The 71,914-nt window shown below is 40.4% G+C and overlaps 2 protein-coding genes and 3 non-coding genes across 15 annotated transcripts; 4 read left to right on the forward strand and 1 right to left on the reverse strand.

Annotated features, from left to right (window-relative positions):
- Positions 1–485: 485 nt before the first annotated feature.
- Positions 486–39,473, reverse strand: SLC18B1 (solute carrier family 18 member B1). Of its 11 annotated transcripts, none has more exons than XM_049901057.1 (14): positions 39,235–39,473; positions 36,742–36,881; positions 30,282–30,377; positions 29,726–29,799; positions 27,808–27,955; positions 21,226–21,382; positions 16,650–16,786; positions 12,422–12,523; positions 10,863–10,954; positions 9,435–9,530; positions 8,162–8,236; positions 6,952–7,025; positions 6,791–6,840; positions 486–6,347 (listed from the first exon to the last, which is right to left on the reverse strand). In XM_049901057.1, exons 1-14 carry the CDS (start codon positions 39,275–39,277, stop codon positions 6,291–6,293), a joined length of 1,341 nt encoding a protein of 446 aa, XP_049757014.1. In that variant the 5' UTR covers positions 39,278–39,473; the 3' UTR covers positions 486–6,290. The 11 variants fall into 11 exon arrangements, 9 of the variants coding, with proteins under 9 accessions (XP_049757014.1, XP_049756996.1, XP_049756971.1 ...); XM_049901039.1 differs by having other exon boundaries at positions 6,932–7,025; XR_007519306.1 differs by lacking the exon at positions 6,791–6,840 and having other exon boundaries at positions 486–4,464; positions 6,932–7,014.
- Positions 39,474–55,533: 16,060 nt separating this feature from the next.
- Positions 55,534–58,320, forward strand: RPS12 (ribosomal protein S12). The gene is made up of 6 exons (XM_049901297.1): positions 55,534–55,612; positions 55,722–55,773; positions 55,961–56,077; positions 57,150–57,252; positions 57,736–57,837; positions 58,235–58,320. Exons 2-6 carry the CDS (start codon positions 55,760–55,762, stop codon positions 58,295–58,297), a joined length of 399 nt encoding a protein of 132 aa, XP_049757254.1. The 5' UTR covers positions 55,534–55,612; positions 55,722–55,759; the 3' UTR covers positions 58,298–58,320.
- Positions 56,302–56,374, forward strand: LOC126057893 (small nucleolar RNA SNORD101). The gene has a single exon (XR_007512971.1). It is a non-coding gene; the product is annotated as a small nucleolar RNA SNORD101 (small nucleolar RNA).
- Positions 57,587–57,662, forward strand: LOC126058021 (small nucleolar RNA SNORD100). Its single transcript, XR_007513055.1, has one exon. It is a non-coding gene; the product is annotated as a small nucleolar RNA SNORD100 (small nucleolar RNA).
- On the forward strand, positions 58,005–58,134 carry LOC126058006 (small nucleolar RNA SNORA33). The gene has a single exon (XR_007513042.1). It is a non-coding gene; the product is annotated as a small nucleolar RNA SNORA33 (small nucleolar RNA).
- Positions 58,321–71,914: the final 13,594 nt, after the last annotated feature.

Raw genomic sequence — 71,914 nt, forward strand, 5'->3', positions numbered from 1 at the left:
GGAGTGAAGCAAGCTGGTAAAGATGAGCTAGCATTCTTTAGTTTTAGGGCTAGGGATAGGAAAAATCAATCCTATCTTTCACATCTTAGCTTCCCCAATTTTCTTATGTTTTTCTTTCTTGGTGGCTGTAAAGATAGACAATATACTGATTAGGATCTTTCGGCTGGTGGGGAAACTGGATATGACTTCTGATGCAACATCAAGATGAGCAAGTTCCCCTTTTTCTCTTGGCAATATTTCAAGACCCTCTCATAAAAACTGAAGTTCTGAGTCACAAAGGAAATTGCATGGAAGAACTGAAAGGCAGTAATGAAACAATTTAAAGGTGGAAAGATTCTTGTGAGGTAAAGAAAAAGTACGTGATTTTTACAAACATTTTCCATAGAGCAGTTGATACATATATTTTTTAATCTTTAAAATAAAAGACCAAGTTCCGGCCATAAAACAAGAGTTTGCATTTTCATGTTCATAAAGGTGACTGATTAAATAATGTTTAATTTCTATACTTTAAGTCCATTATAAAATAATGTTACTTTGCCTCAGGAAACAATGATTATGATTCACTGCTAATACAGACCACTTTCCATTTTACCACTTTGTGATTAAATGGACTTAGTTGCATAGGTGAAAAGTTAAAATCCATTAAAAACAATCTGAGGAAAGAGTAACTATTTAAAATAGCAGCCATTCCTGAGACCAGAACTAGATGGTGCCCGGCTACCACTACTGACTGCTCTGACTGGGCTCACGATAGAGGATACCGGACAGAGTGGGAGAAAAACGTTGAACAAAAAATCAAATTCATCAGAAAAAAAAAAAAAAAGCTCACCAGATTAACTGGTCTGCTAGAGACTGGAAGAACGCCTGAGAATATGATCATAAGATACCCTTCTGACTTGGAACCACACCCATTTCCAGAAATCACCTTCCAGCCAAGCAAAAGACCAAAACCAAATCGCCAAACCCATTGTCGTCGAGTCAATTCCAACTCATAGTGACCCTATAGGACAGAGTAGAACTGCCCCATATGGTTTCCAAGGAGTGTCTGGTGGACTCCAACTGCCGACCTTTTGGTTAGCAGCCGTAGCTCTAAACCAATACATCACCAGAGTTTCTAAGCAATAGACAGGTGTATAAAATATTTATTTTCATGCTTCATTCTTGCTGCCTATGAAGTGTTCATTAAACTAGTCTACTTGAGGGACTGTCCTGTGAACTGCTGGGGATGGGGTAGGGGTGACAGGATACGTGGGCACCAACTCCTGGATCGTGCCAAGCTGTGCATGGCAGACATACTTCAGCAGGGTGGTGATATTGCAAGGGCACTAAGTGACTCAGCCACAGGAAGAAGAAAAGCCATTCTGGGCTCTGCACAGCCCACAGGATTTCCTGGTTTGGCCCTCCTCCAGATATGAAAAGTCAACAAGCGAATTGAGAAATGAAGAGTTAGAAATAGCATGTACACCAAAATAAATCCCAAAAAGTCGGATCAGGGTCACTTGTTTACTTACATAAGCAGTTGTAGAGACAAACATTTTGAAAGAGTATGGTCAAAAAAAAAGAAAAATTTTTTTTTTTTTTTTAATAAAACTGAAGTCTCAGACAAACACAAAAAATGAAAACAGCTTAAAAACAGAAAAGTGTCTGGCTCTGGCACATTTATCATTTTGTCTAGCTATATGGCACCACATTAATCCGCCTTGTTCATTTCAGTGAACAAGGGAGTAAAAATGCATGTTTGAGGTCTAAGGAAACTACATACAGCTTCCTTCAGGATGAAGCTCTCTACTCCTCTGGAGCCCATTTGCTTTCTTCTTTCCGGGGTCTGAGCTCCCCAGTCCAGTCTGGCAGATTTTCTTCTAGTTTCAATTTCTGGGCCCACCCTCTGGGATGATGGGGTGGCAGAGGAGCAATCTCAGCAGCAGTTGGCCAAAGGACTCTGAATCCTTAGTCAGGCACCAGGAGAAGAATCTGTTTTATCCTGCCCTAGCAATTGTGAGATCTGGGGTTTTCTTCAAGCAGCCATGGGAACCAGGTGACATGGGCCAGGTGGAATTATATGATTTCTATTGAACAGTGACCAAATTCCGTAGAGGTAACAGAACAATTGACCTGGATACTCACCAGCCTGAGGCCTAAGCTAACTCTTATGTCATATTTTTTTCTTTAGCACATTACTCCTTTTCTGTAACACAGGCCCAACTCTAGACCTTTCCTCAAGGTGGAATAACTAAATTATGCATGGTCCCACCTGTAGTTATTGTTAATTTATGTAATATGAATTTTATATCTATAGTTATGAGGCAGCTAGGTGATGCTAGGCAAAAGGTTGGTGGTTCAAACCCATCCAGAGGCATTTGGAAGAAAGGCCTGTAGAACTGCTTCTGAAAAGTCACAGCCTTGAAAACCCTATGGTGCAGTTATACTCTGCACACATGGGGTTGCCATGAGTTGGAACTGACTTGACAGCAACTAACAACAACGATAACAATAGTTATAAGATGCAGAATTGGGTAATGACTAAGGCCTTGGACTCTGAACTACTTCCCAGCTGTTTGACTATTAACTTCTCCATGCCTCAGTTTTCCTCATTTGGAAAATGGTGATATAAAAGCACCCAGCATACCATACGTGTGTTGAATAATAACTCTTGCTACTATTACTACTACTGCTTCATTACCATGTATGAAGGTCCTGTTGAGAGAGCAATGACCAGTGCAGCCTTGACCCTGGTCTTTAATTTTACCTGGTCAGGTGCCCACCTGTTCTGGATTATTCTATTTTCTCCTTGTTCTCTCTCTCTCCCCCAAAGTCATTCATGTTTCCTCTCTTCCAGGTCAAGCTGAGCTGAATGGCTTCTCCTGGAATTACTAATTTAAATCCCATTTCTATTAGCCAATTTTGATGGCTTCCTCCCTCTCTCTCCAGCTGCTGTACCATAGGCTCTCCCTTTAATCGACAGCTCTCATTTGTTATTTCTCCACCTATTTCATGCATGTTTTTTTTTTTTTTTTTTTTTTTAAATATCACTAAAAACATGAAAACAAAACTAAGCAAAAAATACCCTGGTGAGAAACTGGTCACTCATACATTATTGATGTGAATGTGAAATGCTACAGCCACTCGGGAAACAGTTTGGCAGTTTCTGAAAAAACTCATCATGCAACTAGCATACGACCCAGCAATTGTATTCCTGGGCATTTAGTCCAGAGAAATGAAGGCTTATGTTCACACACAAACCTGTCAACAAATGTTTGTAGTATTTGTAACATACATGTATTTGTCACAGCCCATAAATGGAAGCAACAGTGTTTGAGTTCACTTAAACTCTCAGTAGTCAATTGTGATGGAGATGTTAACAGGTGGATGTGTGGAGGGATTCATAGACTATGTACAGTTTGCTGTGGTGGGAGCCAGGCCACAGCTGCCCACCAAGTCCCCGTCGTGCTTTGATGTCGGCCTCTAGTGGCAGCATCGGGAACTCCAGTCCATCAGCCACAACCTTGGCTACTGGAGGAGGCACTGAGGGAAGAAAAGTGCTGAAGGGGGATCAGAGGTTCCACTATTTCACGCAGGGGGTTCAAGGCCCGGCTTTGCACCCCACACCGGTGTTGCGGGCCAGCGTCACGTGTTCTGCACTGGACTACCCTCTGAGGTCTGATGGTGAAGGGGCTTGGGAGAGGGAAAAATGAAGAGTTCATAAGATACTTGTACTTTCAACTCCAGCAATCAATGCCAGTCTTCCAGGGCAGGTGTCCAATTTACAATCTCACCTGCACCGTAACAGCATTCCAGTGGCTCTCTATCCTCCCCATCCTCAGCACTGAGGCAGGCAGCCTCAGAGCCCAGCCCTTCTACAAAATACCTGCTCTCGCATATCCTCCTACTTTGAGCGGAATAAGCTGCACATTCTTCTGAAATTGTCCTCAATAAGATAATCATGGAATGGGCCACAGATGGCATCAACCTCCCTCTGGGTGGAGACTTAACATCCTAATGAAAGAAAATCAACCTCTTCCTCTATCCTGGGGGTTGGAATCCTTATCTAAAGAAAACGCATAGTCAGCCCCAAGCTCTGAGCACCTGCATGAAGGTCACTCCTGAATATTCATGATTAATTTACTTTTCCTTGTCTGCTCTCTGTAAAAGCCCACCTCCCCAAGCTGCCTGTGAGCAGTCTTGGAGGCAACAGCCCTGATTGCTCCCTTCCTTGTATGATGAAATAAAGGCATCTTTCTGATCTCCTACCTCAGCCTTTTGTTTATTGGCGGTAACAAGTCACACCACGCAAAACCTGGGGTTTTCACCTGGCAACAGTATTGTCATTCGTTGTGACGTTTTTTCATCCTGGTGGTGTGAAAGACCATCCCATCATGGCTTTAAGTGCCCCTTTTCAATCTATTTTGCTCCTATTCTTCCCCATCTCACAAGGCAGCATGGCCATCCCCACCTCGAGCCAGAAACCTAGGGAGAAAAATAAAACAGAAACAAAAAACAGCTGCCATCCAGTCGACTCCAACTCATGGCAACGTCATGTGTCTCAGAGTAGACCTGTGCTCTGTAGAATTTTCAATGGCTGATTTTTTTTCGAAGTACATCACCAAGCCTTTCCTCTAAAGGCACTTCTGAGTGAATGCAAACCTCCTGTCGTTTCATTAGCAGCCAAGCATGTTAACAGTCTGCACCGTGTAGGGGACTCCTTCACTTCCAAATATCTCCTTTAATCTCTATATCCACTGCCACCTCCCTGTTCCAACCAATATTGTCTCTCCCAAAGCTTCCGAAGGTTTCCTTCCATTCCTGCTTACCCTCATCCCCACTGTCCACACACAGACACCGTGAACTTTCTGAAACATAAATCAAATTCTGGCCTCCCTCATTTAAGAGCAGGCTCCTCCGTACCGCCCCACTTCCTCTATTTCCAAGACCTCAGTCACAAGGGCCACCATGCTTCTCATCTTTGACCAGACCAAGCTCTTTTGAACATACTGTAAGGTGTTCTCATCTCAGAACAAATAAAGGGCTCCCTCATTCTCATCCTTCCAATCTCAGCTCAAAAGTTCTACCTCCACAGAGACGCCTGGTCCCCCAACCTTAACCCACCCTAGCCAGTTACTTGATCATATCAAGATGTTGTTTTTGTTTGTTTGTTTTGTTTTCACAGTATATCTGTAAGAAAATTAGAGATTTGGTTATTTATTTACCTCTTGTTTGTTTCCTCCACTGGAATACAAATTACATCAAGGCAGAGATTGTTTTTATCTTGATCACAGCTAAATCCTTAGCACCTGAGCACAGTGCCAGTCCAGGCACTTAAATATTTTTGAATGAATATTTCAAACTGTTTCTTCTTAAGAAAAATACAAAAGGGTAAATGTTTCTACCATATTATAAAAATGGATGAGGATGTACAAGAGTTGTATAATAGAAACTCACTCACTTCAGACAAGGATGTGGTTTTTACATGAAGGTAGGGGAACGCCTTTCCTAACATACACGCATTCACATGGGGTCACTTGTTTTAAGAATGGGATGCATATACCAAAAGTAAGAAGAAAAAAGAAGATGGTACAAATGAAACATACAGACATTAAGGGAAAGAAATAATGTTATACCAAAGGATGTTTATAAATCCAGACCATAATTGAAATATGTTACAAAAACGGAAGTTGTAAGTAATGTTATTCTTATACCTTTCACACAAATAAAACCTTTAGAAGAGCTCAGAGAATGCTACAGAGTTTCTGCTGGCAGGCAGGAATTTTACCTTTTGAACAAGAAAATAAATCTCAGGAAACCGAAAATGTGTACTTTTTAAAAGCTATTTCATATTAATTATTTTACAAATTTTGAGTCATATTTTTATATTTCAAATATATCAAATCGATTCACTTCTTTCCCTGTTTAAAAAGATGATACATTCACAGAACCACTGCACTTAGAATAAAAAGTAACTAGAGGAATTTTTTAGAGGAAGCATGAGGCCAAAGTAGAGTCAATAACAATATCTTCAAGGACAAGTTTGGCCTCTTAACAACACAGACTTTTGCTGGTTTTCAATGGCTCTTCTTATACTTAAAGTTTCAAATATGGCTCATTCAGCAGGCCAGCTTTTCAAGACAATAGTAAGTGCAGCCCAAAGTACAGCTGGTGTTGACACTTCCATGATACTGGTGTAGGATCCATGGAGTTTGTGCAAAAGATTAAGAAAATCTAACTGTGACACTCAAAGTCAGAAAGGTCCAACTACTAAGCCTGTATCAATCCAGCAATCATAAGGTTAGATTTCATTAGGCAAGAGAGCAGTTCGTTCCTCCTCTGTGCCAAGAATGTCTTGAGATATAGGTCTACATTGAGGGAAAGAAGAGAAGAATCTTAATATTTCTCATCTTAAAAAACACCCAATACCTACATCTCCACCCAAATATTTCTTTAAAAGTGTCTGCCAAGTGGTAAGGCTCAGAGTGCCGAGAAATCCACTGACTGGAGGAATGGATGCAAAATAGCCTGTTTTCCCTACTCTCACTGAAAAACCAAACCAAGCCCATTGCCTTCGAGTCAATTCCAACTTATAATAACCTTACAGGACAGAGCAGAACTGCCCATAGGGTTTCCAAGGCCCTAAATCTTTACAGAAGCTGACTGCCACATCTTTCTCCCACAGAGCAGCTGGTGGGTTCGAACTGCTGACCTTTCGGTTAGCAGTCAAGCACTTAACCACTGCACCACTGGAGTTTCTTCTACTCCCATAGTAACAGGAAGAAAAAAAAAACTGAAGAGTTGACCATACCTTCTTTTCCTTGAGTGTTCCAGTAGATAATATAAGCCCATTGCTAATCCCTTTAACACAATTAAAGGTGCTGGTTAATGTAAATTCTGTAAGTTAAGTTTCTATACAAATATAAGGAAAATTAAAAGACTGGTTACTCACACTTGTCAGAGGCAACAGACCTTGTATAGCTGCTGCCCATTCAAAGCCAATTTTTTCATACAGAAATCCACCCAGTGTAGGTCCTAAAAAAGCACTAACAAAGAAAAGAAGAGTGTTAAATAGCACACACACAAAAAAATTTCTTCTTAAAAATTGTATAATCCCGCAATTATAAGTCTTCATTCAATTTAAACCATAAGTACTAAAGAAAAAATCCAATTTCTAAGCATAGCTTGGGTAAAAGAAAAAAGATTCTACCTGTTAATAATATGGTTTAAAATTTTAAAACAACTCTAAAATTATAACTGCGTCTGAAAAAATGTTACCTTATGTGGCAAAGTGGTTAAGGATTTGGCTGCTAACCAAAAGGTCAGCAGTTTGAATACACTAGCTGCTCCCTGGAAACCCTATGGGGCAGTTCTACTCTGTCCTATAGGGTCGCTATGAGTCAGAATCGACTCAACGGCAACAAGTTTGGTTTGGGGGTTTTACATAAAAATAAAAGATAACATGCATTCAAAGCAATCTTTATATTATTCTCTTTACTCTTCTCCATATGAGATACAGTTTCTTGTATTCAGCATTTATATTTAAAATAACTTAATTCAGTGCACGTTTATTAAAGAAATACTACATTGCCAATGTGAAGTCTCTGCGTGGTAAAAAAAAAAAAAAAAAAAAAGGTTAAATGTTAGACTACTAGCCAAAAGGCTGGCAGTTCAAACACACCCAGAGGCACCTCAGAAGACAGGCCTGTTTCCAAAAGGTCACAGCCTCGAAAACTCTATGGGGTACAGTTCTACTCTGCACGCATAAGGTCACCATGATGTGGAATCGACCTGACGGTGACTCACAACAACAAGAACGATATTGCCAGCATACAGTTAACCTTCTAGTGCAGTAAAAAAAAAAAAAAAAGTGCAGTAGAGGGTGAAAAATAAATAAATGAATGAATAAATGAATAAAAATTATGAGACATGCTCCTGCTGAAAGATCTTAACAATATCACTTAATTGAGATAATATATATGAGACAATTTTGATTACATGTGAAAACTGCTGTCCGATAACTGATTTTGGGGTCAGAGGGTATGGATTAGAACTCCGGCTCTGCTCCCACTGAGCAATTTGGGCAATTCATCTGACCTCTCAACACTTTAGTTTTTTCATCTGTAAAATGAGGATAGCATTTTCCATCTTGCAGGTTTGAATGAAATTCAAGACTACTCACCCAACTGACCATGTTGCACCAAAAAGACCTGACACAAGTCCCAAAGTACTCAATCCTTCCTCAAATCCATTTTCACTGTAAAAAAAGAGCATATCTGTTATTAAAAGGGATATGTGTGAAAGAAAAGAATGTTGTATGACAAATAAATGAAGACAAACCAGGGATGATTTGGACAAAGACAACAGCAGAAACACTTCACTTCTAAGATAAAAACTTCATCTAAATTCAAGGACTTTTCATATTATGTTTACATCATGATTTTCTAAAAATAATTTGATTGCATGTGTAAGACATAGATATATATGTAGGTACAGGTTTAGGTTGGAGCCCTGGTGGTGCATTGGTTAAGAGCCCCACTGCTAACCAAAAGTCTGGCACTTTGAATTCACCAGGCTATTCCTTGGAAACCCTATGAGGGAGTTCTACTCTGTCCTTTAGGGTTGCTGAGTCGGAATCAAACTGATGGCAATGGGTAGGTATAGGTTTGGGTACAGAGATGCACACACACATTATGTTAAGAATCATGACCCTTTTCCATTAAAGGCTCATATAAATACATAATTAACTAAGAAATCCTTAAAGTAAGATATACATATAAAGAGGAACAAAGGGCAACTTTTAGAAAACACAGAGGCAGTGCCTTATTCCTGTGAGATTTATCGGACACTGTCCAGCCACAGACACTCTACCTCCTCAAGCTTGCTTTGTTCATGCTCTTCATCAGGATGGCTTACTGAACAAACGGCTGATGGCCAAGTGCCAGATACCTGGTGACTCTCTGTGACTTTATGGATCTCCTCCATGAGAGGAACAATGCTGAAGCCTTTCAACTTTGTTTGACTTTTGAAAATTATATATACACCAAGGCATAAGCCAAGCCTCTATTCACAGTCCACTTTACTTATTACTGTATTATTATTACTATATATTATTTATATTATTGTATATAAAAAACCCAAACCCAAACCAGTTGCTGTCAATTTCAACTCACAGCAACCCTACAGGACAGAGTAGAACTGCCCCATAGAGTTTCCAAGGAGTGCCTGGTGGATTTGAACTGCCGGCCTTTTGGTTAGCAACTGTAGCTCTTAACTATATTGTATATATATTCATAGTACTTAAATCACAATATCCCATGATATAAATCCTGAAGATTTAATATGGAGGAGGAAAAATATATGAAGTCTTCCCTACAAGACTGGGAAATTCAAGAAAGCCTGTGATGCTCTCTGTTATCCACAAGACAGCTCTTCAAGCAACAGAAATAACTTACTATGCACAACTGAGAATCTCCGGGAAAGTTGGAATTATACTCATCCCAGCAGAGACGCCATTTACAACCAATACCAGCACCAGCAGCCAGAGCTGACTGCATACGAATTGTGGAGGAAAAAAAAAAAAAAAGATTAGCATTTTAAGAGACATAAAAGCTGCATGCTAAATAGGGCAGGATCCTCGACAAGTTAGTTTCACTGAATCCATAACTAGCCTCTCCCTGACAGAACACCTGGGCGTTGCAAATGGTTAACATGCTCTGCTGCTAGCCAAAAGGTTGGAGGTTCAAGTCCACCCAGAGGTTCCTCAGAACAAAGGCCTGATGATCTACTTCAGAAACACCAGCCATTGAAAACCCTATGGAACACATTTCTACTCTGACACATGTGGGGTCACCAAGAGTTGGAGTCAATTCAACGGCAACTGGTACAGGTTCTCTTCCTGATATGTTAACATATGTGCAGCACTGATGTGATGTATCTGTTAACAAAATTCAGGAGTATGTGTTTTTTGTAATTAAAAAAGACTTTTTATAGTCCTCATTCCCATCTAACTTTATTCAGTTATAGTACCTTTTAGCTCCTTATATTTTGGGAAGAAAATCATACCGTGCCTTCTCACCATACAAAATCCTTCCAAATTGGTTAAAATGCCAATCCCAATGCTGTTCCTTCCATTGGCTTGGCTTTGATAGCCAACTGATTGACAAATGGATTAAAATTTGAGATGAAGGGAAGGGGTAAAGAAGTCACTTTACATAAATTCAATCCTTACAACAACTCTGGGATGCAAGTATTATTATCAACTCCTTTTTGTAGATAAAGAATTTTTTTTTTTTTAAAGAAAATGGGGGCTCTTGGAAGTTACATGATTCGTTCAATGGCTAGTGAAGTCTGAGTGACTCTTGAGGTCTCTGCTCTTCCCATGATACCATGCTTTGTCCCAGAGACACCTGAAAAAATCTAAGGAGCTTATCTTATTTTAGTAAATAAATTATATTAAACAAGCTTTAACAAACATCTGCTGCATGCTAGGGATGATACCAAAACAAAAAAAAATTTTTGGTTTCTGCCTCAAGGAGTGAGGAGGAAGAATAGAGGGAAAAAAAATCTCTGTGTGTGTATGTGTGTGTGTGTACTATGCTGTTTAAAAAACATGCAAACATGAAATTGAAACAGAAAAAGCATTTTTCTCATTTGATACAGATTTTATGCATTACTGTTTGCCTGCACCACTGCTAGCTTCTAAAGCTTCTAGTAAGGGAAAATACTGTCAGTCTCACAAACAATTCAAGATAGTCCTAAATGAAGGTAATTATTTAGCATTAAGGCTCAAAATACTAAGCCAGGCCATCATTAGACCAAACATTTCTGAAATAATTCTTAATGCTCTTTGTCCAAAAACAGAGAGGAAGAAAAGAAATTACCTCTTAATGTGCAGGACTGGGACAGGACCTAAGAGCATGTAGCACCCCGCTGTGATTAAGCTTCCAAAAACCAGAAGCCATTTCCTTAGATGCTGGTAAAGAGAAACATGAATCCAGAGAAATTTTTAGAGGTAAAAATTCTCCATTGCAAAAGAATATAAAAAAGCATTAAAGAACATAAGCTGTGCTATTTAAAAACTCAAATATATTGAAGAAAATAAAATTTACATTTGAGAGAAAATAAAAAAAAATAAGTAGATGGTAAACGCAAAAGCAGTGACAGTGCAGTGTGGTACGAACTACTCTACAGAGATGCAGGTGAGCAAAGAAGAAAGATTTCTTGGAACGGAGGAGTATTTATTTATTGCAGATTTTGCACATGACCAACTATTCCAAATTTAAATACCAAATTCCACATTGACAAGCCTACCCACCAAGTAGGTGCAGTTCCTAAACAAGTCACAGTATTAACAAAATCATTTCTTAAAAACTAATTGAATGCAGGTTAAAAATTGCAGGGTTATAATAACTGCTCAATTATAAAAGACCATGTCTGAAAACCAAGTTCTAAACACTGTCAAGGCATTTACTTTTCATCACCTGGAATTAGTAAATCTCCATGAAATCCAGGTACTGTGAAATTTACATGAAAATCAAATGAAAAATAAGCAATAAAGCCATAAAAGTTTGAGACTTTGTTAACAGTACTAGTTCTGTATACCAGTTTTCTAGACCTAATGGTTATAACCACCCTATATTCTATATCTATAGCCATCCTGACAGAAAATCCCTTCCCTTTCCTTTAACTGGGTCTAAGCCATTAGGTTTAGATGACTAGTATATAGAACTGGTACTGTTTTCAAAGTCTCAAACTTTTATGGCTTTATTGTTTATTTTTCATTTGATTTTCATATAAATTTAATAGTACCTGAATTTCATGGAGATTTACTAATAGGGTGGCTATGGGATAACCAGGAGCCCAGGTGGTGAAGTAGTTAAGAGCTGGGCTGCTAATCAAAAGGTCGGCAGTTGGAATCCACCAGCCCTTCCCTGGAAACCCTAAGGGGCAGTTCTACTCTGTCCTACAGGGTTACTATGAGTCAGAATCGACTTAATGGTAATGGTAATGGATTTTATGAGATAACCAATATACATTTACATGACCAATCCTTGGACTTCCACAGAAAGCCTAAGTTACCTCCTCCTAAATTATCTCCCATTTTGATCAATTTCCCTAACTACATGTGGGCCTCTGCCCTCATTTCAAAATTTATGCCATTTCTCCCCCAGTAAAATCTACATTAAGGGTACCTTTTCCTTTAGAAAAGTGTAATCCAATAATTTTCTAGCACTGTTAGCATAAGACTTCTCTTTCCCCAAATGAAGCAGTCAAAAGTGAATCTGCTGTGAGTAATGCAGGTTGGAAGGCATCAGGATCTGTCACTCAAATAATATGTCAACTCTAATCAATGGACTCATCGAGTTTTGGAGGTATAGTTGGAAAACCACTGGTCTAAAGATATAAAAGCAATTTTTAAATATAAATTAAGTGTACGCACTGGCATTTTATCACTTAGTAGACCAAACAGTGGTGAAGAAATAGCATAGCATAGTGCCAAACCTAGGAACACCAGTCCCACATATCCAGCTGGCAAATTAAACTGTGAAAAAAAAAAAAATCTGAATGAAATTATACGGTCATTTTTAAAACATTCATTTTTTTTTTTTTTTTACATTATTCTTTTTTTTATTGCTATAAAAACATAGATAACACATTGGCCATTTCACATTTTTCACGTGTACAATTCAGTGAGATCAATTATACTGTGCAAACCCATTGCCAAATTTTCCATCACCATGTAAACATCTTTTCCTTCTACCATTTCTCCGGTCCTTCTTATTTACCATGAATCTACTAATAACAATCACCATTATTCCTATCTTTTGTCTTGCTTTTGTAAATGGTTTACTTTTTATTTATGTAAAAAAAATCACCCAACAAACTAATCAGAGGTCAGAAGGCCTAGTTTTTTTGCTTTGTACAGTTTTTTCATTGAACATATAATTTTGTATCTCTAAATCACAGCACCTTCCTGTGTAAACCAATGTTTTTCAACTTTTGTTGTTGTGTGTCCTCAAGTTGATTCTGACTCAGAGAGACCCTACAGGACACAGCAGAGCTGCCCCGCAGGATTTCCTATGCTGTAATCTTTACAGGAGCAGATCACCAGGTCTTTTCCCCTGCAGAGACCCCAGGCTGTGTTCCAACCACTGACCTTTCTGGTTAGCAGCCAATCATTTAACCATTGCACCACCAAAGTTCCTTTTCAACCTTTAGTATACATATAAAACCATCTGAAGAGCTCCTTAAAAGAGGTTCTTAGATCCCAACCCTGGAGTTTTGGATTCAGAAGGTATAGGACAGGGCCCAAGAATTTGCTTTTCTAACAAGCTCCAGGGTAGTGCTCACTTCCCTCTGTCAACACTTTGAGTGTCACTGTTGTAAAACACTGATGATACTATCTATCTATCTGAGTGGGATATTAATATCTTATTAAGAAATTAGATGACATAAACTTTAAAGGGCTTTTAAAACTACCACATAATTTTGATCCTGTCACTATTATCAACATGATATAAACACCTCTTGGTAATCTGAGTTGTTTTCTTTTTTCCTTAATTACACTCATGGTGTTGTTGCCCTCAACTCAGGTCCAACCGATGGCGACCCCATGTGTGCAGAGGAGAACCGCACCCACAGGGTTTTCAAGGCTGTGATTTTTGAGAAGCAGATGAGCAGTCCTTTCTTCCGAGGCACCTCTGGGTGGGTTTGAACTACCAACCTTTTTGCCTAGTAGTCGAGCACTTAACCATTTGTGCCACCCAGGAAATCCAAATTATACCTGTACAATTTATGAGTCTTTATATAAATTAATGTCTTGCTTATGTTGAAGTGTAATCCACAACAAAGGCTACAGTCTTTGATCTGCATCAGTAAGTGCTTCAAGTCCTCTTGACTTTGAGCAAGCAAGGTTGTGTCATCTGCGTATCGCGGGTCATTAAGTAGTCTTCCTCCAGTCCTGATGCCACACTCTTCTTCATACAGTCCAGTTTCTCAGATTATTCGCTCAGCCCGAAGACTGAATAAGTATGGTGAAAGGATACGTCCCTGAAGCACACCTTTTCTGATTTTAAACCATGTGGTATTCCCTTGCTCTGTTCGAACAATTGCTTCCTGATCTATGTACAGGTCCCTCAGGAGCACAATTAAGTGTACTGGGATTCCCATTCTTCACAATGTTATCCATAATTGTTATGATCCACACAGTCAAATGCTTTTATGTAGTCAATAAAACTCAAGTAAACATCTTTCTGGTATCCTCTGCTTTTAGCCAAGATCCATCTGGCATCAGCAATGATATCCTTATTTCCATGTCCTCTTCTGAGTCCAGTTTTAATTTCTGGCAGTTCCCTGTCAATGTACTGCTGTAACCATTTTTGAACTGTCTTCAGCAAAATCTTACTTATGTGTGATATTAAATGATATTGTCCAATAATTTCCACATTTAGTTGGATCACCTTTCTTGGGAATAGGCACAAATATGGATCTCTTCCAGTTGATTGGCCAGCTAGCTGTCTTCCAAACTTCTTGGCATAAGCAAGTGAGCGTTTCCAGTGTTGCATCCATTTGTCAAAACATCTCTATTGGTATTCCATCAATTTCTGGAGCCTAATTTTTTTGCCAATGCCTTCAGCGCAGCTTGGAATTCTTCAGCAGCATTCGTTCTTGATTATACGCTGCCTCCTGAAATGGTTGAATATTGACTTCTTTTTGAACTTGTCAAGGGTTTTATTTTACTTGGATCTACAATCAAAGCCCATGGAAACGGAAGTCAAGAAATCAACAGACATACTGCATTACGCAAATCTGCTGCAAAAGACCTCTTTAAAGTTTTAAAAACCAAAGATACCAGTCCGAGGACTAAGGTACAACTGACCAAAGCCACAGTATTTTCAGTCACTTCATATGCATGAGAAAGCTGGACAATGAAAAAGGAAGACCAAAGAAGAATTGATGCATTTGAATTATAGTGTTGGCAAAGAATATTGAATATACCATAGACTGCCAAAAGAAAAAACAAATCTATCTTGGAAGAACTACAGCCAGAATGGTCCTTAGAAGAGAGGATGGTAAGGCTTCATTTCATGTTCTTTAGACATGTTATTGTGGAGGACCAGTCCCTAGAGAAGGACACCTTGCTTGGTAAAGTACATGGTCAGTGAAGAAGAAGACCCTCAATGAGATGAACCGACACAGTGGCTGCAATAATGGGCTCAACCCTAGCAAGGATTGTGGGGATGGCACAGGACCTGGCAGTGCTTCTTTCTGTTTTACATAGGGTTTCTATGAGTCGGAACCAACGTGACAGCACCTAACAACAAAAACAATTAATAGTTTTATGACAATTATTAACTCATGATAACAAAATTAGTCCTTTAAAAATAGTAGCAAGATATGAAAGTCAGAAATGTCCTCGTCTGATTTCACAATTTGAGACAGGGCAGAACCATCCTAAGAGGTTGGACAACCAATGATTGTATAGCAAACTGCCATTTAAAACAACTGATAAGACCAACATATGGATTAGATTTGTTGAAAAGGGGCAACAGGATAAAATAATTTGGTATAAAAACAGTGAACAGGATAAATTTTTAAAGATTTTATATATATATATATATATATATATGAGCAACCTGAGTTTGCTAAAGATTGGTAACGGATTTTTCTTTCATTGTTTAGGCATAACTTCTTAAAAGCACAAATTGAAACTCGTAAAGAGATACCCTGCTGACGATGTGAATGGAATGTAGCACCATAAACACAAAATATTTTTCTTATATGTTATCTCCTGGATGCTCACAGGTTAAGCATGATATTATATTATTCTCTAAATTTGAAGCCAGGCATTAAAATTACAATTCCCAAGCTTTTTGAAGTTTTTAGTGACTTTAAGGGGTACTGTGAAATTATAAGAAAAATTAATTTTAACCCTAACATTATATGATACGTCAATGTTCAGAAACAATTTGATACCACCGTATTAGAAACTTTATTGAAATTTGAGTGTAGGTAACTGCTATTTTAATTACAGTACCTCAAATAAAGTCAGTATGGGCTACAGTTAGTACATTTTTGACTCATTAGATACATATTAAATCTCCAGCAGAGTTAACTACCAGACTTAGTCATGAACTTTCAGTGTATCATAATCCTTTTTCCAAAATATCTAAGAACTAATTTCCAAGGCATCAAACTTCTAGAAATGAATATTGATTTTCAGTACTAGAAAAATTTAATAGTCCAGAGTCATCAGATTATACACAGCAGTTTAAAAAGTAGGTGGACTCAGAGGAGATCCATTAATAAAGAAGGACATCTCACATTAGACGAGCTGTGGAGTACTTCAAACACCTCACTGGAATTCAGACAAATAGAGGAAAGGGCTCCTTGGTAAGGAGCATAAATGGTGGCTGAGCCAGACCTACAATGACATAGGCAAGGTCTTGGCAAGGAGACCAATATTTTGGCCACTTAGCAAAAGCCTTCTTTCGTCTGTACTGAATTAGTTCGTAGGGGTGCTGCAGAGGAAAGGCACAGACTATCTTGGTGTGTATTTCCCATCCTGCCTCCGTCTCAACAGCCTCAGAGGTCCTTTCACAAATCAGGGCCTGAGAGTAAGCAATTATGACCACCTGCTATATCACAGTGCTCTTCAGGCTACTTACCTTTTCCAAAACGAAAAGAGACAGAGTGGGGTCAAGGAAGCCAAGGCCCGCGCTGAGTGAATTGATGACAAAGGCTATAAGGGCAACCTTGGGTAAAGTGATGAGTTTCCAGAATGAATGCTCACCTGGATCAGCCTCTTTAGGACAAAATGAAAAGCAAAAAAAAAAAAAAAAAAAGTAATTAAAATCTCTTAACTTCTAAAGCTAAAAGCAGTAAGGCCTTCTTTATCTCCTAATCAAAATAACTGCACTTCTAAGCTTTGCCTAAAATTGTATTATCATTGCACTTGCATCTGTTATTCAAATCCAGAACCCACATGCAACATTTAAATTCAAAAAGAGCCAACTAGAGTTAGATTATGAGGGGAAGCAAGGGTCTTCAGTTATAGGCTATAACCTAGAAGCAAGTAAAGCCTCCCCCAGATGAGCCCCAGAGAATTTGTAAAGTGTGATTTGGCACATGAGAAAGGCATTGCCAGGAGCTGTACCAGGGCACAACGTGTGTGTGTGTGCCAAGGAGGAAAATGCATTAATCAAAACACTTTTTTTTTTTTTTTTCCTGCTGGCAAAGAAAATACTGAGTTAAAAGGGGTGCTACTGAAGCATCTATAAACTACCTTTGACATTCAAGGTCAGGTGATTGCTGACCTCACTTCCCACATTCCCCCAACAGTTACCCAATCTCTTCACTGTTTCAAGCACCACCACGGCTGTTTCTGAGCCTCCTGCCACACTGTATGACATTTACTTCTGCATTGCTGATTTTCCACATTCTATTCACTCTGTAAGGTCTGGATCTGGCCCTAATTCTCCCACAAAATTCACCTTTCTATGACTTTCTATTTCATTTCTATTCTACACTACAAAATTTAGCACCTAAATTTTATGTTGTTGTTGTTGTTAGGTGCCGGCGAGTCAGTACATAGCGACCCTATGTTCAACAAAACAAAACAGTCGGTACATAGCGACCCTATGTTCAACCAAACAAAACACGCCCGGTCGTGTGCCACCCTCACAATCTTTGTTATGCTATCTCGTTGAGGGTCTTCCTCTTTTTTGTTGATCCTCTACTTTGCCAACCATCCTGTCTTTCTCCAGGGGCTGATCTCTGCTGATAACATGTCCAAAGTCTGTGAGACGAAGTCTTGCCATCCTTGCTTCTAAAACATATATACATACCACCTTAAATTACTTTCTATTATTTGATGACTTTCCTACCCTCTAAGTAATTTAATAAAATATTTGCTGAGCTAGGCACCATGCCAAATGCTGGGCATCAGAAAGTGAAGAAGACACGCCCAGACCCCATCCTTGCAGAAAAGTTGTAAAAAGGAGTGGAAGAGCTACAATGGGGCTAGGAAGCTGCCTGTTGGAGCATATGTGAGGGTTACATTAAAAAAAAAAACAGGAAGTTCTGGAGGTGGGCCAAGATGGAGGAGTAGTCGGACACTTCCGGTGGTCCCTCTTACAACAAAGACCCCAAAAAACAAGTGAATCAATTATATATGACAATCCAGAAACTCCGAATATCAAAAACAAAGGAATCAGACTGAGTGGCAGGGGGAGGGAGACACGGTTCAGACGCAGCAAGGAGTTGCCAGACCTGACCCGGAGGAAACTGGCACCCTGCAGGCTGGATCTGCTGGTGAAGCAAGCAGTGACATTCGGGATATGTTTTCCACATCCGGAGAGACCGAGTGGTAGAGAGTTCACTCACAGCTCCAGAATCAGTGAAAAGCAGCACTCTCAGCGTAAGATAAAAAAAAACAGGAAGTTCTATATAGGAAAGGCTTTCCAAAAGTAATGATATCTAAGCTGGGGCTTAAAGGATCAGTTTGAGATGAACCAGTAAAATGGGAAAAAGAATAATCGAGGCATGTTATTCCAGAAATGGCATATTCAGAGGCTCAGGAATAAGCCCTGTATTTGAGGAAACAGAAGAAGAGAAGTTGCAGGGTTGAGATTGGGATAAGGGGACACAGAGAAGGGCTCGCCAAGGTAATGGGAAGAGAGCATACTGCAGAAGTATGTAGTGATCAGATTACACAGGACTTGGCAAAATATGCTAAGAAGTCTGAGAAATCGTGAGGGATTTCAAGCAAGAATCAGATTTCTCTGCTGCCCCATGGAGAATGGGATGTAGGAAGACCAGGCAGGGGACAGTAACAGTGACCCAAGCCAGAGATAATACTGGTGAAGTTTTGATGTTGTTGTGGATTTAATTGTGTCCCCCCAAAAAGATATGCTGAAGTCCTAATCCCTGGTACGTACGAATGTGGCTTTGTTTGGAAATAGGGTCTTTGATTTTGTTACCCGTTAAACAGTCATACCAGAGCAGGATGGGTCCTCATCCCATCTGAGTACTGTCCTTCATAAAGAAGAGACACAGACACAGAGAGACAGAGGAAGGACGCCATGTGATGGTGCAGCTGCAAGTCAAAGTATGCCAAGAGCCACCAGAAAGCCAGAGGGAGGTATGGGACAGATTCTCTTTCAAAGCCTCGGAAGGAAGCAACAAAGCCAACACTCTGATCTCAAACTCTCAGCCTCCAGAATTGTGAGACAATAAATTTCTGTTGATTAAAGCCACCCACTTTGTGGTATCCTGTTACAGCAGCCCCAGAAAACAAACACGGGGTGGAGGTTCTTTGAGGGCCAAGATCAGCACTGGTACGTCCTCATTTCTCCCAAAGCACCCAGCAGAATATATTATTCAATAAATACTTGTTGACTAATGATCAAGTATGGGTAAGGTACAAAAAAGTCACAAAGTATAGTTCAACTATTTTAAGTGCTGTATTCAGACTTTGTCAGGGCATGAGGGAGAAAGTTAAACCTTGGGGTAGGTTTCTAAATCATCAGCCAACGATGTAACTGTGAACCAAATCTGGGCACAGTTCAAGATGCTCAGCTACCGGAACACCAGCATGTAAAAAAAAGGGGACAAACGCCACCATGTGGCTCAGTGTGGTAGTGCCAGCAGGGAGACAATGTAATTTTGAATTGGACATTCAAGATGCCAATTAACAGCTCTGCCCTTGAATCAATTCTGACTCATGGCAGCCCCATGTGTGTCCAAGTAGAATTCTGCTCCATAGGGTTTTTAGCAGCTGATTTTTTGGAAGTAGACCTTCAGGTCTTTCTTCTAAGGCACATCTGGGTAGACTCCAACCTCAAACCTTTCAGTTCGCAGCCAAGCTTGTAAAATGTTTGCACCATCCAACGACTCCAAGATGATGATTCCAAACTAAACCCGTTGCCATCAAGTCGATTCCAACTCATAGCGACCCTACAGGACAGAGGAGAACTGCCCCATGTGGTTTCCAAGGAGCACCTGGTGGATTCAAACTGCTGACCTTTTGGTTAGCAGCTGTAGCTCTTAACTACTAGACCATCAGGGTTTCCGATAAAGATAACAGGAACATTTTAATTGAGATATAACAGAAGTGAAGAGCAGGTTGGGGGCAGCTGGAGGAGGCTGCAAGATACCAAGTAGGGAGGGGAGAGGATGAAGCCAGCAGGCCAGGCCTCAAGGAATCTCAGATGTCGGGGCCAGTCCAGCACCTAATCACATAAGTTCTAAAAACTATGTCCTAAAAAAAAAAAAAAAATTTTTTTTTTTTTTTTTTTTTTATGTCCTACCATTAAGTAAATCCCTGGGTGTTAAGGTGCTTGGCTGCTGAAGGAAAAGATGAAGGTTTGAGTTCACCTGGAGGTACCTCAGAAGAAAGGTCTAGCAATCTACCTCCAAAAAATCAGACACTGAAAACCCTATGGAACAGAGTTCTACTCTGACACACATGGAGTAACCACGAGTCGGAATCGACTGGGCAGCAACAGGTTTTAAGGTCTTAGCAAACCTTTTCTCCTTATATGGCGTGGTAAAACTCTTTCTCCTGCTGCATATGAACCTGATTTTCCATGAACTCTCTAGCTGTGCTGCCCTAGTAACCTGGTAAGGACAAAATGCCAACTATACTAAGTAATATTGCTTATGATAAAGATAACCCCTGATTGCAGATGGACAGAAGTATAAATGAACCATAAATACCTAATGAGGACCCTATGTTTTGCACCTCACTGAGTATACTGACTCTTGTAACGCCTACCAGGCATGAAGCTTTGAAGCAGGGTGATTCCCGCTACTGCCTGACGTGGACCTATGTCCTTGTACCTGGGCTGTGCTCATAGACAGATGCGAGGACCACTGAGAAGAAAGGCCTGACACTGACTTCCTCTCCTATAGCCTTCTAGAAGACTGGTGCCCACTGTGGCCCTTGGCCACTTCTGGCTGTGAATGTTTAGTTAAGTTCAAGATGACCTCTGCTAGGCACTGCGAGGTAATGGTTTATGATACTTACTAGTTCTAAAGGTCAGAGAGAATTTGTGATCTATAAAAATTCTTATCAACATTGCCTATAGCAGCATTTCTGAAGAGATAATTAGTTCTTTCAGGGCACTCTAAAACTCTATTATTGATTATATAAAATTGAGTATATAGAAAACAGGTCTCCTACAAAGACACAAAAATACTTGAAGTTATGATTCTTCAAATGAAGAGTAAGTGTGGTCTTACCATAATTAGGTAAAATATACATGTTGAGTGGTACCATCAGAAGAACCATGCATCCCAGAAAAATAAAAGGCACCTCATAGCCAAAAGACTGGTACAAAAAGCCACCTAAAGGAGGCCCTAGCACTAGTCCAAGTCCAGAGAAAATCTCAAGGCTTCCCTAAAAATGGAAAAACAAAGGAAAACTGAGTCAATATATTTCATTTGAAGAATTAACAAATACTTAACAGGCCTACCTGAAAAAAAAAATTCCATTCACTTCACAGTTTACACCAAAATAAATAATTAATTAACGTAAGATAGTCCAAAAATTTAAACATACATATTGAAACCATCAAAGTTCCAGAAAATGAAAATATGCGAGTTTTTAATTCTTATGATGGGAAAGGTCTTTCTAATTACGACATAAAAACGCAGAAGACATAAAAGAAAAAACACAAAGAAAAGATTGATAGATATGATTATACAAAAATACAAAAAATTCTACATGGCAAAATACATCACTAACAAAGTTAAAAGACAAATGGCCAAACCAAAAAAACCAAACCCAGTGCCGTCGAGTCGATTTCAACTCATAGCAACCCTACAGGAAAGAGTAAAACTGCCCCATAGAGTTTCCAAGGAGCACCTGGTGGATTTGTACTGCTGACCCTTTGGTTAGCAGCTGTAGCACTTAACCACTATGCCACCAGGGTTTCCAGACAAATGACCAGCAGTGAAAAATAATGACAAAAGACTAATTTTCCAAATATATATAAATAATATTTTTTTTATATATACTAATAATGAGAAAAAAACCAACAACCAATAGGTAAATGGGCAAAAGGTATAATAATAAAACTGTTGACACATAAAATGAAATACAAATATTTTTAGACACATAAAAAGAAGCTTTCATTTTTAAAAGAAATAAACATTAAACTCCAGGATACCAATTTTCACCCATCAAACTGATATGACTAAAAAGTTTAACAACACTCCATGCTACCCAGAAAGTAGGGAAGGAGGCCCTTTTATACATTGCTGGTAGAGTGGATGATGCATAATGACCCTATAGGACAGTAGAACTATCCATTAGGGTTCCCTAGGCTATAATCTTGACAGAAGCACATCACATCACCAGGTCTTTTCTTCCGTGGAGCGACTGGTGAGTTCAAACCACAGACCTATCAGTTAGCAGCTGAGTGCTTAACCACTGTGCCACCAGGGCTCCTTCGGTGGAGTGAATACCAGAGGGCAATTTGGCAAAATCAAACTTACAAATGCACATATCCTGACTTAGAATGTTCTTTCTAGGAATTTAACTTACAGATAGGCGGCATAGCGGTCAAGTGCTACGACTGTTAACCAAAAGGTCAGCAGTTCGACTCCCCTACAGGGTCACTATGAGTCGGAATTTACTTGACGGCAACAGGTTTGGTTTTTTTAATAGCCATACGGATGTGGCATAATATATGTACAAAGTTATGCATTGTCTGTAACAGCAAAAGATGTAAACAATCTAGATATCCATCAACAGATGACTGTTTAGACAAACTAGATTACATCCATATAATGAAATACTACACAGCCATTAAGGAGAAGTAAAAAATGAGTTCTTTAGACACAGGTATAGAAAGATCTCTAAGATGCATTATTAATGAAACCAGCAAGGTGCTGAAGAGTGTTTATAGTACACTACTGTTTGTGTAAAGAAAATAAGGCAGGGGCTAGAATCATGCGCTTACTCGCACTCGCTCGCTCTCTGTCTCTGTCTCTCTCTCGTGTATGTGTCTGTATCTGTGTCTGTGTCTGTGTGTGTTGTGTGTGTGTGTATATACATACGTGGACTCTCTGGAAGAAACTTGTTACTTCTTGCCCTCCAGCAGGTATAACAGGAGGACTAGGTAGCTGGGCAACAGGTGTGGACATGGAACTTTGCACAGTTTGAGTAGTCTCCAATTTATGACAGGTTTCCATTCTAAGGACTCCACCGTAAATCGGTTCTGACATGAGTCGAACACCTCTTTTTTTCCGTTTTCATTATTATTGCCTTTTATTATTAGTATCCTTATAAAATTGATCTTTGGACATTTTTGAGTGAATATGTGAGAATGATAACATCAGCAAATTACGTCCTGCAACACTGTATGCAGTACATATTACTAAAGATGAGATGTACAAAAAAAAAACATTATCATAAATGCAGTTTGTCGTAACTCGAATATGTCATATGTTGGGGACTACCTGTATCCTCTTTTATAACTTCTGAGTTTTGCACCTATAAAATTATTTTATTGTTGTTGTTAATTAGGGTTAAAATAAGTAAAACAGTGTCATGGGGGACAGGGACTTTCCTATTAAAACTACAGAAATTATACCATTTTAAATAAATCTAGTGTTTAGAGGCTTTAAGCAAACTTATGACTTGCAACCTTATGTCCTCAGACCTCATAGAGGACGTCGTAGTAGTTCATTAGCTTTCAAAACTTCACAAAACATACAGGGTTTCTATATTTAATCACTATAAGGTCATCCTGATCAACTACCACGTCACACGTGTTGGCTTTTGGCAGCAATTTTATATAGAAACGTGGTATGCCAACACTGGTCTCCCCCTGCTGATCAGAAAATCCAATGGGTGGCTGTCAACAATCAGAGGAATTTCTCAGGCAGCATCTCCTAGAGTGTTCCACAGACATGCTCTTTAAGAGGTCAACACGTGGTGTTTGGTAAAAAGAAATTCCACGGTCAAACTGAGATGTAGAACTTTAAACAAAGTATCTTTACTACAGGGTTTCTCAGGGCCTTAAAATGTGAATGCGAACTAGACATCTCTAAGTTGGGGGACAGCATACAATACGCTCCAAAAATGTTTAGCCACAAAACCTTGTTTTTATGGAACATGATCAGGGACTAGTGTGCCATTGAACCCTCTTTGAGAAACGTATCTCCAGGAAATGTAAACAGCTTGCCTGTAACAGAGGCTACCACTACATGCCAAATGCTTGTTGTTGTTGTTAGGTGCCATCGAGTCAGTTCCGACTCATAGCGACCCTATGCACAACAGAAACACTGCCCTGTCCTGAGCCATCCTTACAATCGTTGTTATGCTTGAGCTCACTGTTGCAGCCACTGCATCAATCAACCTCATTGAGGATCTTCCTCTTTTCCGCTGACCCTGTACTCTGCCAAGCATGATGTCCTTCTCCAGGGACTGATCCCTCCTGACAACATGTCCAAAGTATGTAAGACGCAGTCTCGCCATCCTTGCTTCTAAGGAGCATGCTGGCTGTACTTCTTCTAAGACAGATTTGTTCGTTCTTTTGGCAGTCCATGGTATATTCAATACTCTTCGCCAAAATCACAATTAAAATGTGTCAATTCTTCTTCGGTCTTCCTTATTCATTGTCCAGCTTTCACATGCATATGACGCCATTGAAAATACCATGGCTTGGGTCAGGCGCACCTTAGTCTTCACGGTGACATCTTTGCTCTTCAACACTCTAAAGAGGTCCTTTTGCGGGGGGGCGGGGTTTGCAGCAGATTTACCCAATGCAATGTGTCCTTTAATTTCTTGACTGCTGCTTCCATGGCTGTTGATGGTGGATCCAAGTAAAATGAAATCCTTGACAACTTCAATCTTTTCTCCGTTTATCATGATGTTGCTCACTGGTCCAGTTGTGAGGATTTTTGTTTTATGTTGAGGTGTAATCCATACTGAAGGCTGTGGTCTTTGATCTTCATTTGTAAGTGCTTCAAACCCTCTTCACTTTCAGCAAGCAACATTGTGTCATCTGCATAACGCAAGTTGTTAATGTGTCTTCCTCCAATCCTGATGCCCCGTTCTTCTTCATATAGTCCAGCTTCTCGGATTATTTGCTCAGCATACAGATTGAATAGGTATGGTGAAAGAATACAACCTTGATGCTCACCTTTCCTGACTTTAAACCAATCAGTATCCCCTTGTTCTGTACGAACAACCGCCTCTTGATCTATGTAAAGGTTCCTTATGAGCACAATTAAGTGTTCTGGAATTCCCATTCTTCCCAATGGTATCCATAGTTTGTTACGATCCACACAGTCGAATGCCTTTGCATAGTCAATAAAACACAGGTAAACATCCTTCTGGTCTTCTCTGCTTTCAGCCAGGATCCATCTGACATCAGCAATGATATCCCCGATTCCACATCCTCTTCTGAAACTGGCCTGAATTTCTGGCAGTTCCCTGTCGATATACTGCTGCAGCCATTTTTGAATGATCTTCAGCAAAATATTGCTTGCATGAGATATTAATGATAGTTTCACAGTTTCTGCATTTGGTTGGATCACTTTTCTTGGGAATAGGCATAAATATGGATCTCTTCCAGTCAGTTGGCCAGGAAGCTGTCTTCCATATTTCTTGGCATAGACAAGTGAGCACCACCAGCGATGCATCTGTTTGTTGAAACATCTCAATTGATATTCCATCAATTCCTGGAGCCTTGTTTTTCACCAATGCCTTCAGAGCAGCTTGGACTTCTTCCTTTAGTACCATCGGTTCCTGATCATATGCCACCTCTTGAAATGGCTGAACATCAGCTAATTCTTTTTGGTATAATGACTCTGTGTGTTCCTTCCATCTTCTTTTGATGCTTCCTGCGTCATTTAATATTTTCCCCATGGAATCCTTCACTATTGCAAATTGAGGCTTGAATTTTTTCTTCAGTTCTTTCAGCTTGAGAAACACCGAGCATGTTCTTCCCTTTGGTTTTCCATCTCCAGCTCTTTGCATGTCATTATAATACTTTACTTCGTCTTCTCAAGAGGCCCTTTGAAATCTTCTGTTCAGTTCTTTAACTTCATCAATTCTTCCTTTTGCTTTAGCTGCTCAACGCTCAAGAGCAAGTTTCAGAGTTTCCTCTGACATCCATCTTGGTCTTTTCTTTCTTTCCTGTATTTTCAATGACCTCTTGCTTTCTTCATGGATGATGTCCTTGATGTCATTCCACAAGTCATCTGGTCTTCGGTCACTAATGCTCAATGCGTCAAATCTGTTCTTCTATGGTCTCTAAATTCAGGTGGGATATACTCAAGGTGATATTTTGGCTCTTGTGGACTTGCTCCGATTTTCTTCAGTTTCAGCTTGAACTTGCATATGAGCAATTGATGGTCTGTTCCACAGTCGGCCCCTGGTCTTGTTCTGACTGATCTTTTCCATCGTCTCTTTCCACAGATGTAGTCAATTTGATTTCAGTGCATTCCACCTGGTGAGGTCCATGTGTATACTTGCTGTTTATGTTGGTGAAAGAAGGTATTTGCAATGAAGAAGTCATTGGTCTTGCAAAATTCTATCATTCAATCTCCAGCATTGTTTCTATCACCAAAGCCATATTTTCCAAGTACTGATCCTTCTTCTTTGTTTCCAACTTTTGCATTTCAATTGCCAGTAATTATCAATGCACCTTGATTGCATGTTCGATCAATTTCAGACTGCAGCAGCTGATAAAAAATCTTCTATTTCTTCATCTTTGGCCCTAGTGGTTGGTGGGTAAATCTGAATAATAGTCATATTAACTGGTCTTCCTTGTAGGCATATGGATATTATCCTATCACTGACAGCGTTATACTTCAGGATAGATCTTGAAACGTTCTTTTTAACTATGAATGCAACACCATTCCTCTTCGAGTTGTCATTCCCAGCATAGTAAACTGTTACAAATGGTTCCCACCCACACACACAATCAGAACCTAAAATGAACCCATCCAGCTAATAAAAAGTGAGAACTATTATGCAGCAAGTAGTGTGCTGATAGAGAGAACTTAGAAACAACAGTAGTACTGGGGTAAATGAGGGAGTCTTTGGCACTAAGCTGATTAGATCTTCATTTCTGAAGGAGAAGTGTATGCTGTGAGGGTGACCTTTCGTCTGATATGCAGACCAAGTGTTCTTCAGTGATAAAGGAGCCCAGAGAAGAGGGCTAGGGGAAAGCCTGCTCAGGGTCAGGGAGGCAGCAGCACAGAGCTGGGACAGGAATCTGGTATTACACTGATACCAGCCTACATGGTTCTAGGCAATACAGGAGAATGTACGTCAATACGAGGCCACCAGGCTCTGGATTTTTACGGCAAAATAAAAGGACAATCCTCAGACAGCGAGCCCAGAGGCACTTAAGGACCTGAAATGCTCTCTACGGTCCTGTCCATGAGTCTGGGAACAGTGGAGGAAGAGTTCTGGTATAAATTGAGAGTTTTGCCACTAGACATAACTCTTCTGAAGCAGAGGAAGGCTTTAAGCATCTCAGCCACAATCTAGGCTGCAGAGAGCAAAATACTGCTGAGAGGTTAAAAAAAAAAAAAGGTAAAAAGGAATATTTGGTTTGGACCACATTTACCTATCAAACGTCCCATTTAGGAAATTCTAAGTGCAGGTTGAACACCTATGTAACTAACGGTGCAGGTACTGACAGCTTTGCTGCTAGAAGTAGAAATCAGGGCACAAGGTAACAAAGGCACAGAGAGGAGAGAAAGGCAGATAAAGAAGAATGGAACCCAGGTATAATTTTGAAGGTTAAATATTTTAGCCCCGAATAAAGCCAAAATAGGACAAATTTAGGAAATACATACCAATACTGTTGCCACATTATTTGGAAAGGCCTTCACGAGGATAGAAAAAGAAGCAGTTATTGCTGCAGCAAAGCTTACGGCATCTGCCACCCTCACGAGAAAACACAGAGCAATAAATATTGGTCCTTCTGGAGCTTTGTCCAACACACTAAAAAGGAATAAAACAATTTTCAAATATCAAGTTGGGTTTAGTTTTTTTTTTCCTGTATTATATTTTTTAACTATATTCATAACTATATTCACTGAAAGCAGTAGTACCTAACCATAATTATTAGAATAAATCTCCTTAGAATATGAGTCTTTTAATGAGTTGCTTTATCATACTTTCACCAGGGGAAAATTTCCCTTTTTTTTAAAAACAATTTCAGTCATATTGGCAGTTTAGTTGCCCTTCTTTGCTGACATAATTTCTCTTGTTATGGATTGAATCATATCCCCCCAAAATATGTGTTGTAAATCCTAACCTCTATGCCTGTGGTTATAATTCCAATTGGGAATAGGCTGTCTTTGTTAATGAGGCAGGCTAGGACGTATCTTGAGGCAATCTCTTTTGAAAGATAAAAGAGATTAAATAAGCAAGCAGAGCAGAGATGGGGGAAGAGAGATGGCAAGCCATGTGAAGAGCAGCCCACAAACAGAAGCTCAAAGACAAGGGCCTTCCCCAGAGATGACAGAGAGAAAAGCCTTTCGCCAGAGCTGGCACCTGAATTCAGAAAATAAATTTGTTAAAGACATCCACTTGTGATATTTCTGTTATAGCAGCAGTAGATAACTAAGAGAGACCCCTGGATGATAAAAATAAATAGAGCTTGTAGGAGTCCCTGAGTGCCGTAAATGGTTAAGTGGTGGACTACTGACCAAAAGGTTGGCTGTTCAGACTTATCCAGATATGCCTCAGAAGTAAAGCCTGGCAATCTTGTTTTGAAAGGAAACAGCCCTGAAAACCCTATGGAGTTCAGTTCTACTCTGAACATATAGAGTCACTATAAGTTGGAATTGACTCAATAGCAACTAACTACAACAACTAAATAGGCCTTGTTGGAATATGTAGAATCACACTGACAAGAATCTACACAGAAAGAAGGACCCAGAATGATACCAGGTTCGATGGAAGGGCTCAAAACTTCAGAAAAAGAACGAATGCAAAAAATAGACGATTCCTTCAAAAAAAAAAAAAAAAAACATCCATCAAAATTACATTTGATATGAAGGATTTGGAGCCCTGGTGTTGCAGTGGTTAAGAGCTCAGCTGCTAGCCAAAAGGTTGGCAGTTCAAATCTACCAGCCCTCCTTGGAAACCCTATGGAGCAGTTCTACCCTGTCCTATAGGGTTGTTATGAGCTGAAATCAACTCGATGATAACAGGTATGAAGGATTTACTGAGTTTAATTCATCATAATGTCACTATACTCTGATCATTCCTCTATGTTCCCCCAATTACTTAAGTTCTTCCACATAATCTGCCACTATGCTGATGGTTCAAGGAACTCTAAGTTTAAGATCCTGCATAGCTGTTTTACCCCTGGCACTCACTTTCCCTCTTCTAGCAATAGTGGAACCATCCCGCCCCACATTGGGCACATAACCCCAGCCTGGCCAATCAGAGCATTCTCTCCCCCTGGCGACTGTGGCGACTTTTGCATAGGCCAATTTCTGTCAGTCACAATCACCAGTGTCCTAATAAATATTCAGTAGCCAGCTTAACTGTGATCCCCGGGGGGACTTTCCTTAAGATCAATGATATCCATCCCCGTTCTCCACAACACCTGATTCCCTTTGCTACTAGTCTCCAGCACAGGCAGTGCACTCAACCGACAATCAGTGGTACTGACTGATTTAAAGAAGCCAGTAATATTCCAAATTGAACACAAATTCTGAAATCTGTTCAAGCTCCCCGACACATCAGAAAATGACTTACCCAAAGAGAACTGTAACTCCTCCTGAGACAAACATTCCTGCTACAAACATAAACTTTGCTCCAATATGTACAAGCTATAACAAATATCAAAAAAGAGTAATAAGTTGATGACTGCTACAAGTCTGTATTGACATAAAAAATTTACTGTGTCAGGAAATATAGGACTTTGAGAAGACATGCAGTTAGTACAATACATAATAATTCAATTATTACATAATGTATAATAATTCAATTCAACTCCAGACATAGTTATCTGTTTAAAACCATCTCTGATCAGAGCTGTGAACTCAAGGACTTTGCATAACCAGCTTGCATAACTCATGCTTTTCACATGAAATTCAAACACCTTTATGGAATGACAACATACATTGTTTACAAACATTGAAGAAGTTAAAAATCAATCGACTCTGAGAACAAAACTGCCAACGGTAGCATGATTCATAACATATAACAGTGATTATTTTCATATTAGTGAAAATTCTAGATGAGTAAATCGGAGTAACTCATTACACTATTTTTAAAAAATCAAAATGAGTACATAAACCTTAATACTTACATATTTTCCAAAAGCCAAAGATGCCAGCAAGTTAAACAACGCGTAACATCCAAAGATCATACCAATAACTGTATTGCTGGCTCCTTTCTTTTCAGCCTTGAAAGAAATGGGAAAGAAAACAAAGTTTGAAAGACAAATTGGCATCAATGCGAAAAAACGGAACTTTTATTAAAGTAGAGCATCTCTTGTAACCTTTATCTGTGTAACAAATTCAAAGATTATTATTTTAAAATAAATGTGTTACGGAAGGAAAAGAAACTGTAATAAAACCTGTTTTCTAACATGAAGGTTATAAAGAACTGTGAGCTATAAAAAAATAGCCTGGCAAAAATCAGAAGTAGAGAGTAAAAAATAAACCCTGGATGAGAAAATGTGGGCTGTGCTTCACTCATGAGACTAAGAAAACGGCTCATCTAGACACAGCCCCCTCCTGGTAGTACATTTGGTTACAGGGTCAGACATCACTAAAAACCAAAAAACACTTTGACAGTCAAAATGCTCAAGACTAGGAGATTCCATGAGCTGGCACATAGTCACATCCAAGGCCCATTCGGGCTGAGCCTCTATTCCTAACAGTGGTGCCAACCTGACACTGTGGGTGGTGCGAGCATACTCAGCTGCTAACCAAAAGGCTGGCAGTTCAAGTCCACCCAGAGGCACCTTGAAAGAAAGCCCTGGCAATCTGCTTCCCACAGATCAGCCACTGCAAACAAAATGGGGCCGTTCTCCTCTGCACGCATGGGGTCGCGATGAGTCAGAATCGGCTTGACGGCAACCGGTTTTTACTGGTACACGACATTTTGGAGAAGCCAAAGTTTTCTTTCTGACATCAAAAACATAGATCAAAAATGTTTCCCTGACATTCTATGTTCTCCAGAAACACCTAGGATAGCTTAGCCATCAATTTTAACTGTTCACGTTTATAGCTTATTTTAAGAGTGAGCGCCTAAATTGCTACAGGCTATGTAGAATTCATGTAGAATTTATCCTGAATATACTTCCTTTGAACTTCAAATGCTACCCTTAGTTGTAATTTACAATTGAATTCACGTTCATAAACAGAGACGGTTTTAAAATGTTTTAAGCTGTGGAAATATGGTAGATTTTACATCAGGTTCTAACTATAGCAACTTAGGGAGTTAAACCCAAAATAAAAAAAAAAAAGTTGCCGTCAAGTCGATTCTGGCTCATAGTGACCCTACAGGACAGAGAATAACTGCCTCATAGGGTTTCCAAAGAGCAGCTGGTTAGCAGCCAAGCTCTTAACTGCTGTGCCACCAGGGCTCCTAAGGAGTTAAAATATGAGTTTAATTCCTTTAAAACAATAGACAGAATTTGCAACTTCACATACTGGGAAGCACAAAACTTGAACTACACAATTCTCTGTCCTCTCAATTAGTCATTTACCGGGCACTTTTTATGCGTCAGGCATTGTACCAAGGAGTCAGCAGTGAATATTTGTGGTCAGAAGAGACCAATTTAGATTTATTCTTTGCCAGGGCTTCAGAAAGTTCACGAACAACTTTTAAAACAGAAACACACACACACACACTCTTCCACACCCTTCAAAATCAGTTCTCTACAACATCTCCCTAACTACAAGTTCAAGATAAAGTTTTTTCTCCAATGCTCACCATGTAAAGAAATCATCATCATTCAATCCTTGCCTTTCTCAAAGATATTCTTTTCATGCCAGGTTATGTCTCTTCAAATAAACTCCACATTTCTCATAGTATAATACTACAGGAAATCTGATAGCTGAATTCTATGGCTCTAAATTAAACTATGCTAAGAAACACAATCAGGATGTTCCTCATATGAGAGACTGACTCACTTACTTTGGACATATCATCAGGAATGACCAGTCACTAGAAAAGAACATCATGTTTTGGTAAAGGACTGACAAAAATGAGGCAAAATCTCAGTGAGACCAACTGACACAATAACTACAACAATGACTTAAATGTACTAATCAAATCATGAACATGGTGCAGAACTGGGCAACGTTTCATTCTTTTAAGCATAAGGTCATCATGAGCTAGCAACTAACAACAAGCTAAACTTTAGAAGGCCCCAGAAATGTGCTCGTTAACCACCTGATGGTGGATGAGGGCACAGAGGCCCACTGCACTGCAATAATTGATTGCTTAGGTAGGGTTGAAACCCATAATTCTGTGGGATTCAGAATTAGCCATTCCCTTTTAAGCACTCATAAGCACATGAAAGAATGATGTGGAGACAACGAAATATTATAAAAGATACCTACAAAGTTATCCTAAGAAAAGGCTATGCTGTATGTACACTGGAACATAAATTTTAAATTTCTACTACACAATCCCCTCATACACATGCAAAAGCTGGACAATGGATGAGGAAAACCAAAGAAGAATTGATGCTTCTGAATTACAGTGTTGGCGAAGAATACTAACTATGCCATGGACTGCCAGAAGAACGAACAAATCTGTCTAGGAAGAAATACAGCCAGAATGCTTCTTAGAAGGGAGGATGAAGAGACTTTCATGTACTTTGGACATGTTATCATAGGGGACCAGTCCCTGGAGAAGGACATCATGCTCAGTAAAGGAGAGGATTAGTGAAGAGGAAGACCCTAAAGGAGATGGATTGACACAGTGGCTGTAACAACGGGTTCACGCCTAACAATGACTGGAGGATGGTGCAGGACTGGGCAGTGTTTCATTCTATTGTACTTAGGGTTACATGACCAGAACCAACTCGACAGCACGTAACAACGACAACTACACAATGGTCAAGTACCTTAAAGGGAAGGTATTACTAAAGGAGTCCATTAAAACGTAGGGAGAATATTCACTGATCAGGTGGCATTAACAGATCTGAAAAGTATTTAATTCTAGAGTCTGACAGAAAATATACAGTGGTAATAACAATATTTATTGGGCCATCATCATAAGCCAAAATCACTATGAAGTGTTGTTTTACATGATATTCCACAATTAAATAAGGGATGTATTTTTAGCTGGCCCTATGTCACAGATGAGGTTACATGGTTACAACAGCCCATCTTGTGCATGTTCCTACATACATTGTGGGAGCAGGATGGAGACCATAATGGAAATGGGATGGAGACTGTAATGGGATGAATACCAATTGCCAGTTGCTGTGAAGTTGATTCTGACTCCTGGTGACCGATGTGTGTCAGAGTAGAACTGTGCTCCACAGGGTTTTCAATAGCTGATTTTTCAGAAGTAGATCGCCAGGCCTTTTGCCTCTGAGTGGACTCAACCTGCCAACCTTTTGGTTAGCAGCCATGAGCTTAACCATTTCCACCACAAAGGGACTCTGGTAGCTTTAAGAGTGGTCCCCCAAAAGATATGTCCATGTTCTAACACCCAGGACCTGTGAATGTGGCCTTGTTTCCAAAAACGGTCTTTGCACATATAATTTAGTTAAAGATCTCAAGATAAGATCATCCTGGATCAGGGTGGGTCCTAAATCCAATGACACAAAACCCACTGCCATAGGGTTGAGATTATCATGGGAGTTACCTCATAGCTACTCATAGTGACTCTATACTACACAGTAGAACTGCCCCATAGGGTTTCCAAGGTTGTAATCTTTACAGAAACAGACTGCCACATCTTTCTCCCACTGAGTGGCTGCTGAGTTCGAACTGCAGACCTCTTGGTTAGCAGCCAAGTGCTTAACCACTGTATGACCAGGCCTCCTTAAATCCAATGGCAGGTATCTTTCTAAGAGAAAGGCCGAGGGAGATTTGAGGCAAGAGAAGAAGGCCATGCAAAGATGAAGGCACGGACTGGAGTGAAGCGTCTGGAACCACCAGAAATTGGAAGAGGCAAGGAAGGATTCTCACCCAGAACCTCCAGAGGGAGCATGGCCCTGCTGACACCCTGATTTCCAACTTCTAACCTCCAAAACTGGGAGACAGTAAATTTCTATTGTTTTAAGCCACCCAGTTTGCAGTGCTTTGTTATGGTAGCACTAGGAACCAAATGCAGCGATGCAGAACCCCGCACTGTGGCAGTAGCTGCACCCACCTTTTGGAAAGTTGATTCTGCCTCACATTAGGAGACCAGAACAGCTATTAAAGCAGTATCTCATTCACGTGTGATCCTCCGACAGAGCATGTAGGTGACCAGAAAAAGGATAAGCAAAGGTAGGAATCTGGCACCAGAATTCAAGAAGGGTGCTGTTTCACCTTCACCTAGTCAGCTCTGCACACAGCGGCTGCAACAATGGGCTCAAACATAGCAACAACTGTGAGGATGGCGCAGGACCAGGCAGTGTTTCATTCTGTTGTGCATAGGGTCGCCATGAGTTGGAACCAACTTGACAGGACCTAACAACAACAACAACAACAATCAGCTCTGGCTAATAGAAAGGCAGGAAGCAGGCGTGGCTAAGCGCTTGGCTGCTAACCAAAAGGTTGGCGGTTTGAACCCACCAGTCGCTCTGAGGGAGAAAGATGTGGCAGTCTGCTTCCATAAAGATTTACAGTCTTGCAAGTTCTATGGGGCAGTTCTACCCTGTCCTATAATGCCACTAGGAGTTGGAATCAACTCGATGGCAATGGTTTGTTTCTTTTTTTTGGTATAGTCCCTTGACCCGCAGCTTCCAGATGGTCTCTAGGGGCTATTCTCTTTGAGTTTGTGCCGTTATCTATAAATCCTAAAAAAAAAAAAACCTGTTGCCGTCGAGTCGACAGCAGCCCTATGAGTCCTAACACCACATAAAAGACTATGATTAGAGGTAAGAAGGCAGTATTAATCAGAAACTTTCCTTTGTATAGTGCAACTAGAATTCCTAAGAGTGTCTGTAAGAGATTCAAGTCAGAATCTAGATTGCCACTAGTTTCATAAGAAATTTGTGGTCCAGTGAATTGCTTTTATATAGCCTTTCTAGTCATGCTCTTGTAACTCCCACAAAATAATTGGCTGGGATTATGCAAATAAGGTGTATAAAACCCTTGCAAGTATTGGACAATTTACTATGACCATGCTAATAAGGTGACTGTGGCCTACTAAAGGGACTGGTCAATTTTGCCACCCTGCTAGGCTTAAAAGGGCTAATCCCAAAGAGGTTCAGGGGAACCTCACTGTCATCAAGAAGAAGAGTCTTGAGCACAGCATGTCCTTTTGACCAAGGACAGGGTTCCTGCATTGAGAACCTCCTAGACGCAAAAGAAAGGTCAAAAGTTAAAGACAGAGAGTGACAGCAGCAGTGAGTCTCCCAGCCCGTAGAGCGAGAGCTGTGCACCTCTGGGCAGGAGGTTTGCCTGTGGAGCTAGAAGAGCTGTAACACTTGCCCGTGCAGGGCAGAGGCCTGAGTGTGCCCCATGCAGGGGTTGCCTCAGAGGATCCTGTGCAGGGGTCTTCCTACAGCAGGGTGGAGCTGGACGCCTCTGGGTAGGAGGCTTGCCAGTGGAGCTAAAAGAGCTGTAACGCTTGTGCAAGGCAAGAGAGGCCTGACTGTGCCCCATGTAGGGGTTGCACGCCTCCCCCCCAGGCATTGGGAATCCAAGTAACATGGCAGCCAAGGTACCCCACAGGTCCAGGTGGGAGCTGGCAGCAGAGGCTTTGAAGGGCCCGCAGCAGCAGAAGCTTGCGAGATCCTGTGCAGGGGTCTTGCCGTTGGTGAGGAAAGGCCCAGTGAGGCCCAGTGGCAAAGCAGAAGCCTCAGGAGCTGTTCAGGTCCCCAAGCAGCATCACGGTGGTAGCCAGAGGAAGCGGTGACACGAATACAGCACCTGACCTGAACCATGGCAAGCTATTTGGAAAAGGGTAAGTGGTTCTCCTTTAGGAATCTGTTGTTATTGTTCACTGTTTGCTTTCTATAAATAATAATAACAGCTTTCACTTTGCCAATACTGTGGAAGTGTCCCGTGCGTCCGGCTCGATCACAGGTGAACGTAACACCCTTAGAACAGTTGATGCCAGTGGGTGCTCATGCCTCATTTCTAGCAGTCTAATGGCTGCCTGCAAGTTTGAGGCAGAGCCTCTCTGCATGTAGACTGTCATGTAGGTAAACAGACACATACATACAAAATTCAAGTCAGAAAAGAGAATTTAGCAGACCACATTTTCCTAATTCCAAACTACTAATAAACCAGAAACTATAAGAGAAAGAGTGAGTTACTATCTTAATCTAGACCTTTTGCAGTAACATTTCAATCTCATTTATTCTGTGCATCTTCTTTTTTCAGTTGCAGGAACCAAACAAAGATTAAGCAAACTACATAACTAGCAAAGTAATCCACAGAAGGTCAATTGTATTTAGGTCAATTACCTTCCAAAAGGATGTTCTTTTTGACTGGAATTTTTTTTCCTAGTATCAGACATTCTGTAAGACGTATTCTGTTGGTTGTAGTTCACGCAGACTTGTATATTTTACATAGTGTAAAATGAGATCATTCAGAAGGCTTTTTTAAAAATTAACAGTTCACAAAGATATACAAAGTTCTTACCTCCTTGGGGAAAAAGGGCCCAAGAATAGAATAGCACATACTGGATCCCAAGTTAATGGACGCAGCTGATATCAGCGTAAAAAACTGTTCTCTTGAAAGCTGCCTGGGAGCCTCTCTTGCAGTTCCCAGGGAATCATCACCTTAAATGCAAACATACTACAATTATAGGCCTGTAGAGTCCCAAGGAAGCCCTAGTGGTGCAGAGATTAAGCGTTTGGCTGCTAACCAAAAGGTTGGCAGTTCAAATTCACTACCTGCTCCTTGGAAACCCTATAGGGCAGTTCTACTCTGTCCCATAGGATTGCTATAAATTAGAATTGACTCAACGGCAACAGGTTTTTTAGGGTCCCAGGAGGAGTCTCTGGGTGGCGCAAACCGTAAAGTGCTAGAAAGGCTGGCAGTTCGAACCCACCCAGAGGAACCTGGGAAGACAGGCTTGGCGATCTTCTTCAGAAAGGTCACAGCCTCGAAAACCCTACTGAATGCAGTTTTACTCTGACACACATGGGTCACCATGACTAAGGAATTGACTCTGTAGCAACTAACAACAACAAAGGTCCCTGGGTGGTGCAAATGGTTTGCTCTGGGCCGCTAACCAAAAGTTTGGTAGTTTGAACCCACCCAGCGGTGCTGCAGAAGGAAGGCCTGGTGATTTGCTTCTGTAAAGATTAAAACCAAAAAGCCAAACCCATTGCCGTCGAGTCAATTCCAACTCATAGAGACCCTACAGGGCAGAGAACTGCCCCTTAGGGTTTCCAAGGAGCAGCTGGTGGATTCGAACTGCTAACCGTTTGGTTAGCAGCCAAGTTCTTAACCAGAAAGCCCTGCGTATGGAGCAGTTCTCCTCTGTAACACATAGGGTCACTATGAAAACCAAAACAAAACTCATTGCTGTCGAGTTGATTCCAACTCACAGCGACCCTACAGAACAGAGAAGAACTGCCCCCTACTTTTCCAAAGAGCACCTGGTGGATTCAAACTGCTGACCTTTTGGTTAGCAGCCATAGCTCTTAACTACTATGCCACCAAGGTTTCCTGGGGTCGCTGTGAGTTGGAATCAATTCAATGGCAAGGAGTTTTGGAACTGGGACTAGTGACAGAAGTACACCGTTGGCATTTCAGGGTACAAGATAACATTTGCTGAGCCAAGCACTGTTTTGAAAATAGTACATTTGATCAAATGTAACACAATCTCTGTACGTAGTTGCAATGTTTAAATGTACTACACCCCTTGGAAACTCTTTGGGGCAGTTCTACTCTGTCCTATAGGGTCCCTATGAGTCAGAATTGACTCAACAGCACTGGGTTTGGGTTTTTTTTTTTTTTGTATTCCCGATAAGAATTTCAAAGTAGAATTTATCAAACCATCTGATCTGCCTTGCCTTCACCATAAAGTCTATTGCTTTTGTCTTTAATAAATCCATTCAAGAAGGATGTGGCAGCAGGGTGATGCCCAAAAGGTATTTATTTTTTATCTATAGTATAATATCCCTTATTGTTTTTTCAAGTTACTACCTTCATATATAAGGTGCCCTTGTGGCACGATGGTTAAGACTCGGGTGCTAACCGAATGGTAGTTGGTTCAAAATGCCACCCCTCTACCCAAGTGGTTCTAAGAACTGGAGATCTGCTCCTGTAAAGATTACAGCCTAGGAAACCCTATGAGGCAGTTCTACTCTGTCCTATAGGGTCGCTATGAATCAGAATCAACTAGATTACCCACAACAACCTTCATATGCTACATGGACTAAATAATGCTTTAAACACGTATTGTTAGCTGTTTATTAAGCATTCTAGGGCAGTACTGAAGTCAAGTGAAATGTAAATCACTCCACTGGTGAATTCATACCTAGAATGGTATACTCTTCGAAGACCAGTTCCACAAACCCATAAATCAATCATTTTTAGCACTGATTACTGGTCTTTTGCATCAGTTAATTTAACATTTATCCCCAGGACTAATTTTTCATTCAACTTGAAGGCACCAGGTAAATTGTTCAGAGTATCAACCATCCATCAAATCCTTTAGCCATTTTAACACTAAATGGTTATGAGAGAAAAAAAAAAAAGTGAGAAAAATATATTTGCTTTGCTCTATTTTCCAGAAGTTGCCATTGCAGTCTAGGAAAAGGAAATCTGTGCAACGTGAATCTTTGTAAAACTTTCGGAGTAAATGAGGAAGGAAAAATGAGCTAAAGTTGAAAAGGGGGGAACAGGAGGTTCTAGACACGGAATGTTTTACGCTCTTCTAACGGCATACTGATTTGACTGTATTCTTCAACACACAGCTATAGGAACGAAAGCCACGAGACGACATCCAGTCCCTGAATTTCAACCCCTCCCAAAGGGTAGAGAAAGCGATCCAAACCACACGTTCAGGCCCCAGCCTTTCTCAATGTCTCAGACACAAAGCAAGTTAAAGCTAATTCCGTCTTTGATAAGGAAACAGGATCGACGCCCCCGAGCGCACCCGGACTCTCCGCCCGCGGTCACCTCCTGGAGGGCGTGGGCTCTCGGGGTCCCCTGGCGCTTCCATGCAGGTGCGCGGACTCCAGCGTCGCTGCTCCCGGGCCCAAGCTCTCTCGGACTCGACCTTGAATGAGAGGGCAAGCGGACACGCGGACAAGCCGGAGACAGCTGTTCAGCCAGGTCCGGGCATCCGCGAGTCCATACAGGTATCGAACGCTCAGGCCTCCAGCTCTCCGCAACACACTAGGACAAGGATCCGCCCCGAGAGGACGCGGCCTGGGGCGGGGCGGGGCGAGACGAGAGGGGCGGGGCGGGAGGGGCGGGGCTGGGGCATGGCAGGGAGGGGGCGGGCGGGGGCGGGCGGGGGCGGGCATGTGTGGGGGGGCCTTTTAAAGACACGGGCTATTACCTGTAACTCCTGTTGTCCTTTTTTACTACATATTAAAAAAAAAAAAAACCATATTCCATGTGTTTTAGCCACTTCAAGCTTAAAATGAGTGCAATTTATTACCAACAAAAGTAAGAAAGGACGATCGTGTAGATACAGAAAAGGTTGTTGAAGTTGGGTGCCTCCGAGTGGATACTGGCTCACAGCCACCTCGTGGGACAGGGTAGCACGGCTCCATAGGATTGTCTAGGCTGCACTCTTCAGGGAAGCAGAAAAGGTAGGGGGTGCCTGAATTCAAAGGCACAAAATCTATTAGAATATTAGGTACATGCGGTAGTGTTTGTATTCGCTGAAGCCATGCGTTAGGAAACTAGTAATGAATTAACGGAGTCCCAACATCAGGAGTAGATAAATATTTGCAAGAATTACTATGAATGTTGAGGAAACACAGTGGAGTGGCTAGGAGTACGACCCTGGAGGCAGATGCCTGGGTTTCAGGCCAGGGCGTTTACTAGCCGTGTGTGAGCTTTGAAAAAAAAGCAGGCGACAATGTCAGCTTCCCTTTCGGTACAACTGAAATTATAATGCCTATCTTGTGGGATGGCTGTTAGTATTAGTGATAAGGTGTGAAGTGCTTGGCAGGCGGTTGGCAAGCCAACATGACGGCTGCTGCCTTGCTGTCACACTCAATTTTCTGGTAGGAAAACAAATGAAAATAAGTGAAATTTATTCTCACCTTATTTATTATCTGAAAGGGTTTAAGTTTCAGAGACTGGGAAATTCTTGATCTGGGGCCAAGGCAAAACAAAAGGACTATTGAGTTACTACCTTGTGCCAGGCACTGTTAATTTAAGGGTGAATGAGCCCTACCCAGCCCTCAAGTAGCACCTTCTTCCAGTAGATAAAACGGACCAAAACCAAACCAAACTCGTTGCCATTGAGTTGATAAAACAGACACTGATCAATAATTTACTTGAATGCAATGGGTTAAATGCTGTCCTAGAAACACATTGGAAGGACTGTTGACTTTGTCAGAGTAAGTCCAAGATGGCTACCTGGGGAAATGATGTTACCTGGGTACGGTCTTAAAGGATATGAAAAAAATTTGTGTATGGGCAAGTAGGTAGGAAGGGCCTTTAAAGTCTTTCAAACAAGAGTTTGCTCCAGCAAAGGCTCCTTAAAGTCACATTCCAGAACCTTTATGATCTGACCACTGCCAGCTTCTCCAGTTTCATTTAACTCCACACTCCTATTCTCTCTCTAATCTAACATCAAACTATAGAGGAACATTTTCTTGAATTATTTCTTTGATGACTACATTCCCTTTTTTCTGTTCTTTTTCTGGAATGTTCCTTAGACTGGTTGTCTTATTTTTTACTCTTTTTCCCTCCTACTTTACTCTTTCTCTTTTTTCTTCACCTTATAGAAAGTTGTCCCAAACTTATTTTCCACTCCTGGAACTGAATTTTTATTTCCATTATCATCTATTTCTCTCTATACCCATTCCCATTCCTCCCCTCATTAGCAACCGTTCTTGCATGTTTAATGTATATCTTTTGATTTGCATATGTTCTTATAAGATGTGAGTTCTTGTTTTGTGTCCATGTATTTTTTAATTAACATAAAGGGAATTTGTGATAAATACATATTCATATTTCTATCTTCCTCTCTACTTTCAGCCTCTACCTTCAAGATGGTCACTGTTACCACTGAATACATTATTGTATTATTTTCCTGTGGCTGCTGTAACAAATTATCACAAACTTGGTGGCTTAAGACAACAGAAATGTGTTCTCTCAGGGTTCTGGAGGCCAGAAGTTCAACATCAGTTCAATGAACCTAAATCAAGGTACCAGCAGGGGAATGCTCCTTCTGGAGGCTCTGGGGGAGAATTTGGTCCTTGCCTCTTCCAGCTTCTGGGTGGCTGTCAGCATTCCTTGACTTGTAGTCACCTCAGACCAATCTCTGACTCCCTGGTCACATTGCCTCCTCCACGTTTCTGTGTGTGATTTCCCTCTGCTGCTCTGTAATAACAATACTTGTGATGGTATTTAGCACCCACTCAGGCTGATCTCCTCAGCTCAAGATCTTTAATTTAATCACATCTGTACAGTCTTTTTTTTCCAAATAAGGTAACATTAGCAGGTTCCAGAGACTAGTCAATGAGCATACCTTTGTATGCCATTGTCAGTCTACCACAATTATCTACTCATATTTTTGTATGATCATCTAAATATATAGACACATATGGGACTTTGTTTCATTACAAACCAAAATAGAATAATATGGTATCTGGTTGAATGCCACCTCCTCAGAGAAGTTCATTCTTAACCCCTTATCCAAAATACATCCCAGGTAACCCTTTGTCCCTTCATTCTTCTTTATTTTTCTTCTGAGTATTTGTATCAGTTAGGGTACCCTGTTGTTAATAAAAGAAACGACTTTTGCTAATTTAAGTAGAAAATGAATTTATCACTGATTATTAGGTAGCACATAGAATCACCAGAAGGACAATACACACCATTTTATAGATTACAGTGTCTAAAATGACACTGCACAAGTGGTCCAGTACACATGCCACAACAGCATTGCTGGACGTACAAACTACAGCATGTTCTGTCAACACCACCAATGTTACGCACTAGACCCTGTAAGTAGAACCTTGTTCCTACAACTCTGGAATGCTGCCACCCTCACCAAAATGGAGTTTAGGTGGTGCCAGCTTCTTCCACTCATTTTCTTCCTTCACATAACAAGAGCTGGTGTGTTTGAAGTCGGGTAGTAAAAATTCTCCAACTTTGTTCTTCTTTTTTAAGGGTGGTTTGAATATTCTATGTTCTTTGTGTTTTCATAGAAATCTAGAATCAGCTCTTAATTTCTCCCAAAAGCCCGATGGGATCCTTATTGGAATTGTGTTGACTCTATAGATCAATATTTGGGGAGAATTGACATTTAGTCAATATTGAGTCCTCTAATCCATGACTATGTTATATCTCTCCATCTATTTAGACCTTTAATTTCTCCCAGGAATGTTTTGCAGTTTTCACTGAAGAGGTATTACATGCCATCTTAGTTCTCTTAGGGCTGCTGTAACAAAATACCACAAAGTGGGTGGCTTGAACAGAAATTTATTGTCTCACTGTTTTGGAGGTTAGAAGTCCAAATTCAGGGCATCAGCAGGACCATGTTCTCTCCGTATGCTCTAGGGGAAGATCTTTCCTGTCTCTTCCAGCTTTTGGTAGCTCCAGATGCTTCTTGGAGTTCCTTGGCTTTTCAGTGCATTTTTACATGGCATCTATCTTCCTGCTTTGTAACTCACATCTCTCTTCTCCCCCTTTATAAGACACCATCCAGGAAGGATTAAAACTCACCCTACTCCAGCATGATCTAGTTAATCGATAAAGTCCCTGGGTAGTACAAATGGTTTGCAATTAACTGCTAACCTAAAGGCTAGCAGTTTGAACCCAGCCAGTGGCACCACAAAAGAAAGACCTGGCAATCTGTTTCCATAAAGATTACGGCCAAGAAAACCCTATGGAGCATTTCCTCTTTGTAACACATGGGGTTGCCATAAGTCAAAACCAACTCAATAGCAACAGGTTTGGTTTTGGTATTTAAATTAACTGATATAAGGGTTGGAAACCCTGGCGGTGTAATGGTTAAGAACTATGTCTGCTCCTTAAATACACCAGGCACTCCTTGGAAATTCTTTAGGGCCATCCTACTACGTCCTATAGGGTTGCTATGAGTTGTAATTGATTTGATGGCAACAGGTTTGATTTGGTCGGTTGGATACAGGGGTTAAAATGTCAGCATATCTTCTTGGGGCACACAATTCAATGTGAACTATGCCTTATGTTAGATTTATTAAGTATTTTGGTTTCTGAAACTATTAAAGTAGAATTTTTTACATTTAGATTTCTAATCATTTGCTGATCATATATAAAAATAAATTAATTTTTTTATCAATTTTGTATTCTGCAATCTTGCTAAATTCCCTTATTGGTTGTAGTAGTTGTTTTGTGAATTCTTTCAGGTGTTTTACATACATTTATACATAAACAAATATTAAAAGAGACAACTTCATCCTTTCTGCAATGTATGCTTTTATTTCTTTCACTTTATTGCACCAGCTAGGATGACCAGGTAAGATGTTGAATAGAAGTGGTGAGAGTGGAAATCCTCACTTTGTGCCCAATATTAGGGCTCCCGCTATTCAGTATTCAGTCTTCCTCTATTAAGTATACTCTTAGCTGTAGATTTTTCATATGTGCCCTGTATCAGATTGAGGAAGTTCCTTTCTATTCCCAATGTGTTGAGAAATCATAATTTGAATTGATATTGAATTTTATCAAAAAGTTCTTCTAAATTTATGGTAAATGGTTTTTCTTCTTTATTCTGCTAGTATGATGAATTACATTGATCAGTAAATACAACCTTGCACTCTCGAGATAAACCCAGCTTGGTCAAATGTATTATCATTTTTACATATTGCTAGACAATTTATTTGCGCCCATTCCAAGGAAAGGTGATTCAACAGAACGCGGATGTCATCAAACAATATCATTAATATCACACACAAGTAAAATTTCACTGAATATCATTTAAAAATGCTTGCAGCAGTACATTGACAGGGAACCGCCAGAAATTCAAGCCAGATTAAGAAGAGAATGTGGAACAAGGCATATTACTGCTGATGTCAGATGGATCTTGGATGAAAGCAGAGAATACCAGAAAGATATTTAGCTGTTTTTTATTGACTATGCAAAGGTATTTGACTGTGTGGATCATAACAAATTATGGATACCATTGCAAAGAATGGGAATGCCAGAACACGTAATTGTGCTGATAGAGAACCCGTACATAGACTAAGAGGCAGTCATTCGAGCAGAACAAGGGGATACCGTGTGGTTTAAAATCAGGAAAGGTTGTATCAGGGTTGTATCCTTTCACCATACTTATTCAATTTGTATGCTGAGCAAATAATCTGAGAAACTGGTCTATATGAAGAATGGGGTATCAGGATTGGAGGAAGACTCATTAACAATCTGTGATATGCAGATAACACAACCCTGCTTGCTGAAAGTGAAGACGACCTGAAGTGCGTACCGAAGACCAAAGACTACATAGCCTGCAGTACAGATTACACCTCAAAATAAAGGAAACAAAAATCCTCACATCTGGACTAATAAGCAACATCATGAAAAAAAGGAGATAAGATTTGTTACCCGAATAAGGTTCTTGTCTCTCACTGGTCAAGAATGAGCAGGTAAGGCACGTAGTTTTCCACACGAGCAAAGCTTTATTGAAAAGGCTTGCAAGTGGAGACGAGGAGGGCCTAGAGCAACTCATACCCTCATCTCACAGAACAAAAGACAGGCCAGACTTTTTAAAAAAGTTCTTGGGCGGGAAAAGATTCATGTTTATTCACAGACACAGGCAGGGATATGTTAACTAAGGTGCGTACGCAGCAGCTTTCCAAGATGGCTCCTGTTCTGGAGGCCTCTGGGATTCGTAGCAGGACTTATTATGGTGTGTCGCACCTGCGCAGTCTCCCATTTCCCAGGTTCGATTCCCCGGCTGGGGCTGTAGCCCCTCACTGACCTGGTGGAAGGTCACGCAGCGGTCACAGGTGGATGTTCTGTGCGTGTCCCTGGGCCTGGTTTTCTCTAGCTGCTTCTGAAAGGCAACTTCAAAGAAGTTTGCAGCCTGTTTTTGGATACCCTGCCCCACTGTTCTGGGGAATGGCTTTGTTTTTGTGCTGTGGCCCATTTCTTGTTACTTTGTTTGCAGATTTGGGGGCCCCTCTGTTCTCTGTCTTACTAAGTCCCTAGGTTCTCCACTCAACCCCCTATTACCTCCCTGATATTATGGTCTATTTCTCTTTTTCTTGCTTCTCCTCTAACCACATCAGTCTCTTTGCTATTTCTCAAACAGGCACCCTCTGATCTCAAGGTCTTTGCTCCCTGTCTTAGACTGAAGTTCTCAAGGATTTCATTTTACTTGGATCCACAATCAACGCCCATGGAAGCAACAGTCAAGGAATCAAACGACACATCGCATTGGGCAAATCTGCTGCAAAAGGCATTTTTAAAGTGTTAAAAAGCAAAGATAACACTTTAAGGACTAAGGTGTGCCTGACCCAAGGCATGGTATTTTCAATTGCCTCATATGCATGTGAAAGTTGGGACGATGAATAAGGAAGACCAAAGAAAAATTGATGTCTTTGAATTATGGTGTTGCCAAAGAATATTGAATACACCATGGACTGTGTCATGGGTTGTATTATGTCCCCCAAAAAATGCATATATCAGTTTTGGGGGGCCATAATTCCTGGTATTGTGTGATTGTCCATCATTTTATCATCTGATGTGATTTTCCTATATGTTGTAAATCCTGCCTCTATCATGTTAAGGAGGGGGAATAAGCAGCAGTTGTGTTAGTGAGGCAGGACTCAATCTACAAGATTGGATTTTGTCTTGAAGTAATCTCTTCTGAGGTATAAAAGAGAGAAGTGAGCAGAGGCAAGAGGACCTCATACCACCAAGAAAGCAGTGCAGGGAGAAGAGTGCGTCCTTTGGACCCAGGGTCCCTGTGCAGAGAAGCTCCTAGTCCGGCGAAGACTGATGAGCAGGGCAACAGAGACAGAATGTCTTCCCCTGGAGCTGACACCCCGAATTTGGACTTTTAGCCTACTTTACTGTGAGGAAATAAACTTCTCTTTGTTAACGCCACCCACTTGTGGTATTTCTGTTATAGCAGCAGTAGATAACTAAGACGGATTGCCAAAAGAAAGAACAAATCTGTCTTGGAAGAAGTACCGCCAGAATGCTCCTTGCAAGTGAGGATGCCAAGACTTGGTCTCACATACTTTGGACATGTTATCAGGAGGGATCAGTTCCTGGAGACGGACATCATGCTTGATAAACTAGTGAAAAACAGTAAAACTCTCAACAAGATGGATTGACACAGTGGCTGCAACAATGGGCTCAAGCATAACTGCGATTGTGAGTATGGCGCAGAACTGGGCATTGTTTCATTCTGTCATATGTAGGGTTGGTATGAGTTGGAACCAACTGAATAAAAACTAATAATGTCAATTAATTTTGTCAATTTTTGAAGCTCTGTGTGTATATACATACATGTTTATAATTGTTATGTCTTCCAAATGAATTTACTTATTTATCCTTGGGAAATGCTTCTCACTAGTAACACTCTTGAAGTACGCTTTATCTGATACTAACACAGTCAATCCCACCTTTTTATGCATGGTGTATCTTTCCCATCCTTTTAACTCTCAAACTATCTGTGTCTTTGTATTTCATTAACACATTTTTTTCTCCTTAATTTTTTTTTGGCGGGGGGGAGAAGCATATGTTTTCAGTACTGGAATGCATGCTTACCAATTGAGTGTGTTTGAATTTTTGTTTGGTAATATGGATTTTGAGAAATATAATCTGGTAATACAAGCCACCAATGAGGTGAGTGGCACTTTGACACAACCAATCTATGGTATGACAATATACCAATAAGAGCTATATAGATAATTAACTGAGGGCACGTTTCCATTAAGTTACATTGGGAACCTCTGATTTTCCTAATATGACCGAGAAAACCCAAAATAAACCCATCAGAGCTCCCTAACTAGGAAAGCCATAATTATGCTTGCAAGCCTTATCTCACAGAAATAGGAAAAAAAGGCAAAAGTTTATAAAATTAACACATCCAGGAAGCATCACCTAAAAGAATGCTCACCCTACTCAACATAAGGCTCCAACTCTGGTCTGCTGAGCTTTATGCATTTTAGAACGGACCCACCTTGATGCTAAATGCAGAATAACCTCTTACTCTTCTGAGATCCGGAGTCATCAAATGTGGCTGGTATAACGAAAATGTTAAAATTCCTCTACTGTTGAAAGCATATAGTTGGGTATTGCTTTAAAACAACAAAAAAAAACATTCTGCCAGGCTCTGCCTTTTAATTTGAGCAGTTAGTCTATTTACATTTAAGTTAAGTATTGCTGTGGCTCTACTCTGGAACACCTGTGGTCACAACGAGTCGAACCGACTTGATGGCAACAGGTTTTTTTTTTTTTTTTAATCAATGTGGTTAAGTTTAAGTCTATCATTTTATTATTTGTCTTATATTTTCTCCATCTGTTTCTTATTCATTTGTTTCTTCTTTCCCACCTTCTTTTGGTTTAATTGAATGTATTTTTAGAATTCCATTTGAACTTGCCTATTGGTGACACAGTGGTTAAGAGCTGTATGGCTGATAACCAAGAGGTCAGCCGCTCAAATCCTCAGCTGCTCCTTGCAAACCTTATGCAGCAGTTCTACTCTGTCCTATAGGGTCGCCGTGAGTCAGAATCAACCCAAAGTCAACGAGTTTGTTTTTTGTTTTTTTTTGGATTGTCATTTTAGCTGTATCTTTTTGAATTATTTTTAGTGGTTGCATATACAGAGTTAATATTGCAGTACTTCACATAAAATATATGATACTTGCAACCATGTAGGTCCATTTACCCATCCTCCCTCATCCTTTATTTAGTTGTCATGTGTATTATATATGCATATGATATAAAGTCGATAATGCGATGTATAATTTTTGCTTTATACAATCACATGTATTCCTTTAAAATAAGGAGGAAAAACCAGTCTTAAATTTAACCAGATATTCACCATCTCCAGTGCTCTTCAGCCCTTCCAGAACATCTGAGTTTTCCATCTGATTTCATTTCTCTTCAACATGAATAACTTCCTGTAACATTTCTTGAAGTACAGGTCTTCTGGAGATGAATTATCTTAGTTTCTGTTTATCTCTGAAAGTCTTTATTTTGCCTTCATTTTTGAAGGATATTCTTACTGGATACAGAAATATGGCTAGAGAGTTGTTTCAAGGTGTGGTTTTATGTCTTTTTGCCTCTACAGTTTCTCAGTAATACGAGCTGGACTATATGAAGAAGAACGGGGCATCAGGATTGGAGGAAGACTCATTAACAAACTGTGTTATGCAGATGACACAACCTTGCTTGCTGAAAGTGAAGAGGACTTGAAGCACTTACTAATGAAGATCAAAGACCACAGCCTTCAGTATGGATTGCACCTCAACATAAAGAAAACAAAAACCCTCACAACTGGACCAATGAGCAACATGATAAACAGAGAAAAGATTGAAGTTGTCAAGGTTTTCATTTTACTTGGATCCACAATCAATAACCATGGAAGCAGCAGTCAAGAAATCAAAAGACGCATTGCATTGGGTAAATCTGCTGCAAAGGACCTTTTTAAAGTGTTGAAGAGCAAAGATGTCACCTTGAAGACTAAGGTGTGCCCAACCCAAGTCATGGTATTTTCAATCACGTCATATGCATGTGAAAGCTGGACAATGAATAAGGAAGACCGAAGAAGAATTGACACCTTTGAATTGTGGTGTTGGTGAAGATTATTGAATATACCATGTACTGCCAAAAGAACGAACAAATCTTTCTTGGAGGAAGTACAACCAGAATGCTCTTTAGAAGCAAGGATGGCGAGACTGCGTCTTACATACTTTGGACATGTTGTCAGGAGGGATCAGTCCCTGGAGAAGGACATCATGCTTGGCAGAGTACAGTGTCAGTAGAAAAGAGGAAGACCCTCAATGAGGTGGATTGACACAGTGGCTGCAACAATGAACTCAAGCATAACAACAATTGTGAGGATGGTCCAGGACCAGGCAGTGTTTCATTCTGTTGTGCATAGGGTCGCTATGAGTCGGAACTGACTCGACGGGACCTAACAACAACAATAACAGTTTCTCATGAGAAATCAGTGGAATCTTTTATTATTGATTCTCTGTATGTTATGTACTTTTATTTATTTATTTTCCCCTTGACAGCTTTCATAATTTTCTCTTTGGATCTTGATAGTTCCTTTATGATGTGCCTAGGTTTCTTGTTTTTTCTTTTTAATCCCTTTTGGGGTTTAGTGGGATTTTAAGTCTATAAATTTACGTATTTCACCAAATTTGGAAAGTTTTTGGACATTATTTCTTCAAATATTTTTCTACCCCATTCTCTTGTCTTCTTCTGTCACTCCAAATACATATATGTTTGACCTATGTACTCTAATGCCATACATGCTTGATCTTTTGATATTGTCCTACAGATCATTGTGGCTCCATTCATTTTTTTGTTTTTGCTTTTCATTCTGTTCTTCATATTAGATAATTTCTGACTGATTTAGCTAAAAGTTCACTAATTTTTTCTTTTATCTCTAATCTGCTGTTAAGCTCTTCCGGTGAATTTTTTATTTTGCATATTTTATTTTTCAGTTCTCAAATTTCTATTTGGCCTTTTTTATAGTTTCTATTTTTCCTAATTGTTTATTTATGATGTGTATATTTCCTTTATATTCTTGAGTAGAATTTAAATAGCTGATTTAAAATTTTGTTTGCCAATTCTAACATCTTGGTCATCTTGTGGTCAGTTTCTATTGACTGCCTTTTCTCTTGAACATATGTCACATTTTTCTGTTTCTTAGGATATGTAGTAAGGTTTGATCATACCAAGGACATTGTGAATGACACATTGTGGAAACTCTGAAGTCTGTTATATTCCTTTGAAGTTACCATCTGCTCTCCCCCAGTTTATGTCTGCTTTCGGTCACTTTTCAGTGTCTTTAGTTATTGTACTTCCTGAGCCATTGGTAGCTTTCCAATAAATTCCTGTTTTGGTTTTTGTTCACCATAGTGCATTTTTTTTTTTTTAATTTTTATTGTGCTTCAAGTGAAAGTTTACAAATCAAGTCAGTCTTTCACACAAAAACTTACATACACCTCGGTATATACTCCTAGTTGCTTCCCCCCCAATGAGATGGCACACTCCTTCTCTCCACTCTCTATTTTTGTGTCCATTCAGCCAGCTTCTGACCTCCTCTGTCCTCCCATCTCTCCAGACAGGAGCTGCCCACATAGTCTCATGTGTCTACTCGATCTAAGAAACCCACTCCTCACCAGTATCATTTTCTATCCCATAGTTCAGTCCAGTCCCTCTCTGAAGAGCTGGCTTTGGGAATGGTTCCCGTCCTGGGCTAACAGAAGGTCAGGGGACCATGACCTCTGGGGATCATAGTGCATTTTGTTGCATGCAAAGAACTAATTTATACAGTATTATCCAAATTTTCTACAATGAACATGTTTAATTGCCTCAATATAAAAGCAACGATGTCATTTACCAATAAAGAGATCATCTGTAACTTGGAGACAAAGGAGAAAAGCTTACATCAGCTACAGCTCAAGAGTCATGTAGCTGAAGTCAACTGATATCAGAAAACTAATATGGCAGGCAGCATAGAAGTTCAAAATGTAGTAAAAGTTAAAATCAGTGTTTCAAAATGACAGTATAAAAAGTTCAGGCTGAAAGAGTACTGAAGAGCATCTCATCCAATACCTTCCTTTATTTTATAGGTGAGGTATTTGAAGCCCAGAGACCAGAAGTGTCTTGTCAAAGCCTGGAGTCAAAAAATGTTAGAGCTTGTGTCTAAACCCAGTGGTCCTGGCTTCATTCCAATGATTCTCTGATAAGAATGGCAGTTATCAAACACCTTTTAGAACACCAGGACTCATTTTTCAAAAGAAATGTTATGCAGATAACAACAGAGCTATTCTGTATGAAGTACCTTGACGTGTCACACATTTGGGCTCTCCTTGTATCCCAACTAGGGTTTGCTTCACTGACTATTACTCTTTATTTCATTTGTAAATGACCTGTGCTGTTGGTTTGTAATTATTCATAAACCTTAAGTATTATCTTCCTTAGTGTATCTAGTTCCCACAAATTCTGACATAGCCCTATAGTGAGCAGTCTCAGCACCCAAATAGCTCTGGGTAGCACCAGTTAGCAATAAAAAGAAGGGAATGAGGAAACATTCTTAGTAAGACTTAAGAAAACTTAGGTGAGAATTACATAAAACCCTCAAAATATATAAATTATTGAAATGGGCTTCATACTTTGCTATATAATCTAACCCCACTCTCCCCTACAACCTTACTTTTTTTTCTTAATAAACTGGGTTTTCCAATTAAAGGCTTTACGTATAGCTTTATAAGCTACTAAAAGGAGTCCTGGTGGTGCAATGGTTAAGTGCTTAGCTGTTAACCTAAAGATTGGCAGTTTGAATCCACCCAGCAGCTCCATGGGAAAAGGACCTGGTGATCTGCTTCCTTAAAGATTATAGCTAAGAAAACCTATGGGGCAGTTCTTTTCTGCCATATGAGGTCACTATGAGTCAGAATCGACTCGATGCCACCCAACACAACCACCAGCATCTACCAAAAAAATCCATTGCTGTTGAGTTGATTCCAGCTCATAGCAACCCTATAGGACATAGTAGAACTGCCCCATAGGGTTTCCAAGGAGTGATTGGTGGATTTGAACTACCAACCTTTTGATTAGCAGCCAAGCTCTTAGCCACTACGCCACCAGAGCTCCACCACCATCTACAGTCTTTATTAATTTATTTCACTCTTTCTCACTCATCTACATTCTTTTTTTTTTTTTTTTAATTCTCCCAGCACTTAGCAACTTCTTTCTCCTTTGATTCTCCCCTTGATATGATGGAATTCTACTCTCTTTGCCTCCCATTCTTCTTTAGCTACAACAAATTTTTCTTCAGTATGTTTAAAAGTATATGCTACATAAGTTAGGGCTACCACTAATATGTTTCTGAGCTGCATCAGGATATTTTTGAGCTTACTCCTATTTCTTAGCTCCCATTTCATCCACTGTATTTCATGTACACTCCAAAAGGTAGGGACATTTAAAAAAATTTTTTAAATATGAAGTAGTTTTCTGGGACGCCCAAAGGCAATAACTCACAATGGATAATTTATGACAGTACTTCTCAACACAGCTTTCCTTTAAGTATGTCATCTACTCAAATGCTTCTTTAATCTTATTTCATTCAGTGACTTCATTCAGTATACATTTGTTTAATGCCTCCAGTATGCAATTCACCATGCTAAGTACTAGATGGTTTAGTATAGGAGAAAAATATTATCCAAGAATATTTCCATATTAATTTCTTTAGAAGATAAATAACTACTTTACAGGCACAGTGGTAAGCACTTTAAACGATTTTATTTAATGTTCTCAACAGTCTTATATTATTATCACCATTTTGCAGGCTCAGAAAAGCAGAACTTGCTAAAGGCCACAAAGTGAGCAGGAGTTTGAACTCAGTTCAGCTGGGCCCCACCACTCCCAGATAAAACATCTGTAATATGCCCTGGCCCAGCTTCTCTCCAACTCTAGTCTTCCAAGTAAGCTTTTAGCAGTTCTTTTCTATTATTTATTCTGTTCTACATCTCCTTCTTTGACATCTACACTTAGATTTAGAAACTCAAGTTTCTACTGCTCTCTTTTTCTGCAATATTCCCTTTCTTCACGTATGCAACTTTTTACACAGTGAGGTAGAACCTTTCACCTTATTCCAAGGATGAGAAGTGAATAGTCGTTCTTGAATTCTCAGTGTTCTCCCTCCTACATTTGGTCAATAATTTAAATGGCTTAAGGTTAAGAGCATGGACTTCGAAGTCAGACTGGGCTCAAATACCAGCTTAACCAAGGGAAAAAGATGTGGCAATCTGCTTCAGTAAAGATTACAACCTTGGAAACCTTATGGGGCAGTTCTACTTTGTCCAAATGGCTTGGTTTAGAAACCTTTAAACAAAACTAAAAGAATCTGTATTAAGGAATCCTTGAATCACTAGTCTGCTCTTTAACTTCATTTTTGGGGTTAGAACCAGTAATATGATTTCTTTTTTTAAATGTAGCTCCAGTTCTAAGGAGGAAGATTTGCTACTGATAAAAAAGGCATTTATTAAGTTAACAGAATAGATTATGAGTTGTTAGAAGGCAGAAACCAAGTCTGCTTTGGTTGATACTACCTGGCAACAGTCGCATAGGCCAAAATGCACTTAATCATCCCCTCCCCCATAAATACCTTGTTTGGCAACAAATATTATTTTCTCCATTTACATTTCCCAAGGCTTCACTAAGTTCCTTATCCTCCTTACCCCCAACCCCTACAAGAATTTTGGGGGAAAAAATCTAATATACTTAGCATATGGGTTTTAATTTTAGATGACAAGAAATGTGCTGAAATACTATTTACCACACTTTCTTTCAGAATTACAAATGTGTTAAGGTAACTTCCAAAAAACTGAAGGAGACATCAGTGCCTGTGCCTTAGTCTCTCTCCCATTTAGAATACCCTTGCCTGTCCTCCTAGCCTCACCTGTTTGGAAAACTTTCGCTTTTTTTGAGGCCATTTCAAACGTTGCCACTAACCTAAAGTTCTCTTACCTTTCCACATCGTCCCCATTCCCCACCCTATGTGCCATGTAGTACCTCCCCTGTGGTCTTTAGACACTCTAACCTTTGAATTATCCACAGCAGCAGGGGTATGTTTTCTGATCTTTACAAACCCCGCGGCTTTTTTTTTTTTTAAAGCAAAACCTCAACAAACATTTGTCTAATTAAGGGAACATTCGGGGATGAGTTATGGATGGAAACAAGCAGGTTCGACACTTTTCAAATAAAATGTTACATTTGGAAGGCTATAAATAAACTATATGAATTATTAAAATTTTACTTTGTCCCTGTCTTGGTCAGCTAACTCCGGCATTTTTATCACATTACTCATTTTTGTTTTCTTCACAGCACTCACGACACTGACATTTTATTCACTGCTGAATCCACAGCGCTAGCTGATATCAAAACAAACAAAAACCCGACTCATAGTAGGACAGAGTAGAACTGCCCCCACAAGGCTGGCTGATAACAAGTGCTTAATAATTGCTGACTGGTTTGGCAGCTTGTCAGCAGAGGAAGTTAAAAAAAAAAAAAAAAGTAATAAGAGACTGTACTCATTATATTGAGCTGTGTTTCATTAAGTTTGCTTTGAAATTACTGCAAAATTCAAAATGCTGCTTCCGTAAAATGTGCGTTATTTCCAGACCCTATTTCTCTGTCCGGCACATTATAGCTGTTTAATATGCACTTAATGAATTCCAATTTGCGCAAGATCACGAGTTCAGGGCACAATCCAGTAAAGAAAAGAAAAAAAGTCCATTTATAATCAACTATATTTGGGGCCCTGGTGGCACAGTAGTTAAGCGTTTGGCTGCTAACCAAAAGGTCAGCAGTTCCAACCCTCCCAGCCGCTCTGCGGAGATAAGCTCTGGCGATCTGCTTCCTTAAAAATTACCGTAAAGCTCCCTTGCCTAGTAGATCCCGACTCATAGCGACGCTGCACAGCCTAGGAAACCCTATGAGGCAGTTCTACTCTGTCATATAATGTCGCTATGAGGCGGAACCTACTCCATGGCAGCGAAACAACACAGTTAAAAACGGGAACCACCCGCCTAGCTGGAGGATCCTTCATGGGAAAGCAGTTTGCGATGTACTGAGTACTAAAAATGAGACGGCTTTTACTTCATGAAAAAACACACTCAGATTAGGATCGCCCACAGAATAATATATTCACGGACAGTCCATGATTTGGAGGCATTTACAAAGAGAAAGAAGAGCGTGCCGCTCTAGAAAGGTGGAGTCGACAAGAAATTACAGCGCGGCGTGGCACTAAACTACTGCGGATCCCAGAAGTCTTACAAGAGCACGCGAACACAGGCGCTCTACCCTTCTCGCGCACCGTAGTATGGCTCTCTGACCTACGTAGGCCCCGCCCCTGGTGTGAGTGGGAAGGGCAATACGAGGCTGTCCGCGTTGTGCCTGTTGAGCGCGCCAATCACTGGCCGCGCAGAGACGGAAAAATCCCAGTACCGTTGCTTCAGAGCCGCCTCAATCCGGAAACAGAAACTCCAGCAGCCCGGCACCGTGAGAGCCACCCTTTTCTTAGGCGGGTGTGCACATGCGCGCAGGGGTCCTGAAAGCCCTTAAATACGGTCATGCGCGCATGTACTGTCTTTTTTTCCGTCGCCGCCGAGTTATTCGGAGGCGGAGGCCCGGGGTGAGTGAGGCGTGGAGAGGCGTGATGGAGTCTTTAGGCTGGGGTCGGTGAGGAGTGTTTGGGTTCGTACAGGATTCTTTAATAGTTGACGGTATTGTCTGTATTTTAGTGCTTTTCAAGATTCGGTTCCACCCGTAACCCACCGCCATGGCCGAGGAAGGGTGAGTCCGGATGCAGGGAAGGCGTGGGCCGCTAGCCCGCGGGGCGGCGAGTACGTGGGGCGGGTCGCCGGGTCTGCAGGGCGACCTGAGCGCAGTTGGTCTGTTTCGCCGCTTGCTGTGTCTAAGACGTTAGATGGTTAGAGTATTTCCTTGGTGAAAATTCTTAATCGTTTTCACTCCCTTTCAGCATTGCTGCTGGAGGTGTAATGGACGTTAACACCGCTTTACAAGAGGTGCTGAAGACCGCCCTCATCCACGATGGCCTAGCACGTGGAATCCGCGAAGCTGCCAAAGCCTTAGACAAGTACGTTTGTCAGTTTCAGTAATTGGGTTGTTGCAACCGGAACAAAGTTTCAGACAGGAGAAGAAAGCGTGAAGTGTATGGGTTAAGCACAAATGTTTTGAACGGCATTCGTTCTGCAGGAAACCTAGGAAAAGGTATTAGAATTCAGATTTAACTCGCTGCGGTAAAGTGGGCTTCTGTTTTGAATGGGAGCGAGCACTGGATTCTTAAAGTAAAAAACTACAGTTTGAATGATGACTTGGTGTTGTCGGATACCCCTTCACTCGTTTTATGAGTGAAACATACAGTCTGACAAACCTGTAGTTTTGGGACCTAGTCAGTAATTAGCTTTAGTCTGGAGGACAGACCATAAAGAAAGTTGTTTACAAAACTGAAGCCAAAATGGAATTTTTAAGCACCTGTGTTAATTTACTAGAGAAAGAAACTCATTAAAACTTAGAGAATTTGTGAACATACTCGGTACGGTTTAGTTCCTTGGCCTGGTTACATTGGCGAAACAACTGCATGCATTTAATTGCTACTTAAGTTTAATTTAAATGTATTTTAAGGATTTCCAAACTAGATAAATATAAGTAATTTCAATTCAGTTTGGTGTAGACTGGCCAGTTGAATCCAGTGGAAACAGCACTCGCCTTGTTGGATGTACACCAGCAGGTCCTTGCACCATTTGTACCTTGGCAATGCTGCACAATGTTAATTCGATGTCTGAGCCAGTAACAGGTAACCATCCTATATTATGTGGTAGTTCATGTTGCACGTAAATAGTGGTTTTGTATATGTAACATTGATCTACAAGGAAAGATAGCATGTTCTTGTTTGGGCCATAAATTTCATACAAATATGAGGTATTTGAGATATTTTGAAAAGTTGATAAGTTAATTTGTCACTAGAATTAAGTATATGCTCTGTAACGAATTAAATCATGATGCAGGTTTTTACACATTTGTGATGTGACCTCTTAGGGGTGTGCTGCTTGTGTTTTGCCAGTGTAGCCAGTACAAAAATAACCTTGTAAAAGCTCAAGAGCAGTGAGTTCAGATCAGATTCTTATAAGGGACGTTGTGCATTTCAGGCGCCAAGCCCATCTTTGTGTGCTTGCGTCCAACTGTGATGAGCCTATGTATGTCAAGTTAGTAGAGGCCCTTTGTGCTGAACACCAAATCAACCTGATCAAGGTAAGTTACCCGTCTAATAGTTTTTTAAGAACTATATAAAGATAGGTCCTTTAGCTTAATGAATTTGACCAATTAATGGTTTAGCGTGGAAGGATTATAGGGTGGCTATGAGTCGGAATCGAGTCAACGGCAGTGGGTTTTTTTGGTTTTATGGAAGGATTAATGCTATCAATATTTTGAAATCTCAAGCTTATTTACGCAGGTCTAAGAAAACAAACTTGGTGTAACGCTAAAACTAGTTGTAAAAGTTTTGTGCGTGCAGAACTAAATGCTAATTGGTTTTCCTGAGAGCTAAAAATGGGATATAGTGCTTTCATAGTTAACCTTGGTGTGTGCTGTACATGATGACAACTGGCTCCCTCTACTGAATCTGGTGAGGAAATTGCCATGTCACCAATTCTGACTACAGCCACTTTGGGGGATTTAGCTATAGTTTGTAGTAGTATTGTTTATTAATACGGTGATGTTTATTTCCCCCAATAGGTTGATGACAACAAGAAACTAGGGGAGTGGGTAGGCCTCTGCAAAATTGACAGAGAGGGAAAACCCCGTAAAGTGGTTGGTTGCAGTTGTGTGGTTGTTAAGGTAAGTGGGAACATGCATGGGACAGATTAAGGATGTATTGAGTTACCGTGTAAAACCGTGTATTTGATCTAAGTTGTTGATAAGCTGGGCACCTAGAAGGAAAAGACTGGGCTTCTGAACAGGCTAAATAATTGCATTTTAGAAAAGGAAAATAAATCATATATTAGAAGCCAACCGTTGACTCTGCTTACTTGAATGTGTTTCTGCAGAAATTTAGAAAAAGTTGGCAATAATAAAGCCATGTTACGAGCCTTAGTGATACTTAGGTCATTAAGGTCCCTGAAAATGGCTACAGTTGATTTTGACAATAGAAGACACAGCTTACGTTCTTAAATTGCCGAAAGTAGTGCCAAGGATCTAGAGGTGTTCTAAGAAATCAATGTTTTGTTTTTTTAAGGACTATGGCAAAGAATCACAGGCCAAGGATGTCATCGAAGAATATTTCAAATGCAAGAAATAAGCAAATAAAAAATTTGGCTCTTCGTGGTTTTGTGTTTTATTTGGGACAGTAAAATAGATACCTGTTACTGCAATGAAAAAGACGAATTCATTTGACTTTTGGAAACATTCTTAGCATTACTGTGTTTCTGTCCTGTTTTCTAGATGAAAGCTCATTTTTATTCCAGGAAATGACTAGTAAAGACCCATGTAAGGGTTCACCTACAGTGGGGAATTGAGTTGCAGCTGTAGTTACTTTGGTGTGACCATTTGTTAAGGGTCCTGACTTAAATAAGCCTTGAAGCTAGAGAAGTGGGTGTTAAGTTTTACTCATAGCAGGGCAGTGGTATGTATACATAAGAGTCTTAATAGCAAGGAGTGGTTATGGCCATTCCTCTTAAGAGGTCATAGCAGTGTCCATAGTTTTCACAGACCCAAAAGTTTTGTACAGAAGCAAGAGATGGTTTTACTTATGCAAATGTGTCCAGTGATATACCCCAGTCCTGAAGGCCCTTGGCCCAAGTGTGATGAGCCTTCTGTTAGAGGCTTTGGTAAAAGTTGGTTCAGAGACGTTGAGCAGACTAGACTAAATAGAAGCCTTACAACTGAGGTAGCTTAGTTTGCGAGTCTTAGTCAAGGGGCGTTTTTGATTTGAAATCATGGGTTTGAGCCAAATCTGGTTTTGAATGCAATTTACCAGGCACATTAGTATCTGCAGTTGTCAACTGTAAGTCCTGGTGATTTACTGGTTGAAACTTCTCTAAAATTGTATGCAATGATAGGCCTTCTGAACTGGTTATCTCGGTGCTTTTAAAAAAAGCATTAGCCTTGAATATTAGGCATTGGTGGCTTGGTAATGGTAGAACTGGAGGACCTGGGTTTGATAATTTGCCAGTGCACCTCATGTGCAGCTCCCAACCCAGTGGAGGCATATGCTCCCAACCCAGTGGAGGCATATGTGGCTATTTTAGCAGACTGTCTAGATGAATATATTGAAGGCCTGATCATCCAAAAGGCCCTGTGGATCACAAAGGTCCCATCCACAAGTGATCAGGGGAGTAGCGGCACAGGGTGCAGGCAGCATTTCATCCCACTGTGAATGCGTTTCATTAAGTAGCTTCTGAATGGGTCCTAAGATGTTAGGGGTTATACGACATACTATTTGTTTTTCTCAAAGGAAATCTTTAGATTCCCGTTTTCTTGCAATATGGCCATCTAATAGTGCCTATATATACACCTGGGACAGTTCTAGGGCTCGCAGTAGTAGGAAAAATGAAGCATATGTATATATTTTAATTTAAAACAGTTGTTCCTGAGTTGTCTGAGTCATGGCATCCTTGGGATCACCAGTGTATTTGAGTCCATTGTTCAGATAGTGCCAGTCCCTTGCCAGCCTTCTGCATCATCAAACATGATATCCTCCAGCAGTTGATCCCAGAGCAAGGGGGTTGTGCAACATACTGTTGCGATCCACTGGGATTTCATTGCTAATTTTCAGAAGTAGATCTTGAGGCTTTCATAATCTTAGCCTGGAATCGCTGCTGAAACCTGTCCATGGGTGACCCAACTGGAATTTGCAATAACTGGTGTAGCTTCTAGCATCACAGCAACAGAAGCCAACACAACAGTATGACAAACTGACAGGCAGGTGGTCTTAATACTACATTTTGTCTTATGGGAAACTATAATTCAGAGCAGGCAGGTTCACTGTTTTTAATTGTAGCACGCTGGAAATGTATTACTATTTCTTCACTTGCCCTTTTTCTTTTGAGGATAGTGCTGAGATGCTAAATTTTTTCTGGCGTATTTGTACACACATGTACAACAAATACCTTGCTTCAGAAGCTCGATTGGAATTTGAAACGAAAGTCTGTTCTTAATATATGTTACGATTAAATGGGAGAATAAAATTGCTCTTAAGCTATCTCAAACCTTTTTGATTAGGATAAATAGCAAACACATTTAATTACACTTGCTTCACAGTTAATTGACTTATGTTCTAGAACAGAACCTTCATCTCTCCAGTCAGCCTTTTTTCATGTGCACCTGCTGGACTCTATCATCGAGCCCAAATTAAAACTATTAAATGAATGTAAGGATCTGCACAAAGCTGATAATTGTCAGGCAGGGATTAAAGTCGCAAATGTCCAACTTTTCCAAAACTGCTCCATTGCGTGTAACATCTACTGTCCCATCAGTACTCTCCCTTCCGTCTTTGGGTTCTGTAATTCACTGCAACATCACTCAGAACTCAAAAACTAAGGGAGATGGCTGGTGTAGGCTTCTGATCCATGTGGCCGCAGGGGTGGACGGAACAAACTGGCAGTTCAGACCACAGGCTGCTGGCTTTGGGTCATATGATAGGCTGCAAGCCCCTCAGGGCTGTGGAGGCTGGCAAATACCAGAATCTGCAGGTCAGAGGTCAGTTGATCATGAACCTGTCTCAAGATCAGATGCAGAAAGAGAGCACCACTTAGTCATACACCCATATACCTTACAAGCAGGCCACGTCCCAGAGAAGGGGTGTAACGAGTAAGGGTGGGGCTTAGGTCACACCCTCCTGCAAGATGGCCTATCAGGACACACTCCATACCAATCCTGCCTCATCAACACTTAGAGGTCAGGATCCACAACACAAAATGGAAGAAAACCATAGAATATTGGGAATCATGGCCTAGCCAAGTTGTCACAGAATTGCAACCATCACAGGGTCCATATACACTTTGCATAGTCCAATGTGAGTCACAAAGGCCATGACTAGAAGGGACATACTAAGTAATTCATTACACCACAGCTATCCTACTCTAAAATGACATCTTTTTCCCTTGTAGAGGAGCTATGGTGGTGCAGTGGTTTGGTTTTTATTTTCTTGTAATTTGCATGCAATTTGCAATACTAGGTAAAGCTGTCTGCTTCACACTTCTGGTTCCTCAGCTGAGGGGAGATTTGCTGGAGAAAAATTCTGGTACCGGGCTGATTGTCATGACACTGGTGGTTTCCTTCTTCAGTCACTTGGTAATCTTGTTTTATTGTACTGTGGAGTTGGATGGCTGTTCTACCTGAAGATCCCCCATGTCATCTTTATTCCCTTTATCCCCATATTTCGTCTTTACAGCCGTTTCCCCATCCGAGTACACCAGATGTGGAGGGTCTTTATGAAGCTAACTTACGCTCGCTGAACATTGCCCCCTCTCACTTGAAGTTAGACCAGTTTATTTTATTTGTTATACTTCTGTATCCATTGACACTTTGCTGCAAAACATACTCAAATCTGCCCCTCTGTTTTTGTTAATACAACATTAAAAAAAAAGGCTGTTAAGTTGCCCTCAACTTATGGTGACTCCATGTGTGTCAGAATAGAACTATGCTCCACAGGGTTTTCGACAGTTGATTTTTCAGAAGTAGATCACCAGGCCGTTCTTTTGAGGTGTCTCTGGGTGGACTCCAGTCTCCGACATTTTGATTAGCAGGCCAGTGTCCTACCCCAGGAAACCCTGGTAGTGTAGTGGTTAAGAGCTATGGCTGCTAACCAAAAGGTCGGCAGTTCAAATCCACCAGACCCTCCTAGGAAACCCTATGGTTCTACTCTGTCCCACAGGGTCTCTATGAGTCAGAATCAACTCAGTGGCAACAGGTTGTTTTTTTTTTGGGGGCCTACCCCAAATCAACCTTTGACCTAAGTCTACCATCTTCCCTTAAGTACTGCTACCAAAATAGTCCCATCTTCTCATTCATTTTTTAATCTTATCTGGATTTTCTTTTCATTACTTTGCTAAAACAGGTCAATATGGTCACCGGGTACATCCCAGTGGTCGAAGCCAGTAGCTCACTGACAGTGCTTTCCTCTCCTGACCTCTCTGTGGCATTAACACTTTTTTTTTTATATAATTGTGCTTTAAATGAAAGTTTACAAATCAAGTCAGTCTCTCAAAAACTGACACACACCTTGCTACATACTCCCAGTTACTCTCCGCCTAAAGAGACAGCCCCTTCTCTCCCTCAACTCTCTTTTTTCGTGCCCATTTTGCCAGCCTCTAACCCCTTCTACCCTCTCATCTCCACTCCAGGCAGGAGATGCCGACATAGTCTCAAGTGTCCGCCTGATCCAAGAAGCTCACTCCTCACCAGCATCCCTCTCCAACCCATTGTCCAGTCCAATCCACGTCTGAAGAGTTGGCTTCGGGAATGGTTCCTGTCCTGGGCCAACAGAGGGTCTGGGGGCCACGAACACCAGGGTCTCTCCAGTGTCCAACCATTAAGTCTGGTCTTTTTATGAGAATTTGGGGTTTGCATCCCACTGCTCTCCTGCTCCCTCAGGGGTTCTCTGTTGTGTTCCCTGTCAGGGCAGTCATCGGTTGTAGCCGGGCACCGTCTAGTTCTTCTGGTCTCAGGATGATGTAGTCTCCGGTTCATGTGGCCCTTTCTGTCTCTTGGGCTTGTTATTACTTTGTGTCTTTGGTGTTCTTCATTCTCCTTTGATCCAGGTGGGTTGAGACCAATTGATGCATCTTAGATGGCTGCTTGCGAGCGTTTAAGACCCCAGACGCCACTCTTCAAGGTGGGATGCAGAATGTTTTCTTAAAAGATTTTATTATGCCAATTGACTTAGATGTCACCTGAAACCATGGTCCCCAAACCCTTGCCCCTGCTATACTGGCCTTCGAAGCATTCGGTTTATTCAGGAAATGTCTTTGCTTTTGGTTTAGTCCAGTTGTGCTGACCTCCTCTGTATTGTGTGTTGTCCTTCCCTTCACCTAAAGTACTTCTGATCTACTATCTAATTAGTGAATACCCCTCTCCCACCTTCCCTCCCTCCCCCCTTTCATAACCACAAAAGAATGTTTTCTTAGTTTAAACTATTTCTCAAGTTCTTCTAATAGTGGTCTTGTACAATATTTGTCCTTTTGCAACTGACTAATTTCACTCAGCATAATGCCTTCCAGGTTCCTCCACGTTATGAAATGTTTCAGAGTCCTCACTGTTCTTTATCGATGCGTAGTATTCCATTGTGTGAATATACCATAATTTATTTATCCATTCATCCATTGATGGGCACCTTGATTGCTTCCATCTTTTTGCTATTGTAAACAGTGCTGCAATAAACATGAGTGTGCATGTATCTGTTTCGGTAAAGGCTCTTATTTCTCTAGGGTATATTCCGAGGAATGGGATTGCTGGGTCATATGGTAGTTCTATTTCTAGCTTTTTAAAGAAGCACCAAATCGATTTCCAAAGTGATTTTACTATTTTACATTCCCACCAGCAGTGTATAAGTGTTCCAATCTCTCCGCAGCCTCTCCAACATTTATTATTTTGTGTTTTTTTGGATTAATGGCATTAACGCTTTCTTTTTCCAAACTCCGTTTTTTTCTTTTGCTCTTTGGCCTTTGTACACCCCTTCTAGTTTTACATACGCTTGTCCTCTCTGACCTTCCTCAGCCCCTTCTGTGCTGCCCTCTGTCTGCCCTTTTAATGGTAACAATGCTGTCCTGCTTGCTTGTCTAGGGCCTTCCTGGGACAGGCTCCCACTCCATAGCTTCAGGATTCCCAAATCTGTATTTTTTTGTTTTGACTTTAATCCTTTGTTGAGACTGGAAACCCTATGGGGCAGTCCTACTCTGTCCTAGCGGGTCGCTATGAGTCAGGACCAACTCAATAACAATGGATTTGGTTTGGGTTTATGTTTAGACTGTAGTTAACAGTGTGCACTATAGCTCCTCATGAACGCCCCTCTCTTAGACTTCAGTTTTGTATGCTTCAAAGTGAACTTTCTCATCTTCCCCTCAAAAACCTGTTTTTACTTAGGGGAAGGAAAAGCTGTTAAACATCTTGTCTGTACCAGGTTCTGCACCAAGCCTTATATATATCCATTATTAGGTGTTACTTCCTACCAATTTGCCAAACCAGAGGCCACAGGCGTCCTGCCTGTACTTTGTTTTACAGCCACCAGTGTCTCATCCAGATGATTGCAACAACCTCCTGATATTTATGCCATGAATCATTCCTCACTTCAGTTATTCATGCTCACTGCTTTCCAGCTGTAGTCATTAAAAAGTGAAAGTGATGATGCCTGTGTCTTTTTCTAACTTCTTGTTTTGTTAGTCTTGCTTGAAGTGTCTTCCCTTTTCTTTCCTCCACTTGGGAATCTCCTATTCATCCTTCAAAACCCAGCTTAAATGTCACACCTAAGCCTTACTGTTGCGGCTTGCTTGTAAAGGCTTATATGGGATTCACGAGGGAGCCTATTCAAGCTGAAGTGCCAGGGTAGAAGTAGACATGTTCATTTTTATTGGAGAAAACAGTTTTCAGAAATGAGTTGCTGCATGTCCTCAGAAGCTTGCTGAGGACACCCCTCATGTACCCAGAATAAATGTCTGAGCTAAGCACTTTTTTCTTGTCCATGGTCAAGAAGACTCATATTTCCATTTTCACTTGGGCAACAAGAAACCTCCAAGTCAAATACTTTTTTGCTTTGCTCTTAACTTTGTTCAACTCTCTCTCTCTCTTTTTTTTTTTTTTTCCAGTTAAGGCTTTATTGCATTCTACTATATGTATGCTCTTGAGATTATGAACATCGACTGTATTTTTTTATAACGTATTTTGTTGCTGAGAATACACGCATCATAACATACACCAGTTCACCAATTCCTACATGTATGTTTCCATGACATTGATTATCTTCTTCAAGTTGTGCAGCCATTCTAACCCTCCTCTTCTGAATTTTTCCTTCCCCATTAACTCACTGCCCCCTAAGTTTCTAATCTAATCTTTCAAGTTGCTGTTGTCAATTTCCATATAGATCTTAAAAGAGCACAGTGTTCAAGGCTTTTTTTTTTTTTTTTTAAATTGTGCTTCAGGTGAAAGTTTCCAGCTCGAATTCTCATACGAAAATTTATACACATGTTGTTTTGTGACATTAGCTGCAATCCCCACAATGTGACTGCACCCCCTCCTTTCCACCTTGGATTCCCTTGTCCTTTCGACCAGTTCCTGTTCCTTCCTGCCTTCTCATCCTGCTTTTGGACAGGAGCTGCCCATTTGGTCTCATATCTGATTGAACTGAGAAGCACTTTTTTATTTTTGTTTTATAGTCCTGTCTAATTTTTGTCTGAAGAGTAGGCTTCTGGAATGGTTTCAATTTGGGGGATTCTACCAGTCTCCATCAGATCATTAAGGCTGGTCTTTTTATGTGAATTTGAGTTCTGTTCTTCATTTTTCTGCTCTAAGACAGTCATTTTTATTAGTTAAGCTAAACTATTACTTGGTTTTAAGAAGACTTAAGGGGATATTTTTGGTTTAAGACTTAGAGTGATTTCAGGGCAATGGTTTCAGGGGTTCATCCAGCCTGCGTGGTTCCAGAATATCTGGATTCTCTGAGAATGTGAAATTTTGTTCCACATTTCCCCTTTTAAGATTCAGGATTCTTCTGTAGAATCTTTGATCAAAATATTCAGTAGTGGTGACCGGGCACCATGCAGTTCTTCTGGTCTCCTGGGAAAGGAGGCAGTTGTTTGTGGAGACATTTAGCCACACATTCCATTTCCCCCTATTCCTGACTTTCCTTCTTCATCTGTTACTCCAGGTGAATAGAGACCAATGTTGTGCCTTGACTGGGCCACTTGTAAGCTTTTAAGACCCCGGCTAGGAAATAGGAGGTAGAACAGAAGCACTAAACATGTTATTAGGCTAATTATCTAGGATATTCTATGAAACCATGACCCTAAACTTCCAAATCGTGGAACCAAATCCCATGAGATGTTTGTATATAAGCAGTCTCAGCAGCTGCTCTTTTTGTTGTTGTAAATCTGTCACACAACTTTCCAGTTCAACTTGGTACAGGTGTACAACTTGTTGACAGCAGCCACATTAATCGGCTGTGCAACCCTACATGCCCATGGTAACCAAGAATACACTTTGGTTTCTATGCATTTGCCTAGTCTTGTCTTTTTACATAAATTAGGTCATAGAAAGTATTTGCCCTTCATTTCTCTTACTGGCTGAGTAGTGTCCCGTTCTATGTATGTATCGCATTTTGTTTATCCATTCATCCATTGATGGGCATTTACGTTGTTTCTCCTTTTGGCTGTTGTGAATAGTGCTGCAATGAACATTGATCTGTAAGTCTCTGGGTCTGTTTTTTGAAGGAGTGGGATTGCTGGGTTATGTGGTAGTTCTAAAGAGCCCTGGTGATACAGTGGTTAAGCTCTCAGCTGCTAACTGAAAGGTGATTGATGAGAACCCACCAGGTACTCTGAAGGAGGAAGGCGTGGCAGTGTTTCCAAAAAGATTTCTGCCTTCGAAACCCTTTGTCCTATAGGATCGCTCTGAGTTGGTTTGTTTTGGGTTTGAATGGTAGTTTCATTTTTAATTTTTTGAGGAATTGCCACACTGTTTTTCACAAGGGCTGTACCATTTTGCATCTCCCTCCCTCCCCCAGCAACGGATAAACATTCCAGTTTCTCCATATCCTCACCAACATTTGTTATTTTTCTGTTTTTTAATCTTCGCCATCCTAACCAATCAACCAAATCCTTTGCTGTCAAGTAGATTCTGACTCATAACGACACTATAGGGCACAGTAGAACTGCCCCATAGGGTTTCCAAGGCTGTAATCTTTGTGAAAGCAGACTGCCACATCTTTCTACCATAGAGTGGGCTGGTGGGTTCGAACTGCCAGCCTTTTGGTTACCAGCCAAGTGCTTAGCCACTGTGCCACCAGGGCTCCTTTAGCCATCTCTCTGAGGGCTAATGACATTGAGCATCTTCTCATGTGTTTGGTCTCCTTTCTGTTTTTCCCGACCCTGACCTCCTTTTACTAAAATTTATCTCTATTTTATTTAATTAAAAAAAAATATTTATAAGCCACTTTGAATGCTTTAGAAAATGATTGAGGGCATCCGCAGAGAAATTGTAAAAAGGCTGTAGTGGGCTGGCATCTATTAAAAGCAAGATTTGTCAGCCTAATTGGACAGTTGAGGCAATGGAGGCATTATGTAGGCAGAGGTATCTTTAAACCCTAGAAAAGTGTGGAAGTGTATATAAGTCTCACTGAAGGTTGTCGTAGCCCTGAAGAGATAGCTTGGAATTTTCTTTTTTCTTCTTTTTAGATGAGTGTACTCTTAAACACACACTCACGCTCAAGGAATATATTAAGCACAGACAAAAGTTTAATGCCTCTTCTGCACTCCTGAGACCCACAGAGGAGGAAGGGGCAATTGCCTGGCCAAGGTGGGGAAAAAGATCACAGCTTTCACCACTGCAGGCAGATGATGGCACAGGCTGGGGTTGGGGGTGGGTGGGGTGAGGGCATTGTCCTTCCAGCCAGATGGCCTCAGAAAGCTCTATCCACAAGCCAGAAAGGAAACAGAGCTTCCACACACCAGTTCCAGAAGCACACCAGAGGCTGCATGGCTGGGCCAAGGAGATGCGAAAGAGCAAGACCATCAGCCTCCCCCATGCTACCCCCAGAGAACCAGCTGGGTGAAGAAGCCTGACTCTCGCTGCTGGTGGCCAGGTGCTTGGCGGGCCAAGGTTGAAGGAGGGTGGTCAGGTGTTTAGGGTGTGGGCTGCATGAAGTTTAATGCATCAGAATTTACACATCGGAAGGCCTGGAACTGGGCAAAAAGATTCATGAGTTATCGTTTACACTTCAAATATAGCATTAACCGAAACTAATTGCCATCAAGTCGTTTCTGATGCAGAGTGACCTCACATGTATCAGAGTAGAAACTGCTCCATAGGGTTTTCAATGGCTAATTTTTTGGAAGCAGATCACCAGGCCTTTCTTCTGAGATACCTCTGGGTGAATTAGAACAGCCACTTTTCAGTTAGCAGTCAAGTGCTTCAACTGTTCGTCCACCGAGGGACTCTAAATATAGCATTAGTACACCCACATTCATACAGCTTTGTTGCAAGGGAGATGTTTCAGCCAGCTTTTTATCTAAAGCTTATAAAGCTTAATGATAGTCTGCTGATTAAATGGGCATTACAATTTAGCTTTTGCTTGGAAAGCCTTAGAAACTGGAGGGAAGAGGGTTATCCTAAGGGGTCTTTACCTACACAGAAAATGGCAGTTTTCTAAGTTCTTCCTAGTTTGTATGAAACATCCCTTCTAAGTATCTCTCTCCCTTTTTATGTACTCCTTGTTCGCTGACCACCCTCATCACGATATTCCTAACTTGGTTTCCAAGGACTTTGGAAAAGAAATATGCCAAATAAGAGACAGAGTAATGTTTGTAGAGTAGAAACTCCGTCTCATTCAAGTTTCTTCTTGTGAACTAACTAAACTGAGTTCTAAGACATGTAAAGGTGGAGACCCTAGTGATCTTCCTGCAGCCCTGTCAACTTGTGATGTCCTGTAATCCTGTAGTTATTTAATGATAAAGGGAGACAAATGATAAAACATTAAGAATCTCTTTAGTTAAAATAATACATTTATTGAAGCACTTGCAAATGAAGAATGGGTATAGCTATAAGTATTCATCACAGAGCTACAGGTAATACTTTCATTGATTGGAAGAGTAGAAGGATTAAATTATGGTACATTTACATAGTGAAATATTATGCTATCATAAAAATTGGTAGTATGGAAGAACAGTTAATATAAATTTTTTTTGAAACGCAGCTTTCAAAACCACATTTTGCAAAGGAAGTATACAAAGGAATATAAGGATGAATGTGGCAGAGAGAAGAAAGGTTGGAAAGATAGGTATCAAGGTATTAATGGTCATTTTTGGACAAGTGGTATTTTCAGTGTTTTTGGTTTTTCTTTAATAAATATCTACTCTTTTTACCGTCCTATAGAGTCGCTATGAGTCGGAATCGACTCGACGGCGCTGGGTTTGGTTTTTTGGTTTTATTGCTTTTTTGGTAACAAATTGTATCTTTTTGATTAAATGAAATACATTTACGAGGTTAATTTTTAGGTACAATGAATATATTAAAAAACTATGTGTTTAGTGAGCCTAGTGAATTTATATACTTGTCTAATAAAATTATATAAACAAAACTGCTTAAAATGATTGAATTCAGACCTAGCCAGCAGAGGGCAGTAAAAGGCCAGCGCCAGGCGCGGGACCTGTCAGTGGAAAACAGGAAGATGAGGTGAGAAGCTGTGACTACAGCAGGTTCCCCACAGAACAGGATCCTTGTCACACTGCCTTTGAAGATTTGGGGAAGTCTGTAGGGTTGATAATGAGCCGGAATGGACTGATGGCAACTTTTTTTTTTTAGTTGTACATTGAGAGACTGCAGGACATTGTTGGACCTTAGTTTAGTACTTCTGGTCACATTTGCTTTTTGCAAAAGGTATCATCATTTGGGATTGAATTTCATAAAAGCTTCTAATAAGCTATGAGTCAGAATCGACTTGATGGCACACAGCAACAATGACAATCCCTGAAATGGCCTAACCTTGCTTTAGACCGTTTAAATTTTAAAAATTTAAGTATTGAGGGCATTGGAATATTCTAATCTGCATAGGAATATTTATTTCTTTTAAGGATTGATTTTAAGTAGCTTAATGTAGTTTTTTCAATAAAATCATTACCTTAGTAACAGCATTACCAATTAGAATTCAATAAACCACTGGTAAACATTGCTTATTTTTTTTTCTATCTTTGAAGGTAGTTTTTTTTTGAAGGTTACTAATTTTGCTCAGTTGCAACATATCTTCATGAAACAGAAATTTGAAATTATAAAAAATTTAATAGTTGATTTTCTATGGTTGCCTATAGTAAACCATAGTGATGAAAGCCAAATTCCTAGTACTCCCCCCCGCCACCTTTTCCTTTCTTGTTTTAATTCAGGGAATTAAGTGGATCTCATTACAAGATCCCTTTTGTCAATTTTCTTATTTAATCTTCTTAAAATTCTCATCTTCTTGGAGGACAATATTCAATAATTCAAAGCATCAACAAATATTAATAAGCGAAATAGTGTGTGGAATCCCTGGGTAGTACAGTTAAAATGTTCGCCTGCTAAACCGAAAAGCTGGAAGTTCAAGTCTACCCAGGGGCACCTTGAAAGAGAAGCTTGGCAGTGTACTTCTGAAAAACCAGCCACTGAAAATCCTATGAAGCACAGTTCTACTCTGACACACGTGGAGTTGTCCTGAGTTGTTCACTTGCTTTCAGCTGGTTACTGGTTAAATAGTGTGTAGTTTTGTTTGTTGGTTTTTCTCCATTTAGTACTCTCTAAAATAATCTCAACAAGGTTTTGTCTTTTTTTAAAAGACAAAAAGATTATATTTAGCTATTGCTCTATAATTTGCTTTTTTTCATTTAACAATGTATCCTGGACATTTTTCCATGTCAGTATGTACTTCTTAATTCCAGTGTGTATTTTTCAATCACAATTTAAATATTGTAAACCTTTGTTTTTGAAGAAGCAAGAGTGTTGAGAATTTGTTTCAGGGAATGAAGTCAGATTGGCCATTTTAGCCTGTATACTGTGGAATCCAGGCTCCCAGGCTGGTGAGGTCAGTGGTGGGGAGCACTTGGTTATGTGCTTTGAGAGGTTGTCCACAAAGTTTCCAAACTCACTGCCATCAAGTTGATTCTAACTCACAGCAACCCCATAGGACAGAGTAGAACTGCCCCATAGGGTTTCCAAGGAGAGGCTGGTGGATTCGAACTGCCCACCTTTTGGTTAGCAGCTAAGCTCTTAACCACTGTGCCACCAGGGCTCCCTAACTGAGGTTACTACAGTTAATTTATGTACAATTTAGAAATTGAAACTCTACAACATGTTCCTAGAAGAAAGGGTTTTGATATGTAATTGTGGATTGTGTGTGTTTGTTAGGCCTTTCTCTTCCACTGTATTGAGAATTTGCCACAAGCTATTGAAGACGAAAGGTCCCAAAGCAGGCCTATTCTGGAAAGTGGGTATAATTTGGAGAATATCAAGGTAGCATATGTACTTTGGAGATTATAATCTCCTTGTAGTAGCTTCACGGAAACAGTGGTATATCCGGTTCCTAGCATAGTATTTGGTGTGTTAAAAAAAAAAAAAAAATCAGTTGCCATCAAGTGGACTCCAACTCATGGTGATATCAGGGTTTTCAATGGCTGATTTTTTGGAAGTAGATTCCCAGGTCTTTCTTTCCAGGCACCTTTGGGTAGATTCAAACTGCCAACCTTTGGTTAGTAGTTGAGTATTTAACCATTTGCACCACCAATAGACACTCAAATGTTTTTTGTTCAATGAATAAATCTGTCCTGCTTATTTATTTATTTAAGGAGCTCTGGTGGCATAGTGGTTGAGTACTCAGCTGCGAACCTAAGGGTCAGCAGTTTGAACCTACCAGCTACTCCACAGGAGAAAGATATGATAATCTGCTTCTGTAAATATTTACAGCCTTGAAAACCCTATGGAGCAGATTTACTCTGTCCCATATGCCAGGAGGAATCCTGATGGCATAGTGCTTGAGACTTGGCTGCTAACCAAGAGGTGGGCAGTTCGAAACCATCAGCTGCTCCTTGGAAGCCCTGTGGGGCAGTTGTACTCTGACCTATAGGGTCACTATGAGTCGGAATCAACTCGATAGCAACTGGTTTGGTTTTGCTTTTTTTTTTTTTTTTTTAGTAGGGCTGATTTGAGTTGGAATCGACTTGATGGCAATGAGTAATTTATTTTTTAA

This window comes from Elephas maximus, chromosome 1 (genome assembly GCF_024166365.1).
Source record: "Elephas maximus indicus isolate mEleMax1 chromosome 1, mEleMax1 primary haplotype, whole genome shotgun sequence".
Classification (NCBI taxonomy): Eukaryota; Metazoa; Chordata; class Mammalia; order Proboscidea; family Elephantidae; genus Elephas; species Elephas maximus.

Excerpts from the sequence above, each read along its gene's own strand:
- SLC18B1 (XM_049901014.1), bottom strand. The coding sequence starts at position 39,277 with ATGGAAGCGCCAGGGGACCCCGAGAGCCCACGCCCTCCAGGAG. Across the intron at positions 27,956-29,725 it reads GGAGTTACAGTTCTCTTTGG|TGTGTTGGACAAAGCTCCAG; the intron begins GTAAGTCATTTT and ends ATTCCTTTTTAG. Across the intron at positions 6,841-6,951 it reads ATGGGCAGCAGCTATACAAG|GGATTAGCAATGGGCTTATA; the intron begins GTCTGTTGCCTC and ends ATTGTGTTAAAG.
- RPS12 (XM_049901297.1), top strand. Across the intron at positions 57,253-57,735 it reads ACCAAATCAACCTGATCAAG|GTTGATGACAACAAGAAACT; the intron begins GTAAGTTACCCG and ends TTCCCCCAATAG. Across the intron at positions 57,838-58,234 it reads GCAGTTGTGTGGTTGTTAAG|GACTATGGCAAAGAATCACA; the intron begins GTAAGTGGGAAC and ends TGTTTTTTTAAG.